The 72,089-nt window shown below is 41.0% G+C and overlaps 1 protein-coding gene and 1 long non-coding RNA gene across 3 annotated transcripts in view; one reads left to right on the top strand and one right to left on the bottom strand.

Moving 5' to 3' along the window:
* Nucleotides 1–27,798: 27,798 nt before the first annotated feature.
* On the bottom strand, nt 27,799–60,752 carry LOC309867434. The gene is made up of 4 exons (XR_014313172.1): nt 60,624–60,752; nt 59,073–59,251; nt 33,032–33,252; nt 27,799–29,364 (listed from the first exon to the last, which is right to left on the bottom strand). It is a non-coding gene; the product is annotated as an uncharacterized lncRNA (long non-coding RNA).
* A 10,290-nt stretch (nt 60,753–71,042) lies between these two features.
* Nucleotides 71,043–72,089, top strand: part of ARRDC4 (arrestin domain containing 4) — a 13,732-nt gene continuing 12,685 nt past the window's right edge. The window contains exon 1 of one of the 2 annotated variants that reach the window (XM_082736248.1): nt 71,043–71,606. In XM_082736248.1, coding sequence (XP_082592374.1) covers nt 71,318–71,606 — 289 coding nt within the window. In that variant the 5' untranslated portion in view covers nt 71,043–71,317. Of the gene's footprint in view, nt 71,607–71,751 lie in introns of those variants that run through there. The other variant, XM_082736249.1, reaches the window with a different exon arrangement.

Below are 72,089 nucleotides of genomic sequence, written 5' to 3'. Positions count from 1 at the left end.
TTTTATATGATCTAGTGGATGACAACAGTTCTCCCTTTGCCAATACAGATACTTCCTAAAAGTTAAAAACCAATTATGTTTTCTGGACATTTGTACACCTCTTCCAAGACCCAAGCCCCCTCCCGCATCCTCACTTGTTTCAACTCATTCAGGTGACTATATTCAGAAATGCTCAGTGCCTTTCCACTGGGACCCCCATTTCCAGGTGACTGTCAGTTTGCAGGGGCTGGGTTAGAAAGTCAAGGTGTCTTTACCGTCCCGTGGCAGTTTCTCTGTATTTTTCAAATGGCGCTCATCATTTTCTACCTGAAATCCATTATTTGTATATATTTCTTGCTACCTAAACTACAAGCTTCATGAGAACAGGAGCCACCTCCCTACAAAAATTGCATCATATCATTTTATAGACCATCCTATCATTTTAGAGCACTTTGCAAACTATAGTTACCTAGTAAATATAAATGGAAGGACCCAGAAATTCCTCTTCTAGGAATGCATCCTGCATATGCAAAAACAGATACTCCTCATAGCATTACCTTCCACCAAAAAAATTAGAACCTACATAAAATGCTCATCAGCAGAGAGCGGGTGAGATAAGCATCCGTAGCATCCAAACTATGGGTTGTTACGTATCTAAAAAATAATACACGCACTTGATAACAGGAGAAAATGAGATTAAGACATGGCAAAGTGTCCACGATATTATTATGTGAAAAAAGTTAAAAAAAGACGTTGTAGAAAATATGTATGTTACTCCCCCATTTTTTAACCAGTGCCTACATATATGCTATATTACGTACTTTAACATATTTTTATAAATCAAAAAATGTCTGAAAGGATATACAGGATGCTTTTTTCACCATCTGGGAAGCGTGATATGGTAGAAAAAAAAGGAGAATTGTACATCTTTACATGAATTTTGGTGCTGCTGATACTCGAATGTATATCTTTATAAGAAAAGCTTGAGGAAAAGAAATACTATCTGAATGAATGAATGAATGAATGAATGAAAATTGAATGACTGAAGCCTGCATTATCAAATGGTTCATTCTGAATACCTATTCTTGTTATGAGACAAGCTGCTGAAATCAATCTTCTCCTCGGGATGCAAACATTACAAGATAAGATAGGTATTTACTGAAAGGCAACATAGCATGATGCAAATTATCGAATCCTAGGAGTCTGCACACGAAATTCCTGGATTGTTTACTACCTACAGAGCTAGATAGCTTCCCTAGATAGCTTCCCTAGATCATAGTTTTCTGATTCACAAAATAAGGTGGAGCTGATTTTCAAAATCAGGTTTATCAAAAAGAGTTCCAAAACTCCTTTGAATTCTAAATTTCTTACCTTACTCCTTGGGGGGTATGGGGGAGGGTCATCAAATGGCCAGAGCATTAAGGATTTTAGGTGCACTGCTATTAGAAGACAGGCAGTTAACAGAATCTGACATTGAAAAAAGAAGCACTTAGAAGGTTAACATTCATTTTATACTTTGCTTCATGATATAAATTTAGGCTTTCATCTGCATTCAACCCTACATAACATCCTATAAGACAAGGGAACACTGTTTACAGCATGACATTTCAAATATCCAGATGATGGTCCATTTGGAGTAGATTACAACTCTGCTCTCTGTCATCGAGCTTTCTGGGACCCATATTGCCTCCATATGTAGCCAGGAACCATTTATGGGTCCAGTTATATTTCACGGGGTGGGGGAGAAGAAAAAATGGGGGAAAAGCTTAACCCAGAAGTATTTCTTAATATTCTCTTCTTTCTAACTTTTCTAGATTAGAAAGTTAAAAAAAAAATGTATATACTGGTTGATGACCAAGTAGCATCCATTAAATCCATTAATAATCCTGTAACAGAAGGGAACCTGAATCTCATCCACATGAAATGTAACCTCCTGACTCAGAAACCATATTGATCCATGAATTTTACTCCAAACACATTGCAAATATAAGACCAGCAGGGTCACTTAGATATAATCTAATGAGAAGAGCTTCTTTTTTATTTTTTAGTCTTGGTTTGTATTCTTTGTTTGTTTTATTTTTTTTTAAGGTAACTTCTTTGAATCATGACATCCTATTAACTGCAAAAGGGGCCAACACTTTGCCTTGTCCCCAGTGATATTATATATAGTTCTTCTTATGGTTTGTGACAGAGGATCTTAATTAGACCTTAGAAAGGACAAGTTCATTTTTTAGCCAACTTTGAAAGACGATCTCACCCACCTAATTCTACTTGAAAATCAATATGTACAGTTCTGCCTGTAGCAGTTCCCAGGATGATATCCACACTGAGCCACCTCCTAGGCACCCGAATCTAGTTTTTGTTACCCAGATATTTTTTGGTTCCTTCAAGAACTCCAAAGAGAGATCCAGTCTGACTGTCCTGAGAACAATGGAAAATAAAAAGTGTCTGAGTCAAAAGAAAGAAACCATTGCTCTCCTCAAACTGGGAAGCCCGAGAATTTTGGAGCAGTTGCCAGAGAGGCAAAAAACAGCCACATGAGTTCTCTCATATACACTTGCCTCCCACAAACTCCTCTTCTGCCCTTCTGCTAGTCCTTCCAAGAGCTTTCTTACCTCCCCAATGGTTGACCAGGCATCCCATCTCCCCCCGTGACAGAACCTCAAACTGGACCAGTCTTCCTCACCTGAGCAGTGTCCAGCAGTGGAATCTTTTCTTCCAACTCTGTCCAAAGATGCCTCACCTGTGTAGACCCTACCAATCTATACAAACAATTAAGCTGTTAAAGTAAGAACTAAAATGTAAACTTTGTTTTAGTGGCTTCTGAGAGTAATGCCATAGATCCAAGACAAGGCTTTCCAGTTCTTATCTGCTGGTCTCAAACTTGTTCCCCTGAGCCTAGGTGCAATCTTGGATTGCAAGTAACCACTTCCAGTGGCTTAAAGTTGGCCTGAATGATGGAAACTATTTGCCATCATGGCCTTAGGTTCTAAAATAAAAAACTACAATTGCTTAGAGAAGCATGGCTAGCTGCCAAAAGAGGTGGGCAAGATAAGTACCTTGACATAGGTAAGGTGGACCTTTCAATGAATCTACAATGATGCCCTACCACCTACCTATGAAACTGACCCAACCTTAAATATAGCCCTTCCAGGGGCACCTGGGTGTCTCAGTCGGTTAAGTGTCCAACTCTTGATTTCGGCTCTGGTCATGATCTCAGGATCCTGAGACTGAGCCTCATGTCAGGCTCTACATCAATGGGAGTCCGCTTCGGGTTCTCTCCTTCCCCCTCTGCCCCTCCCCACCTCTTTCTAAAATATACATACATATATATATGTAAAAAAAAAAAAAAAAAAAAAGACAATCTACTCCTGATTTAATACAGTAAGGACAGAAGGACCCCTACAGTCCAATAAATTCTGTGATGATAAAGCCATCTTCTTCCATCCCTATTTAATGATTTAAGTCATAAGTCATAAGCCTTAAAATCAACAAAACCTTCCCTAAACTTTTAAATTCAGTGGAAAACAAGATAAATCACCACGGTTCTTGGATGCCATATGCACAGGAATGTGTTTTTATGTCACCCAATTCTAAACTTGTAAGCGTGTTTTTCAAGTGTATGGCAAAAGCATGCAGTGTTCACCCATAATGAAAAGCAGCCCACCTAAAAAAATTTTTTTTCAAAGATTTTATTTATTTATTTATTTGGAAGAGAGAGAGAGAGAGAATGCATGAGCAAGGGGAGGGGCAGAGTGAGTGGGAGCAGCAGAAACCCCACTGAGCGGAGAGCCCGATGCCGGGCTCCATCCCAGGACCCTGAGCTCATGACCTGAGCTGAAGGCAGTCACTTAACCGACTGAGACATTCAGGTGCCCCCCACCTAAAAATTCTACTCAGCAAATCTTACTAGGTCAAATTTGGGGAAACCTTTCTGACATTGTATAATCCCATTTGATCTTTAGATTAGTGTACTGAATTAACACATCTGTTACACATCTATCATGGACCCACCATATACAAAGTAGCCATCAGAATCAATGATGTGTGTTGACACCGATATTGTCTGACTTCAAATGCCAATTGTTTGGCATTTGTATAGAAGCATTTTCAGTGGCTTGGATTTGTGACTTTTCTCCCTCTCACTCCACCCCCACCTACACATGCCCATTAACACAGGAATCAAATTACCCCTGTTTTATTCATATCAGTGCACTTCACCACAGATGTCTTCTGAAAACCCGTTAGATAACCAGAATCCCTCATTCATATTCACGCGGTGTCTCAATCTTTTCTGCAGGATTTCAACACATTTTCTCAAATTGTTTGCCATTCTTCTTCTCCTGTAAAGGTTCTAAAGTTAGCCTTAGCTTTCTCTCAGGTGAAAACTGCCTAACACACTAAGCAACTCTTATTAATCATGAAGTTTGATCGATCCAATCAACTGTTGTGTGGTCATTTACACAATTTAGCCAGTAGAAAATTGCAGTTTAACTTCTCACAATATGGCTGACAGCACCCTCTTCAAAATTAAGCCCTTTAAGGGTTTTCTTGTTTTTTTAGCCCATTTGCCACTAAATCAAACTTAATGTTTCTGTAACCTCAACTTCATACTAGAGAGACAAGGTAATGAGATTAGCAAATAGTTAGGGAGTGTCAGAATCCCACGGGCCTGCAAAACCAGCGAGGTCTACTATACATGATGCTAATTTCCCCACCTGGAAATCTTAATAATAGTCTCAAGTTCGGTGTTTATTTCATTCACTATGAGTTGGACCCTCATCTCTCCAAATAATTCTGGACCATTCGGATTCCGTGATCGGCTGATGAAAAATTTCTCTACAATGAGGAATTGGATTTTTCATAGCAGAACTAGAATAATTCCAACGAGGAACTGGATTTTTCATAGCAGGATCTAGCATAACGCTATTACATACATGGTGAATAACATGTGTAATGTACACGTTTTTCCAAAAGGCTGCACTGTTGAGGAAAAAAACAAAGACCACCCAAAAGAAAACAAGAAGAGGCTATCCATCTACCCTGAGTTTACTATATCAAGGGAACCAGCCACCATCAAATGTGCTTTGCAGAGACTCAGAGGCAGGCAGAGGGGTGGGGAAAGAGAAGCGTTCAGGGATGCCCGAAGTAGAGGCAGGAAATGGACTAACTAGAAGGGGGGCATCCTATGTCATCGGGAGGGGAGCATATTTGCTTTCTCCACTTGACCCTAAATTGGAAGCAGGGACAAAAATTAGGGAAGGTGTCAGTTGCTGACCTAGTGTTGGGCATTTGGGGCCCATTGTTGCAGAGTTTTGGTTTCCTGGACTTGTTGCTGCGGGCTGTGGGTCAGAATTCTGTGTTTACTCACGGTCTGGCCATTGGTAATTTGTATATTTGATCTCTCAGCTGACACACTCTGGGGAGTCTTGCTTAAATCCAGAAACATTAAAATGACTATACGATACTAACAAATGGTATTGTCCATCGAAGGAGCTGATTTAGCACGTGGTGATGAAGTAGAACTCATTCAAGATCTATTATTTCAAAGACAGGGAAAAAGACAAATGTACACTAAATATCCCTTTACGTGTAAAAGATAACCCTATTAACATTTTGGAGTGTACATCTTCACTGTTCTTTCTTTTTGCAAAATTTACAAAAAGAAGATTGAACTGGGCATGGTACTTTCCAAACTCCTTAAAGCCAAAAACAACAACAACAAAAGCAACAGGGGAGCACCTGAGTGGCTCAGCCAGTTAAGTGTCTGCCTTCAGCTCAGGTCATGATCCCAGGGTCTTGGGATGGAGCCTCATATTGGGTTCCCGGCACAGCAGGGAGTCTGCTTCTCCCTCTCCCTCCATCCCTCTCCTCTGCTAGTGTGCTCTCTCTTAAATAAATAAATAAACAAAATCTTAAAAAAAAAAAAAAAAAAAACGAAAAACCAAAACCAACAATCATGAACATTCCTCTGCTTTGCCATTCAGCAATTTTCCCTGTCGTCATTTTAATGACTGCCATTTTAATGACTACATATAGGAAGGGTGCTGTAACACAGGTAGCATTTTGCTAATTTGGGATCTTCATGGCATCTATTGTTCACTAGGATAAAAAAATATTGCATAGAACATTCTTGCTAGTAACTCTCCCTGTGCAGCTCTGAATAACAGATTCTCAAGAAAAACTTTCAGGGCATCTGTGTCGTTCAGTCATTTAAGCATCTGCCTTTGGCTCAGATCAAGATCCCAGAGTGCCAGGGTCCTGGGATCCAGCCCTGCCATTGGGCTCCCTGCTCACCGGGGGTTCTGCTTCTCCCTCTCCCTCTGCCCTTCCCCCGTTTGTGCTCTCTCTCTCCTTCTCTCAAATAAATAAATAAACAAAATCTTAAAAAAAAAAAAAAAAAAACACAAGGAAGAAGAAAATTTCAAGTGTTAGTGATAAAAACTATTCCAGGAGGCCACAGAATAGAGAAGACCCATTTGTACCTGATTCATCGCCACCTAAACTTCTCACTTCTCCTTTCAGGCCCCAGGTCTTTATGCCTAGGGGAAAAGCCAAGCCACGAGTCTACTTTGTAATACTCCCTGTCCTGTCCCTGCCATTCCTGAGAGCCTCTGGGGTGCCAGGGACTGGGGCTGAGGCAGCAGCATCCACAGAAGATTTTCCTAGACAGAGCCCGGCAGAGCCCTTCAACCTGGAGGCCTGGACACCTTGGCAGGGGCTGGAAGGCTGCTGCCCACATGCTCCCTGCTTCTCTCTGCCAGGCTGCCAGAGTTGCCCCAGACAAGAATGTGCTCTGCTTCAGCATTAGGAAAACAAGCATATTTAAAAGTTGGGACCACGGGTGGGTGCAGGTGGAAGTCGTGAGGCTCACCCAATCCAGGGAAGCCCTTTAAGATTAAAGAGAATCTGAAGTCAGTCCTATAAAATCAGCTTCCAGGCTTTAGAAGGGCCCTTGCACGGCAGGGTGCTTCCACTCAGATTTACAGCTAAATCTTCCTTGGGGGCTTGAAAACTCACCTCTGGAGCTTCCAATTCAGGCAGATGACCGTGGGGGGGGGGGTCACTGAAAATGTGCATTTCTAATGAATTCTCTTGGGAGGCAATAGTTATTGGACCCACACTTTGCTGGGCTTCACACTTTGAAAATCACGGGTTTACACAATAGGCAGTTGTTCTTTAAGAAAAAGAGTACAAAATTCTTTTTCACATTTTACAGAAATTATATTGAATTGTCCATATTTTATACACACGCATAGACACATGGAAGGAAGGAAGGAAGGAAGGAAGGAAGGGAGGAGGAAAGAAAGAAAATAAATTTGAAAACCCCACATGATACTACTAGGGTCCCTCCCGGGCTCTTGGAAGGGTTCCATGAAGTGAGGGGCACTGAGGTTTCACCTGTGTCACAGTCAAGCCACTGCTGGGGAGCAGGGGTGCCTGCTCCACTGGTCCACAAAGCCCCATCTAAGAGGCTCATTTCTGAAAAAGAAGAGACCATGTCAACTCTTAGAAAAACACAGTGCTTCCTCTCACTTAGAATGACAGACATTGGTTGTTACAAGTCCCATGCGGGGATACACAGTGTGAACCAGCTGGTACTGTCATCGCAAACTAAAAAACTCAAACCCTGACCTTGCCATGGACTGTGCGACCTTGGTTAATCGGTATGCTCTCTGGGCACCTGTCGCTTCATCTCTAAGATGGAGATGATGAAGGCACCTCTTTCGCAGCATAGCTGTGAGGAATCAGCACTCGGGATGGACTGGCTTCAGTAGAAGCAACAGCGTCCTGAAGGTGCTTACGCCATTGATCCTGGAGGCAGATCGCCTGGGTTTGGATTGTGGGTCCTGCACTTCACAGCTGGACAAAGAGAGGCAAGTGAAGTCCTCTCTCTGGGCCTTGTCTCCTCATCTAGGAACTCTGATATCCTAATCTTCATTATCATAACAGCATCTAACTCAGAGTTCGTGAAGGATGTTGTGAGATAACATAAGCAAACACGCACAGTACCCAGCACATAGGAAGGCGCTGGAAACGCTGGGAGCTGTTCTTGTGGTGGCCATGATTTTCTCATTGGATGACCTTATGGATCCTCACTGACTCAGGAAGCCTGATGCATGGAGGAAGCCCCCTGACTTCTCCCTCCTTGGCCACTGCTAAGCACCGTGAGGAAAAGTCCATAAAATTCTCTCAAGTCAAAACCCAAACTGGCCCAAATGACTTTCTCTCATCGACATCAATCAGCAGAATTTATCATTCAATTTGTTAACAAAATAATTTGATGAATATCATAGTCTAACTGGCCCATTTCTGCCTTAACCTTCCATTGTTTTCCCACCAAATTACACTGATACATTAAAACTGGTGGCAGGGAGGGGGGTACCTAGTTTTTTAGGGGTCAACCAAATTTGTCCTTTAAGGGAAACCATGGATCAGCCTACCTATTGAGAATTTCGTGATTTTTTATTAACGTGTTCTGTGGTAGATCTCAAGTTTGTGGAATACTAAAACTATCAGGGGTGGGGACAGTTATAGAGGACGTTGTCATTTTGTTAGCCACCAGTGAAATAGCTAAAGTTCTAAGACCACCCGACAGGTGGCTGATAATTATTGATGAACCTGTTGGAAGCCATCTGTAAATGGGGTCCAACTATGAAATGCAGAAGTTGAGAAACAGCACAGAATTCTGGACGAAAGCCTGGAACAAGTAGCAGAGGCCACCCCTTTGAAAAGAGGCTACTTCTGTTCCATGCCCTAACTTTCTTTGGGCAATCACCCCTAAGGGGAACCACTGAGAGGGCAACTCTGAAATCCTCAGTTGACCCGGGTCTTCCCTTAAAGAAAATTGTGGTTGTGTTTCACTGTCAAATGCTAGAAAATATCACATACACAGAAGAGGAGTAAAAATATGGTAATGCTCTACAAGATTCTAAAATATGAATCAATTCATTCAAATGGCACCTATTGTGGGCCATGAATGATTCGGACACCAGGATGAGAAGCAGAGTGTTTCATGCAACATCTTTGTGATCAAGTCAATTGCACACTCCTTAAGATTAGTGTTCCCCACAGTATGTTCCCCAAGGCACATAGCATGTACTCAGTTAAATCTGGTCAATGGTAATACACTTCCGGTATCATAAACTAGAACTACATGGTCTACTATTATCAAGTCCACCAAGGGAGATAGATAGGATACTGTCATGTGTCTTCTGTATGAGCATATCCTGTCTTCACAAGGAGACCAGGAGGGCCTCTAAGAGAGGGACTACATGGTAACCAACATGGTCCTGCTGGCTCCAGCCACAGGGCCTGGTCTTTCTGTGAAGGTTGGTGCCAACAACCTCCACATGGTGGACAGAGTTCACCATGCCCCTGCTCATTCTCTCCATAATCTGTACCCATCATGGGAACAAAGTGTTAAGGATACACAGAGTAGCCTGCTTTCTGCTGAGCATTTCCGGGAACGTACTCCAAAGAGCAGGTATTAAAATCAGTCCCTGAAACATGAGTGGGATGGCGGTGGTGGTGGTGACAAGTGGGAGGAAGAATATTCACCCATGGGAGTGAACACTATGAACAAAAAATACACAGGCAGAAAAATGGAAATCAGTGTACATACCCCCAAAGAATTAAACACAGGGACCCAAACAGATAGTCTCACACCCATGTTTATAGCAGCATTGTTCACAATAGCCACAAGAGGCAAGCCACCTGAATGATCAATGACAGATGAAGGGACAAACTAAAGTGGTTTATCCATTCAATGGAATCTTATTCAGCCTTAAAAAGGAAGGAAATTCTTTTTTTTTTTAAGATTTTATTTATTTATTTGACAGAGAGAGAGATCACAAGTAGGCAGAGAAGCAGGCAGAGAGAGGTGGGGGGAAGCAGGCTCCCCGCTGAGCAGAGAGCCTGATGCGGGGCTCCATTCCAGGACCCTGGGATCATGACCTGAGCCGAAGGCAAAGGCTTTAACCCACTGAGCCACCCAGGCGCCCCCAAAGAAAGGAAATTCTGACATATGCTACAACATGGATGAATCTTACAGATGTTACGCTAAGTGAAATAAGGCAGTCAAAAAAATATTTCATGATTCCATTCATAACAGTACCCAGATCTGCCAATTTGGAGGCAGTAAGTAGCGTAGTAGTTGCCTGGATGAGTAGGGAACAGAGAGTTACTACTGAATGGATACAGAGTTTCAGTTTTGCAAGATGAAAAGAGTTCTGGAGATAGTAGTGATGGTCTTACCACATAATGAATATACTGGGTGCCTCTCGCCTCTACACTTAGTCAAAAATGGTAAAATTTATGTTACGTGAATTTTTTACCACAATTTAAAAAAAAAAATGGGGACCCCTGGGCGGCTCAGTCATTGAAGCATCTGACTTTGCCTCTGGTCATGATCTCAGGGTCCTGGGACAGAGCTCCAAGTTGGGTTGTTGGCACCTCTCCCTCTCCCCTACCCCCACTCATGTGCTCTCTCTCTCTCTCAAATAAATGAATAAAGTATTTAATACATTTTCTTTTAGTGCAAACCAAACCATTAAGCCCTGAGTTTTATAAAACATTATCTTCTAAACTAGACCTCTATACTTGCAAAAATACTGGGCAGTTATATTTTATACAAATTTGTATTGTGCATATTTGAAATACACAATTGAGATAGTAACAAATATGACCTTATACAAAAAAAATGGAAATATGAATCTCCCTGTAAAATTTTGTACTTAGCCAAGAACATATAACTTGAAGCTATGGGAATTGTAAACTGTGTTTAAGATCAGATACATGGCAGCTTTAACTGATAAAAATCCCACCCTCTTTGTCAGTGACTTCTCAACTACATAGCATATGATTTTAGTGAGTATTGATTAATTATTTTTAAATACCGTCAGAAATTTAGTATTTCCCTATGCCTTAGTCTTGAAATACAAGCTCTTATTTGGTGGCACCATCACTAATATTGAAAAAAAAATAATTAAAAATAAGTAACTCTGGGACAGAAGAAGTGACTACCATCTTAAGAAGCAACTCAATCATTTATCAATGATTTATCATTGATTGATTGATTGATTTAACCTCTATAGAATAAAAGTCGTATTTGGAATTTTTTAAATGCCCTACCTTCTTCAAATTGGGTGTCCTGAGAACACAGTCCCCTGACTCTACATTTTTCTGGAATTGTGTCTCTAAAAATGCATTCTCCACATGAAATGCAAACGTCTTGTCCTGTGCAAGTCCACCTTCCCTTTAGAAATACTATAACTGGGGCGCCTGGGTGGTTCAGTGGGTTGAGCGTCTACCTTCAGCTCGGGTCATGATCCCAGGGTCTTGGAATTGAGCCCTGCATCAGGCTCTCTGCTCAGCAGGGAGTGTGCTTCGCCTTCTCCCTCCACCCCTCCCCCTGCTCATGCATTCTTTCTCACTCGCTCGCTCTCTCTTGTTCTCAAAAATAAATAATTTTTTTTTTTTTGAAGGAAGGAAGGAAGGCTGGCTTTAACTGGACTCAGTGGATGGCTGAGTGCGGAGGCCTCCTCCAGCCCCGTGACTGCCGTGATCCCATTACCACGTTCAAGTCTGCAGAGCCTGCTCCCAGGCACAGAGCCACGTTTGCTCAAAGACGTCTCAGCACCTATGAAGCCAACCTGGAGGCACTGGTGGGTGCACCTGCCTGGCTGCCCAGCACCGGAGTCCAGGAACACTTCCACTGAACTGGGAATGCATGGATGCCTAGAGGCTGCCTCCCGGTTGGTAAAAAACTGCCTCAACTCCTACCCAACTCTTCCCTCCTGAAATCAGTCCTGAAAAATCATCATAATATTGGATGTTGAGTCACTGGTGGCTCCAAAACGTATCCAAATCATTGAATAATCGGCCCATTGGAGAATGGGATAACTTGGCCCTAGAAACATGTATAGTCCTAATCAAATCTAAGAGTATGAGCAGATATGTGATTGGAGAGTGACTATTCCAAGACGCACACGTCTATCAAACAATGAGAAGAAAATGGATGTCTGGGAAAATATTACCAACCACACTGGATGGAGCCCCATATAATACTGAGCCTCTTCTCAAATACACATTTTTCTCTTCCAAACTTTCCAGCAAGGACACAGGCTGACTTTATGTCTATGCTCAGGTCTGTCTTCGAAAAGACAGCAGTAACAGAGGGGAGTGTCCTGCCACTCTTTTCGGAACTTGCAAATAAATCAACCAGGATGTGTGGAAGAAACCATCCGGTGAGGGTGTCATGCATATCAGCACATCAGGGGCCAGCTCCACCCCTCATCTTGGCAGCATCCCCTGACTCCCTTTGCCCGAAAGTATGAGAAGCTGGAGTTTGGAGAAGGGACTTCCCACTTTAGCCAGAGTTTTCTAGCGCAACAGGTAGAGTCAGCTGCACAGGAAACTTGGAAGAGGAGGGACACCCGGCCCCCAGCTCAGAATCCCCTGTAAAGACGTCCCCAGGCCAGTCCTCAAAAGCTTACTACCACCCCCCTTCAACACACACACAAAAATAAGCTTCCCGGCAAGGACAGGATGGCAAGAATTAAATGGGATAAAATTAGAATGTTAGAAGCAGCCCTTCCATAGCCAAGAGGCACCTGCAAGTCAATCCTAAGAGTCTACTCGGATTTCTGCTTCCTGCAGAGGTCTGGGTGGCAGCTGAGCAGCAGAGCGTCTGGGTCCCCACTTATCTCCAGACTATAATTGACATAAGGAGAAAAAAAAGGAGTGCATTGTGTTCCTAACTCGATTCTTCTCCGATTTTATTTTTATTGCCAGGACTCACTCTCTATTTCTCAGTCACACAAAATGGTAGTTATTAATGAGATCTCAAATTACATAAAGAGAGATCGAAAGCCCAGAAACACGAATATGGCCCGTGGCATTGTGGCTTTGAGCACAGAATGGCATCTGCGCACAAGTGAAGAGGACCTGCCCGCTGCAGCTATGGAAACCAGAGCCAGAGGAAAGGGGAAGGAGATGCCCAGAGTAGGCACTAGCAAGCTGCGAAGAGGAGAAAGCCCAGCCAAGGAAGATACTCAGCATCCCTCAACGTAAACACACATGCACACGCATCTCACTGGTTCTGTAAATGAGTGACTCTCATATCCCGATAATTTCTTATGGTATTTCTGGGTGGTGAAACTATAAAATTATAGTCTCTCACATGAGCAAATATTTTATATATGTCATATATAAAATATGTATAGGTGTGCATGTATATATGTATATACACATACGTATGCACATGTACTATGAATTTCTGTATATAATACCACCTTAACAAACAAAAACAAGTTTTTTTGCAAGATAGAAAAAGGCTGGGCCTTCAATCCATTATGATGATCCTCTGTGGGTTTCCCCCTCCTTTCCAGATGGTACCAATTAAGAGTAAGACCCTCGTCCTAACAGATGTTAACCAAATAAGCCCAATCTGAGGCTTTAATGAACAAAACCAGACACATTTACTATACCCAAGAGAAGCAAAAATAAATATAATGTATACAGTGGGCCTCTTGGGTTAACTTGCGGTGACTAGGGCTTTGACCTGCGGCTGTGATTAGTTTCAACTTTTCCCTGGTATTTGTAATTAGCATACAGGCTGAGATAGCGTTTAGCACAATCCCAACCTTGGATTCCTTCCACTCACTTTCTTTTTCCTTGATATCGTTTGAAGAGGCAATTTCCACCTCTAAAATACTTTCCATGCCTTCTCTTGAAACGGGAAGCATAGCTTTTTAAGATTCTAAATCAGTAACGATTAGCAACTAAGTACGCAGCTTGCTCGGTGTCAAGAAACTACTACGTACTTTCCCATCTGTGTCTGCAGGTTCTGGATGAGCGTGGCTTAAGTCGCCTCCATCACCTGTGCCTCCAAGGGTTCCTTTCAGCGGGGGATGGGCAGGGGGAACCAAGGCAGGCCCTCCGGAGTTCCCACCAGCTCCCAGAGCCCCCAGCTGAGCCCTAATATTTTCCTGAACAACAGGTGGCAGTAAAGAGACACATTCTGCAGGAGCTAATTAGAGAGGTTTCTGTGGCGGGAGGGGGTGTGCAAATGCTGCTTAAAAGAAAGGATTGGGTAGGGAAGAAAAAAAAAAAAAAAAAAAGAACACACACAACCTGATTCAAATTTCTGTGCACACGCAGTTCTGTTTCTACATATGTCGCACCTAGCCCGGATACTCTTCCCTCATCACCTCCTTTTCTTATTTAAAGAACTCACCTTGTGATATAAATAGTTTCTTTGCAGCAGAGACCTCCGTTTTTGCAATTCACAGACCTCCAAACACTGCCACCGCCCCCTCCAACACACACACAGCACACATCTAAGAGAGCTTGTGCTTGTCCAAAGCACGGATTCCAAAGCAGCAAAGCCAAGGGGTGCTTTGCGAGAAAGCTGCCATATTATGGGAACATTTGGTTTCTGAACTGCCTTAAAATGGTGACCTTTTTTCTATTGCCAAATAAACATTCTGCAAGCTGCACTGGTGTAGAACAAAAGTATCATCTGATAGTTGATCAAAGAGTTGTCTTTTAGATCCTTTCATCATTTTGACCAGAAAAGGCATTTGTTTGAATTCTGAGCAGAAACCGGTCCACTTTGCTTTGAATGCACATCTCGCCTAAAAAAAAAAAAAAATCTTTTAGGCGTGCATACACAAAGCTTTCCTCTGAAAAGGGAAAGGGAGAGAGAGAGAGAGAGAGAGGCTTAATAAAACACCAAGTCCCAGGGAATCTACATGACGAATATTTTATTTAAAAAAATACTGAAGACGTCTGTTCCAGTGGGAACTGTCCCCAACTATTAGTAATTGCAAACATTAGTCATGAAGACATGGAAAATACAATCTGTAAGCTCATCTAGTACATTTTGCCCAAAAACACAATCTATGGAACTCAGTACCACCCATTTTGTTGAAGCGTGCCATGCGGTGACGCAGTCCAATTTTTAAGGGCAGTCTGCCAGATTTGATGTGTCAAGTTCTCTGGGCAGCTGTCTGGAAGCAGCACCCCCCATACCCAGCAGGACTGCACAGCTGACTTCTTCCCTACATCCATTCCGTTTTACCCGTGGTCTCCTAGATGTGCCCGACTTCTGATACTATGGATTCCAAAGTATCAAGAAAAAAAAGGAAACCTTTGATATTTATGGTGATATCATACATATGCATATTTAATAACTCAGTCCACTGATCGGCCCTCCTATGTCTTGGTTTCCAGAAAGCAGAGGTGACTCTTTCTCATTGAGTACCGTGAGCTCTAGCAAGCTCACAGAGAATGAACATTTTGAAGTTTTCCCAACATTGATTGTGGTTTAGTAATTCACTTCTAAAAGTGACTGCTTTGAAGGTCCAAGCCTAAGGAGGTAGGTACCAAGCCAGAAATCTAGGACTCATCTTTGATTTTTCCCTCTGCTTTCCCCTCTGTAGTCTCTACCCAAATAATGACCCAGGAATGATGCTTGCCTTGATCTTCTAAATATTTCACCTAGCCGCATAACTCCTCCCCATCCTTCCAGACTTACGAAGGTCTCAGTTCCTCCTGAAAATTTGTTCTTCTTTCCTCTCCTACTCCTAAATTAAATCTTTCATCTGAGTATTTCCATAATCCACTGCGCCTACCTCTATGGAAACAATGTCACGATTTATTAGAATTGCCTAGTTACATGTTTGTCTTCCCTTAAAGACCCTGAGCTCCTTCAAGAATATAACTGGATCATTTTTCTCTCTCTTCTCCATCTGTGCTGAACCCAGGTGTTTGGCAGATGGATGGAGGGATGGACGTGTGGGTGGATGGACAGTTAGGAGCACTTCCAACAAGAAGACCCTGGCTTCCCCCTTGGTCCTGTAGAATTGCCAAGGACACTAGTCCAAATCACATCTGTCATGAGGACCTTCCTCTCTGCCGCATCGCTTGGGCAGTCCTTGAGAACAAATTATTTTTAACAAAAATGTAATTTACATTCAAAGACAGGCCCTGAACACCAATCCTTGAAGAAAGCATCAAGGAAACAGCTCTACGTCACGAAAGACTTGTCTTAGAGGCTGGACTTCATTTAAATTCCAAACAAACAGGTTGCTATACCATTCCCCTCTCTTTTAGCCAAAAAACGTGGTTCTGCTATAGTTTATATAGCCGGGCTTGAATTTTTCTAGGTGAGACACGCCTGCCTCCACAGTTAGAGGCACTTGATCTACTGAGATTAATGCTCTCTTTTTGGATATAGATCGTGAGAGAGGGGGGTCAAAACTTTCACCAGCCACAACCCTCCATTCCTTATCATACTATCATGTGCTCTTAAAAATATCAGCAATCATTCCAGGTAATTGCCTTATACGGGATCCAGATAGAGTGGAAGGATAAGACACAGGTTACCTAGGTTACATTTGTTTACATTTGTTTCAGATAAAGGATAATAATTTTAAGTAAATCTGTCTCATGCAACATTTGGGACATACTTATACTAAAAAAAATGTTGATTGGTGATCCAGAAATCAAATTTCACTGGGTGTCCCTTTTTATTTACTTTATCTGGCAACCCTAATTTAATGGTGGAAGGCCAGGTGTCTCATTTGAGATTCCTATGAGGGGAGATCTTTTACTGAGAGTTCAAAACAAAAGCTCTATCATTTGGCTTCATTCTGCCAAGTAGAAAATAATTGTTTTTCCTGTCCCGCCCATGCTGGCTGTCTCTGAGCACGGCTGAAGCTCTTCTTGCGCTCCCAGCACCATGATAAGGCCAGTGCAAGCTCATAAAATCAGGTCATGTTTGCTGATGAATTCCCTGGATTCTTTCAAAACGGCACTCTGAGAATTACTGAACATGAAAATCATGACACCAGGCCTACACCCAGCTATGCCAATGGAGAAACCTCAGGGAAATGAAGGCACTGTCCAGAAGAATCTTCTCTATGATCGTCTCAGGTTTTGTGACAGCAGTTCCTGCAATCACACAGCAGTTTCTAGACATCCTGTAGGCTTATTTCCTTTTCCTTGGCTCCAGGTATGAATGTACAGGGTCTAGACCAGGGTAAGGCAAAAGAGGCACGCAGGCTGCAAAGGTCACAATTCAACCCCTCATAGAGCATCTCTACATGGGCTGGTCGGTAGTACTTATGAATTCACAAGTCCCCTTGGACAAGTGACTGTTCCCCTCCAGTTTCATTTTTGCCTGTGCATGTCTTTATACCCACTCCCCATGGACCCCCTGTAGGCTCTCTCCACACAGGGACAGTACTGAGACAGCCAACGTCATGGTAACCCATGCTGGTTCCGCTCTCTACACCACCGAGTCATGCTGGGTCAGTACCTAGGACACTGTCCTCCCTCAGTATCCTGCAGCACGTGAACTAAATGAATGTCAAGAACCCTTCCTGCCCTGGATTTTTACTTTTCTACTTGCCTATCAGCATCCTTTTCTGGAAAAAGGGAGCTGAAGCATTGACACATTTCAAATCCCAGAGAGATTCTTTTTCATACAAGCAAAGAGCAGACGGTCACATGGGAGGGGTGTGGAAATCTGGGCATAGCCACGATTGGACTGGGCCTCTCCAGGAGGCTCAGGACAGTTGGCTGGGAGCCACGGAGTGTCTGTAAGGGCCAGCTGGAGTTCCTTCCCACCATGTGACACGTGACATCTAAAGTAAGAGGAGTGACATTTTATGAGCATCCTGGGAAAGCAGGACAAAATGTAAAGAGTGCGGCAAGGAAACAAGAAGGAGGGAGGGGTTCATAAAAAGTGCTTTTGGCCTAGAAGGAAACAACCAGTAATGAGTTTGAGATCTGGTTCTTTATGGAATGGCTGTGTGACCTGAGAAAAAATACTGGACCTCTCTGAATCTCCCTTACCCCATTTATAAAATGGGTTAATGATACCCTCCTCAGGGGCCTTGGAACATTAAATATAAAATACCCCACATATACTCTGGTGTCTCCTCAGATCCTAGAAACCTGTCACCTTTTAAAATACCCCACAACCTGGCACACCTATTCCAAGAGAAGTTAAGTTCTCAGTATTCACAGTTCCCTTTTCTGGCTTTCCCAGAGGACTTTTTGAAATGAAACTTCATCCTAGAGAGCTGTCCAGGAGGGAAGGACTGCGGGGGACAGTGGGAAGGACGGACGGGAGGAGGGGAGGCCCCTGCAGGTTAGCGCAGCCCTGGCTGCTGTCCATGGTCGTCCTGCGCTTAGGGCCGCAGGGCACAGCGAGGACTGGGGATCAAGATGCCAGAAGCTTTGAGGCGCCTTTTCCAGAAGGCTCAGGAACTATGCAAGATGAAAGCCAAGGACGCTGAGAAGACCTCTCCGATTTTTGGCAAAAGATGGCACCAGGATAGGACTCCGGGTGGGTGATTTCAAACGTCCAAAAGCAAGGAGGCGCTGAGCAAGCGCGGCAGGGAGCCCCGCCGACGCTAGGTGGCGCCGCGCATCCAGGAGCCCGAGGCGGAGGGAGGTGCTGGGTTCCCGCAGGACCGGAGGGGCTCTGCCCCACCCATGGGCTCTTTCTGCCTCCCCCTTTGTATTTGCTCAGTAAAACACCATTTTTTTTTAAAATTGTGTAACAGTCAATTCCTCTCAGCAGGTACAAGCAAAACCTGATGAACACAAGACTCTGAAGGACTTACTGGTTTTTCCTTAGTTACAATGAGGGAACGCAAAGATACGAAAATTGCTCTAAATTTTGTGACTCTTGCCTGTGGGTAAAGTCTGAGTTGAACAATTAACATTTAGGAAGTGCTCATGTAAAAAGATTAAATATATATATATATATATAGAGAGAGAGAGAGAGAGAGAGAGAGAGAGATAAAAAAAAAAAATCATACAGCACTTTCTAGTGAAATTAAACAGAGCCTGCCCTCTGACCCAGGAATTCCCCTATTAGGGAGGCGTGTTGATGGCCACAAAATGTGGGTGCCGCGAGAATGCTCCGAGCAGCTTCATTCAGCATCGCCTCAAACTGGAAATAATCCAAGTGTCTATCAGCAGCAGAATGGATGAACAAACTGTGGTATATTCATACGCCCGCAATCGTTCACAGCAATCAAAAGGGCCGATCTGCTGATATGTGCCACAGCATGGCTTTATGTGCTAGATACCAAACACTGAATACTCTTAGGATTCCATTTATATGAAGTTCTACAACAAGCCAGCTTTCCTAGAGTGAGAGCGGGTCAACGGTTGCCTCTGGGTGCTGATCCCTTGGAGGGGGGCATGTGGACGTTTCTGGGATAACGGATGTGTTCTAGTTCTTGGTTTGAGTGGTAGCTACACAGGTGGGCACGTCTGTGCCCCTATTCGCGGATTGTACACTTGGGTAAAATTTGTGCATTTTGCTATAGGAAATTATGTTCCCTTTAAAAGGAAGGAGGAGACGAGATCTAGAAGACCTCCAGTTCTGTATTTCCTGTGTTGATTTCTGCCATTTCTAAAATGTCCCCTCGGGAGAAGTTTACCTTGGCCCTTGGAGATGGCAGGGTGGACAGGTAGAGAGATAGGCATTTGGGTCACTTGGCTGGGTGGCTCTAGGCTAGTAGCCCAATGAGAAACAGTCACTCAGCCAGTGGGGGATATCGTTAGGCCAAGTGAGGAAGTCTTTTGGCACAGTGAAAAATGCGCCTTCCTACCATTCAGCGATAGGAAGATTTCACACCATCCTCTCTCTTGATTTTTATATCCTTTTTAGGATTTGTTTCAGCATGTCCCCCCCCCCTTCTAATGTGAAGAATATGGCCTATTTCTGGCATCTGTCCCTTCCGTCCAATTTTTCATTGTGTTTTGAATAATTTAGCTAAAAACTTCGTTAGTTTTTTTTTAACTGCTTATGTTTCCAACTAATGAATTGTCCAAATCCTCATCACACGACTTCCATTTCACTCATTAGAACCCTAATTGTCAAGCAGCTGAAATGATTCTTATTGTTTATTCTAATTGCTATTAGGAAGAAGTGCCAGAATTATATGTGATTTATTAGTCACATAAAAATAATGAGGGACAAATCAAATTATTTTCCCTGAAGTTATTTTCAAGGTACAAGAAAGGGCATGTTTAAGCAAGGCCACTCTGAGAATCTCTAGAAAGAAGAGAGGCCTGTCTCTGGGTATCTCGACTTGTGTGTTTTATCCACAGAACTGCTTCCAACCCACTCCCTCCAGGCACTTGGGACACTGTTGCTCCCATCAAAATCCAGTCTTGAAAAGAATCTGGTGTTCATCATTATGCCTCCATGCCAATGGGACCCACACTTGCTACTCCTCCCCAGTGTCAGGGATGGGGAGATGGGGTTATGGTGTTCAGGGGCCAAGGACCAGGAGCCTGGAGCTCATGACCAAGGACTTCTGATGGGTAGTATTGTGCAGAGGGTGCACTGAACAAGATACCTAAGGCAAGTGGGGGCCAAGCCCAAAGCCATAGGCTTTAGAGCAGGGTCTAGGTCTAGGGAGGGTGCCTTGTTCTTGTGCCCTACCCCCAGAGGGATCATCTTTTTATAATTTGGACAAGTAACTGTTGAGGCTAGTGATGGCCCTAGATTTGGTTTCTGGAAGATTATATTGCTATTATTGTCAACACACCTATTTTGCGTGCCTATTATGAAGAATGCAAAGAGAAGTGGCTGTCCCTCTCACCTCCTGCAAAGAATTTATAGCCAAGGGGTGCACCGTAATGCCTGGAAGCTGAGCCCTTCCTACTCACTCCCTTCACTTAGCCCATTCCTGTTCGGTGTTTCCTCTGACAGGCCACATTTGATTTTCCTATTTTGAGTTGGGAGTCACTCTAGTGCACCCCAGAATGCTAGTGCTTAAGCCAAGTCTCCCCATAATTATAACAAATGGTGTCAGAATTTACATATATTCCCATGTGTACTGCATGTTTAAAAAAAAAAAATCATCAGCCAAAACCCAGTAAGGTCACGGCCTCAGTTCCCTCATCTACAAAATGGGAATAACACAGGTCCCCACCTTCACACGTCAGTCCAAAGATTAAACAGAAAACACCCCCCTTCATTTGTCTAATGCCTCTGTGGTATTCGATGTTGCTCAGAAATTGAGGGCATGACTTCCTTTCGTGCTCATTAGGAACAGAGGGAGAGAGAGAACCAGTGCATACCCAGAGAGAAGGGATTTGCCTTCCTCCACCTCTCCCCCACCTTTATTTTCAAGTAAATACCTATTGTTTTCAAAAGTCGAAAAATTTAACATCATTTTTAAAACTGAGCCAGTTTTGTGATGCTAGCCACACAAAAATCCCTCCTTCTGCCCTTCCTGCCTGGGCCTGGGGCTCTGTTGCATGTAAGCTGCTTGCAAAGGTTGAAGGGCAGTGAGGGAAAGCAAAGCCATTCATAGCAAGTCCTTCAAAGTGTTTATTGATTATCAGCAAATCCAAGTTTATACATCCTGTTTGCTTTGTGCACTTTATTTTTATCTGAATGGTGTTTTGTTTGTTTGTTTGTTTAAGGTTCGAAGTGGATATTTTTGCCACACAAGGGTTAAAAAACAATCTGGCCTTCATTGGTGGTCTGGACACCACTTGACCCAGCAAAGCAAAGACACAAAGCAAAGGCACGAAGAAGGTCAAGGCCACACTCCCAAAGATTCCCCAGAGGACACAGGCCGGTTCACTAGGGAACACAGGCTCCATTGGGGTAGGGAATATGCTGGACAAGAAAGGACAAAGACAAGCAGCTCTCCAGGGAAAGGCAGAATCCTTGGAGCACTCAGATAGAGATCACAAGCGTTGAGTTCCTCCTTGCTCACCCCACAGCCTCCCCCAGACCCCCAGAGAACCATAAGGTAGAGCTGGTCCTGGAGTTCCAATGGGCAGAGCACCAACATCAGGCATCACTCCAGACCTACTGAAGCAGGTGTGCATTTCACAAGAGCCCCCGGTGATGTGCGGGTACCTCATGGCTTGGAAATCAGGGCTGTAATCAGCTGACCCCAGGTGCGTGCCGGCCCACTGTTGATCAGACCAGCATGTCCGCACATTAGCCCATTAGACACCATCTTATCCTCTTCTTGGGCTGCCTCCACCCTACAGCAGGTGAGTAGAAGAGATGGCACAGCCCTTCATTTACAACTGAAGAAAATTATTTAGAAGGGTAAGTGAGAAGAACAAAGCCAGCTAGCTTGTTAGTTACAGATCAAAGTCTAGAACCCTAGATTCGAGCCCCAAGTCCAGGAATCTCTGCCACACTTACCTGCTTCTATGTGCTGGGCCCGGAGCGAAGAGCAGATCAGGGAAGCAGGTGTTTCCATGCCGCTTATTGATGGGTCAAGCTCATCATTATAAGGGAGGTGGTTTTTATTGACCTAAGTATAACATTTCCTATCCTAACTATTTAATTTCCTTTACCCTCTGTGTCCAGGGCTGTCTGCTCCTTTGGTTGGAGTGAGGCACACTCATTCTTTCATGAACATCTATTGAGAACTCAAAAAGGTTAGACCTTGAGATACTATGATGACCACAGCAGAAGTTACTGGTTGTTTGAACATACCCAATCCCATCTTCTTTCCCAGTACCAGAACCCCAACTTTAGCAGACATTGTAAGGAAGGATTATGAGAAAGCTCTTTAAAGGGGACACAACTGGCTGTGCAGACTTCTTTGTCCTTCTCTCCTTCCTCTTTTTTCCTGTCTGGATCATGGCTGTCATGGCTAGAGCTCTGGCAGCCATATTGGACCATGAGGTACCCTTAAGGATGAGAGCTAAAGACTAAGGTTGCACAGCAGCACTAGAGGGAGACGCTCTCCCGTGGGCAACTGGAACCCCCATACCAAGTCTGAGGTAGTTTTCTCAGGACTGTGATATGTGGAGAAAATATCCTTTTATCTTATTCTGCTTACCCTTTGTCACTGTCAGGTGAAATTTCTAATTGATAGAATGCCCCAAACCAAGATACCCTGACTTTACAGAACTTAGGGGCTCATCTGCTGGAACTAATACAATGTGACAAGTGTGGGACAGGGAACCATGGGAGCCATAAATCTAGAGAACCTGAAAGATGCAGGAAGATTTGTCTGGAGAAGTAAAATCTAAGGTTAGGTCTAAGGATGGGGGAGGGGGGGTTTACTCACAGAGAAGGGAGAGAAGAGTGCCCCAGAAGAGGAAGGAGCATGCACAAAAACCTACAGGCAGGACAGAGAGCAAACCCTGTCCTATTAATGAATTTGAACTTAATCACAAGAGTTGTAGTGGCTGCAGAAGGCTTTTAAGTAAAAATTTTCATGTTAGAAAAATTCCCCAGTCTGCTGTGCCAAGTAAGGGACCAGAAGGGGAGCTTTGAAAGCAGAGCAGTTGGAGGCCAGTGCAGGAGTCCAGGTGAGATCCTGAGGCAGCCTGGAGGAGGCAGGGTGCTAGCGGGGGGCGGGGGGGGGGATGCATTTTAAGTGATATGTGGCAGATAGAATTGGCAGGGTGGAGAATGTAAGGTAGTAGGACAGGCCCAGAGAGGGGCTCAGTATACTGGCTTGAAGTGATTTGGGGACAAGAGAATCAGCTCAGTCTGGGTCATCTTGTGTCCAACACCATTGCAGGGAAAGGTTATTTGATAGCAATAGATTGTGCTCACATGTCACTTATGGGCATGTCAACAAGGCAGCCCCAACCCAGCTGGCCCTTATTACTCAAACTACATAAGAAAGCCTTATGGGTTGGTTTTTGGTTAAGAAAGCCCTTTTTAAAGCACAAAGGTAACATGCTACATCTGAAGTTAGCCCCTGCTGGGTACTAACTTGACGGAAATATTTGCAGGGTTTTTCGTGAAAGTAAAACAGAGCAGGTAGTTATTTGTGCAGATAAGGACATGAAAATTGTCTCAAGGGGAGGGGGGAAGGATTCTCTGTTTCTCTTAAAGAAATGCAGCCAGTCTCAACTCTCGGGGACAGTTTGGGGAAAGGTTCGAGATTCAGTCCAGGAAATATGCTGAACGTCAAGAAAAAAGGTTCTGGAAGTAAGGAGAAATGGTCTCACTGCCAGGAGAGCGGTCTTTCCACTGAATTCCAGGTTTGGGTCTGGCTACCAACTGTGTAAATTAAGGAGGGGTGTGGGGATGGAAATCTGTCTGCAGTTAAAGTGTGTGCCAGAAGAGGGCAGTCTAGCACGATTCCTGCAGGAGTGTGGGATGCCAGAGGCCAGAGGTACAAATTACCAGAGGCTTCAAAACCCCCACTCACTCACAGTCCCACCTACTGAGCTCTCTCACTGTGGAAATAACGCAGAATCTAGGGTTGGAGATAAGTCCTTAAAAGCACCGTTACAGTATAACTTGCAAGAAAGGAAAATGGGAAGAAATCTAAACATCTAATGTTGAAGCAACTGCCAAGTACCTTACCATATACATAAAATACTACCCTTGCTTCTGTCGAAAAGGATAAAAACCAAAATGATCATGTTTAGTTTCAAATTTGGGACACAAAATACTGTGTATGGGCATCGAATTTATTTAAATAAGCAATGAAAATAAGGAATTATTTGCTTATTTTAATTGCTAAATAAAGCAATTTAAATAAGCAATTAACTTACTATGGGAAATAGGAGAGGACAAGGTAAAGACTATCAACCTTAATAATGTAAAATATGAAGATGCAACCATCATCAACCAGGACACGCAAGGCAAGAACAAGAGTAATGCAAGGCCGGAATATGGAAGTGTGAATTAGAAGGGGAAAAGTCCACCAACTAGATTGTTTTAAACAAGAAATCACTCATGGATTTTGTTTTAAGCAGAATATCAGAGGGGGGGAAACGTGTGTGTCTCGATTCACAGCATTAAAAACTTGTATAATGAAATAAGTAAAAAAGGAATTACTTAAGTATCCAATTCCAGAACTTAAGGAAAACAATAAAATACGCCGACATAATAGATGAAGGAGGATAATAAAGGTAAGAGCAGAAAAGGAAAGAAATAAGAGAGGGACATGAAGCATTTTCTAGAAAAACACAAGGTACAAAATGGACCCCAGAAGAGGGAGAAACATAAATAAAGCAATAGAGGTGAAAACACCAAAAAGAAACAGAAAACAAAGGGCTATAACATTTAGGAATAGAGTTGCATCCCTACAATAGAAAACTCTGCAATGTATTAAAATAAGATTCTTTTGAATAAGCTATGAAAAAAACAAAACAAAACAACAACAACAACAAAACACCTCTTTTAAATCCAAAGGTAAAAAAGCAAGGTACAAAGTAGCAGGTGTGGTGGGACCTCCTTCCTGTAAAATTTAAAGACTCAGATGGAAACATAGTATCATGAGTTTCTACTATTAAGGATCTATTATCATTGGGGCAGGTTGGTAAAAAATGCCTGTGGAGACTTGGGAGCCATATTCCCTGGATTGGTATCCCGGGTCCATCACTCTCTAGCTGTGTAACTGTCAACAGTTTCCCTAGCTTCTCTGTCCATCAGTATCCTCTCAGTAAAATGGTAACCACCATACCTTGTAACTCACAGATCTGTAGGGGTTAAATGGGTTGAGTCACAAAGTGCTTTAGAACAGTGTCTAACAGTTTTATGATAAATGTTCACCAAATGTTAGTTATGGTCATTATTTACACACCTTGGTATATATGCTTTTATTTCTTTTCCTAAAAAGAAGTCTTAGAAATCCTCTGGAAATTTTGGTAGTGTTTTGAAAATTAGGAGGGAAAAACAGGGATGGGTGAAGGGTGCTCATGGAGAAAGGGAAGAAGGCTTTCACTCAAAGGATGTTTAGCATTTCCTAAACATGTAATTCCTAAATTACTAAGTGTAATTTAGCAGGACTAAATGTGGTTGGTGGATTTACCCAACATTGGTTTTCTTTCTCATCCTTCTCTGATTTTAAACAATATTCTAGTTTTAAATGTTATGTTCACTCAAAGCACAACTATGTATGATATACACAAATGAAAAACGATTAGAAGGAAAAAATCACAGAAGACTGATAGCTCTTTTGTTAGAGTAAGGAGATTCGGGACTTTTTTTTTTTCTTCTCCTTCATTTTAAACAGTTCTTTTGTCTTAGACAAAAATGAATATATTTTTGTGATAACCCTTCCCCATTTCCCAGCCTCTCCAGGGTAGTGACCATCTTTCTAGACATTTTTTTCTATGCATTAACATAGATACATAATTACAGAAGTATATAAGTATTGGGTGTCCTTAATAATATAATAATATATTTAATAAGTTGTCACTTTTTCATGTTATTCTGCAATTTTTCTTTTTTCAATTAAATATTGGTCTGGAAAAAAAAAAGACTTTCTGTATCAGTACACAAATATCTACCTTACTTGTTAATAGCAGCATTGATTTCCCTAACATGTTCATGGCAACTATTATGTAACTATTTCCTTAGTGATGGACATATAGTTTGTTCTCTGATTTTCACTCTTGCCATCAACACTACAACACACAGCCTTCTGCACCTCTGTCCAGGCCCATGAATAATTTATTTTTCCCTATTCTGCATACTTTTTAGGATGTTGTTGCGTCACTTTCACAATCTGGAATAATTTTTAAACCAACAAGATTAAGGATAAGAGGAACATTAGCTTGCTTCCCAATGGAAACCCCAAAATTCTACAGTGTAATTCTTCCTTTAAAGCAACAGTATCTAAGTGAGTATCAGGACACCCAAAAGTGAATAGTAAAGAAAAAAAGGCTACACAAACAAAACAATAATTATTTTCCTCAGGAGCTTGTAGAAAGTACAAACATAAATCTGTAGTTTAGCCAAATGCATAGATATCCCCTCATTAATTGTCCATTGGGATGATTAGGGACAAAGTGCAGGTAATAAAAACATCATGAACACTTGCGTTTCTTGGTGTAGCTGCCATGACAGGCGATTGGACCCAATGACTCGAGAGCCAGCCAGGTGTGATCAATCTTATGCACTCCCTGCCATAATTACCAGCCAATGGCAAATGTTTGCAAAGATCCTTCCCCCATAATTTATCATCTTGTCTCCTAATAGGGTTTACTGTTTTATGAGAAAAGACCCATGAATCAATTAGATGTAAGTTTATTATTTCATTTTATTTATTTTTTTTATAATCTTATTATTTAAGATAAGAAAAGAGAAATACTATCTTTCTACAACCCCCCCCCCCCAATTTTTCTTTCTCAGAGTTTGCATTCAGGCCACCATGACCCCTGTGTCATTTATCATACCCAAGACCAGACGAAGTGAAAGAAATTCCTAGGGAAAAGATGTGGTGGGGGAATGTGGATCTGCAGATCTCTTGCTGGGGGAAAATGCTCCTCTAGTGAGCTCTTCTGTGAGGAAAGCCCCAAGACAGGGAGAGACTGAGGTTTGCCCTAGTAAATTTCTCGAACAGAATGTGCTCCTTTGTTTAACACAACCCCAAACTGAGCCTCTATTGAAGAGACAAAGGTTTGACTTAAGGAAAGAAAAGAAAACAATGTGGCCTTTCTTGGTTAAAATTGTCACAGTTACTGAAGAAAATGAAATGAATGTTTTCTACCTAACACTGTGGTTACAGGTTAAATATGCCAATATCCATATTTGGGAGAAAAAAAAAATACAAGCAGACAGCCTAACACACCTACTTCTGGGCTTTACGTAGGCTCCTTGGGGAAACAGTAAGACTGGGGTGGAAAAAAGGCAAACAACATCTCAAATGGTTATGAGATGTCTTTATGTAAGTTTTCAGATGGGCCTGAAAAATAAGTCATCTGACAGATAAATCTTAAAATCAAGTTTTAACATGTGACACCTCTATTCCAATCCCAGTGTGACGACACAGTTCATGTCAGCCATCCGGGACAAAGTGACATTCTTTCCAAATGTGGAAAGAAATCCACATTTCTTTCTGCCTTTCAAGTCCTCCTGGCCCTGGAACCTCACAGTTCAACACAGTAAAATCACACTTGTGCTTTCCTTCTGCCCCACATCCTTGCAATCCAACTTTTTTTTTTTTTTTTAAGGCTTTATTTATTTATTTATTTATTTGAGAGAGAGAGAGAGCCCAAGCAGGAGGAGCAGCAGAAGGAAAGGGAGCAGCAGACTCCCCGCTGATCATGGAGCCCAACGTGGGGCTCCATCCCAGGACCCTGAGATCATGACCTGAGCTGAAGGCTACGCTTCACTGACTGAGCCATCCAGTCGTCCCCTCATTCTGACTTCTGTGCCTCCCCCTACATATTATTTTTATCAAATCCATCCCCTGTGCCATAAAGAATCAAAAAGCAAAAAATAAGGATGCATGAATATGTATTTAACTCTTTTGAAAGCACCTGTTGAATTAAGGCTTAATTTATAGCTTCAAGGCACACTTGAGGAAATTTCTTAAATTTCTTAAATTTTTTACATTTCTTAAAATGCTGGTGATTGTTCTTACTGTTCCAAAGGCCTTGTGAGGAAGAGTTCTTGCTGGACCACCGTCTAACCTTGCATGCCTTGCACAAGCACTGAGAGAATTGTCAGCCATCGGGAGGGCAGCTAACTTGAAACCTATTCCAACCTGCTTCCTTTTGTCAGTTTCTACAATAGGCTATAAAACTCAACACCACTCCCCCACCCCCACCCCCGCTATACTTAGGAATTACCATGAGAGTCAGTTCTGACCTAAGAGATAAGGAAATGTGCTGGTCTCTGCAGAAGGCTGGCTGAGATGCCGCCATCTTGCAACCAAGAAGAAAACACCCAGAGAAGTCTGGAGATGTAGACTTGTTGTCGAGTTGCCGAACCAGTGGCTTCAGCTGCCTATTTCTAGGCTTCTTATGATAGAAAGGAAACAAGTTCCCTATTTCAGTTTCTTTAAGCCAGATTTCTGTCAATCACAATCAAACATAATCCCTAGACTAGGTGTTGTAGACAGCAATGATGAGACCCTAGCTTCCAAGAGTTTATAATATCTTGAGAGGCAGGTATCAACCCACTGAACTGAAATATGGAGCAGAATATGAAAAGCACTAAATTGAAATGAACAGAAGTCCACAGGTGGAAACTGAAAGAGAAAAGTTAGGTTACCAGTGGGACCTGGGAGACCCTCAAAGAAAAAATGGACAAGACATGAGAGTTGGACTTTGCCAAATGAGGAGGACTTTTTCAGGCCAAGGAAGGCTGGACAACCTCACCCCCCTGCCAAAGACACACATACCCCAAGGTCACAGCATGAAGAAAGGAATGGTGGTTTGAGAGAGCCTGGTTAATTTAAGAACAGTTCTAGGTAGTTGGAGAACTGGACTGTGTTGGATGACAATGGTGTTGTCTGCTCTCTGTTTTTCACATATTACAAAACTGTTTTTGTGGCCCTAGCTTCTCCTCAACCACTTCTCACTTTTTTTTTCCCTTTCTCTAATCAGCAGTAGTCTCCATCCCATCTTTATTCACTATACGAAGTTAGGTATAAATCATTGACTATTACTCTGCAAAGAAAAAGAAAAAAAAACTTAATTGTTTCTGACAATTACTAATATGAGAATTTAACAACTCCTTTTATATGAGTGGTTCTTACCCAAAGGTGATTCCCTCCCACCCTGGAAGACATTTGGAAATTTCTGGAGACATCTGTGGTTGTCACACTGGGGGAGTGGGGTCCTCCTGGGTTGTAGTGTGTAGAAGTCAGGGATGCTGCTTACCATCCTACCATGCCCAGGACAGTCCCCCAACATAGAATTATCCATTCAAAAGTCCCAATAATTTTAGGCTATTTTTATGTTATTTGATGGTGACAGGCAGGGGTGCCCACGAGCAGCTTCATATCACCAAATGAGTTCATTGGAGGGAAGTGGGTAGGCAGCAGTAGCATCCTAAGAAAAGATTGGGATAAGCAAATTGTGTTTTCTAATTAATACTGAACCAAACTACATTTATTAAAACAGCATAATGACATTATTCAATGCTTTTAGATGCTCTTGTACATGAAAAGCCACCTAACAAGGTTCTTGGTAATAGGGGAACCTGGATGGCTCAACTTGTTGAGTGTCTGACTCTTGATTTCAGCTCAAGCCATGATCTCAGAGTTGTGAGTTTGAGCCCCACATTGGGCTCCGAACTGAGTGTGGAGCTTCAGATTCTCAGAGGAATCTCAGCCTTAAGATTCCACTCTCTCTCCCTCTCCCTCTGCACCTTCCTCCTCCCCTACACTCACATGTGCTCTCTTTCACTCTCAATAAAAATAAATAAATAAATAAATAAATAAAGTTTTGGTAAGACTTTTCTTTGTGGTTTAAGCAACCACAAAGAAATGGAAACCCACCACACAAGGTTCAAAATTTATTTGAAATTAACAATTTTTTTAAAAAATTTGAAATAAACAATTTATCAAGTTTTGGGGGATAAGGTGATAGAAGGTGGGTCTGGTTTATTAGCTTTTCAGAACTGTGAAGCCCTTGCATGCAACAAAAATGACAAATTTTTTAAAATAGTCATGAAGATCATATTTACTATTTACTATTTCATTCAGAAGGAACTCCATGCCAAAAATACTAGCGTCTTAACAAAAGTAGTCTTCTTAGGAAAACTTTCTTTAAAATCATATTGAACTACAATGGATTCAGCCTTTGTTAAGAACCGTGCTTAGATCACAGATGGGATATGGAGAACCGTGCTAAATCACAGATGGTATATTTTTTCCTATATTTCACAAAACAGGCAATTTCTACCACTTTTTTTTTTCCTTTTACATTTTGCTCTTGGTAATCCTGTAGATTGAACAACAACACACACAAAAAAAAAAGAAACAGAACTAAAAAGAAACGTGGAAACATTTACTTTTAGTGCTGTTTATAATCTTACTCTTTAGTGGATGGAAATATCACTGAATATTCTGTGTAATTTACTTTAAAAAAAAACTTAGAATGTAATTCATTTTAGGTGAGCAATTTGTTTTATGAGCCGTGTATGTTTATTTGGGGTTGCGCTGTTTTTTTATTGAGTGCAATAAAGACACTTCTTATCAATTGATTTGTTGTATCAGCAATGGGCTTCTTTCCAGACTGAAAGATGGCAGCTTTTCCGAGGACATTATCCAGCATATAATTTCACCACAGATATGAATCCGGGTTCATTAGGGCCCACTTGTACTGCCTGTTATGACCTAATTTCTAGGATTCCTGCTTGATGGTGGCATTATCTTTCCCTGCACACAATGTATAACATTGTCAAATGCGTTCTCTCTCTTTGATGGTTCATCACATACCCAACTTTGAATTGTGCCAACTTTTATACCGGCTGATAAAATCAGAAGTTCAAAAGTTCACTTCTGATCCCTTGCGACGTGGAAACTTCAAGTACGATGAAGCTTACACCTTTTATAAATAATTCATTGCAGGGGTGAAACGGAAGGTCTCAGGTTAGTATTTTGATGGCGTTGAAAACACACTGTCGGGAGGGGATTCCTAATCCCAATGTGGGTTTGTTCTTTTCAGCTGTGTACCGTGCAAGGCTGTGCCTTCTATTAGCCTGGGTATGATGAATACTGCCTTTGGGGGCTCAGCGGACTTATTAAGGTGTCCAGATCACGGGGCATCTTCCAAGGCCTGATATTAGTGCTGTCGTGTTGCAGTGGGATGACACCTATTTGTGCATTTCCAGAGTGAGGAAATCACACGTTGAGAACTGAATCATGGTGGACGTGGACTTCTCAAAAGTGCACATCACAACATCCTGGGGAACCTTTCGTTTGCGCACATCACAATGTCCTGGGGAACATTTCGTCTGCACTTCAGTAATGCCATGCGTGAGGCAGAGCAGTAGTGATATACAGTCACAGAAAGTGGGAACGGTGAGATTTAACAGCTGTGCAAACGGCCTCAAGAACGTAAAATCAGGAGGCTGTGTCTTTAGAAAAGTATTTCTTTTAAATCCCCAAATATCACATCTGGTTGCATCAAGTTGTCATTATGGCACAGTATTTAAGATGATTTAATGGGTTATTGCAGGATAAGAATCTTGGAGTTTATTTAACTACTGTGCATTAAGAGAATGTAGCTGTTTAAACGATGTTCTGACAAAGCAGATAAAAAGCTGTTCTTGATGTCGAATGACTTTATTATATACTTTTTTTTTTACTGTAGTTGGTATAAATATAGATATTCAAACCTAAACAGAATATAAAAGACAAGGGGGAAAGTGGAGTTCTGCGACAGAAATTTAAAGCATGTAGCACATATCAAATGCAGAGAACTAGTCACCGTTGAAAATTGATGAGGCATGTTGGCTATATGTACGGATACGGGAATGTCACAATACAAAGGTGTCAGGGATCTAATGTCCCCATTTCACAAATCCCCTGATGGGGCCCCTGCCAGCTAACAGGTCAGCCCCCAACTTGGTGGCGAGATCTCTCAGATATGGAAAGGCTCCTCCTGGCTTTGTCCCCACCTCACAGCCTCACACCCTTCACCTCTACATCGGCATGAACCTCTCCCCACTTTCCTTCAGAGGTACATGTCATTTTTATTTTTTTCCAATTTTTTTTTAAACTTTATTTTAGGAAGAGAGAGCGCAAGAGGTGGAGAGAGGAGGAGGTAGGGTTAGGGGGAGAGAGAGAAGGATAAACCTCAAGCAGATGTTGCACTGAGCATGGAGCCTGATGGGGAGCTTGATCCCATGACCCTGAGATCATGTCCTGAGCTGGAACCAAGAGTCAGATGCTTCACCCATTTAGCCAGCGGGGCGCACCCCAGGACACATCATTTTAAATAGAAAGCCAAGGCTCTAGGGGCATAGGACAATCTCAGACAACTTATGTAGGGGCCCCAATCAAAATCGAACATCCCAATTTCCCAATCCGTAGCTCCGTTACCTCATCACATTCCTGCTGCCACTTACCGCAACAGTCCCAGCAGACATCGACCGGACATGTTTTTCCAACTTGGAAAAGTACACACAGTCTTTCTGTTGGCCTTACTACCCCTACAGTAAGTGTGTTTTGCCTTACAACATGAATGTGCTAAGAACTCCCAAGGAGGGAGGTTAAATAAACAGAGTGTTATGGGCAAGGGCAGACTCCCAGCAGATTTCAGTGACTATTTAACAGTGTCTTAAACAAAAGAGAAGTTTAGTCTGGGGCTGGTCCAGAGCACCTACTCGGTAATGTCCTCAAGGACACAAGCTCTCCTGTTGACTGCTTTGTCATCACTCCTCGGGGCACGTCCTCATGCCAGCAGCAGGATGCAGGAAGACACGAAGGGACGGCGAAGCAAAGAGCTGGCACCAGCCGCCTCCTGAGAGCAGTTCCCAGAAACTGCCACTCAACATTGCAGCTTCCATCCAATTGGCCAAAACTCATGCTTCATGGCCACATCCTGCTGCAAAGAAAAGAACACAATATCCCATTTTGATTTTGAGGAACCCTGGGCCTGGGCAAAATCCTGCCATTAGGAAGGAAGACAATGAAGCACCATAGTTGTTGTTGGCAGTGAAATGGTACATTTCATGTAGCATTTGTCTGTGGACTTGTAATATTAACAAGATTCTTCCCCACTCATTGTTTTCTTCATGGGTCACAGACTCTAGCATTAAAAATAGCACATATATTTTCTCTCTTGAGCCCACTCTGATTAATAGCTTAACCTAGTTAAGGACTGCTTGATTAATCATCAACCCTGGTTAATGACATCTTGAGAAAGAGTCTGAAACAAAGAGTGCTGCTATCCATCGGTGGTGCCTGCAATGATACAGGAAGAGAGAGTGGGGACAAAGATGCTCCTTTTCTATTCCTGTCTGAACCCTCTCACTTGGCACTCACTTTCACATTGATATAATGGTTCTAGATGTCCAGCAGTCCACAACTAATGCTCCTAACACTTCTATATTACATCACCCAAAGCAATCTATGCATACAGGCATGATTCCCATATAGTTTTCTTATGAGATTAAAAAAAAAAGTGTATTTATGACCCTTAATTTGGAGATAAATAGAGTAAGTGCTAAGTAGAACAGTGGGCTTCCACTAAGGTCACCTAATAATAAATGGAAGATCTAGAATTTGAATTTAGTTCTTTTAGAAACAACAACATGTTTTTTTCCCTCACAATACTATTCCCAAAAAAATGATAGAGAAAGAAAGAAAGAGAGGGTTGGAGGGAAAATTGTTCTCCTGATAGACTGTCTTGGATCAGAGTGATTGTACATTATCTCCTGGTGACTTGCTTTTCAAATTTTGGAATATTTCCTGCTAATAAATTCCTTGTGGTGCCCAATAAACCCAAATGAAACATTCATGCAACAAAACTGAAATTCAAACAGGAAGTTGACTAAAAGGAAACCTACTAGGACATGGGCTACAGATATGAATAAAAAATTAGTTTCTGTCTATAGTCAACTTACAAACATGTTGATAAATTAATGAACTACAGTATGCTGAGAATTACAATCACAAGGACCCATGGTGGGACATAGGAGGCAATGGCCACCATACCAGGTGTGAGTGGGCAAAGAGGGTGTCCGAGCGGCCTCACTCAGGAAGAGATGGATGGGACCTGAAGGGTAGGTGGGAGATCACCAAGCATACTCAAGGGGTAGCCAGCCAAACTGGGAGGAGCAAATGTCAGGACTAGGCACCAGAACAGCATGGCAAGCTCAAAGAAAAACAGGGCAGGGTATGTGCATAATAGAGGCAAACAAGAAGCAGGGTGTACACTGGAGTATATAGTGTAAGGTAGGGGACAGCAGGGGAGGTAGACAAGAAGATGGTTGTGAGAAGCATTCAGGTACTTGGAGCAGACTGGGCCTTATGGTGTTTAGCCTGTATGCACTGGGAAACCACCAGAAGGTCTTCAGCAGGGGTGCAAAACAATCACATTGGACTTTGAAAAAGACCACTGTGGAAACTGGGCTGGAGTTACCCAAGTCACAGGCAGTACAACCAGGCAAGAAATAAGCAGAGCCTAACTTGAGAGTTCTTCCTATCAGACCCACACTCTTTGAAGGATTTATGGAAGCTCTCCAACTGCTTGCCCCTAATGTCAGAATGAGTGTGTCTCTGAGGAAAAGCTCTTTACCTTTCCCCAGGTTCTCAAAAAAACAAACAAACAAACAAACAAAAAAAAAACAAAAAAAACCCAGAAGCCCAGAACAAGATGGACAATAACATCCTTAAGTTGAAAACTGTCTGGCCTCCACTCAGGTCACAAAAGTGGAATAAAAACTAGAGAGATAAACTTAAGAGTTAAATAAGAGTCACATATAAAACAAAAAGAGTTTGAGATGCAGTATTTGCATCTAATTTTTAAAAAAACAAATGAGCAAAGGCCTTAATAATAGGCGAACAATATTTGGGTCATATTTGATACACGTAAAGTTGAGAAACTCGTGCATATATCAGAACCTTGCCATAGATTTTCTAGGATGGACCAGATCGCCTCACTATCCCATCTTCCTGTATCTTCTCTAACTTCAGAGTGCTCTCTTACTTGTTGGACCATGTATACCAAAGGTTGGTTTGGAAAGGAAATACCCTGTAAGTTCAAGACTCTGAGAAGTTGGCCAAAGAAGACATTAGCAGCCTCTTCTGGAAGAGGAGAGAGCTGAGAAGCATCAAATTTCAAAACTCTAGCTACAGAAACTTCTAGAACTAGAAAATCTAACCATTACCAGGCAACAAGGTAAAGAAAGAAAGAAAAATCTAGATCATTTGTTTTTAACTTTTATGGAGGTTAGAGACCCATAACCAATTTTGAGAAGCTGCGAAACCTTACAGACTTTCTCCCAACACAATTCACACAGGCATCTTCTCACGAAATTGGGCACACTATTTTGAGAAGTTCTCAAAACCTCTCTTGTCCAAGAACCTCCATGTGACCGTTAACACCAGCCTAAGAGCCCCCTGTCTCGAAAATTCTCGTTTTCCTCAACAAACATTCGGTTATCATAGTTTTTCATCTAAATTAGTCTCACTAATGTTTACAGTGTCTGGCTTATCTGGCTTTCATTGATCCATTCACTCTGCAATTAATTTCACCTTTGTTGCATGCACGCAACCTTTGTCAGCTGTAAAACCACAGAGTCTAAAGGGACACTGATTCTCATTTCCACTAAATGAAACTATCGTCCACATGGCACATGAAATCCCAAATGGACTTATAAACCGAGAATAGGAAATACTGTTCTATGCTTAAGCTTCATAAAAATGGCTTCCCCTCTCAGCAACGGTGTCTGTTCTTACCACCAGGTATTTGAATCCTGGTGTACTATACAGATATTATATACATGGACACACATATAATATCCTAGATAGTTATTCTCTCTCTCTCGATCTATATATCCTTTAACATTCTCTCCACTTTGAAGCAAATTATAGACATTTTCAAAGTAAATCCAAGCCCAGCAATGGTCTTGATTTCTTAATGGATTAAGGAAAAGGATAATTTGAAGGGGAAAAAATTACAGCAAATTCTATATTGTTTCCTCTTTTTCCCACAGTGCAGTTACTGAAAACCTTTGATTAGATCCCTAAAGAAGACCACACACTCAATAATTTGAAGCAAAAGGTTAATGGTGTTGTTACAACTATTATCCCTTTTAAAATCATTATCCTCTTGTTTTTTATGGCTATATTACCTTCACCTTTCCATGAACCCACTTTACCAGCTGTTTCCCTCTGTCATAAAGTTTGCTGAACATTATCGTAGGAATAGGAGAAACGCCATGTTTTATCAATCAAGCCTTAGGGAATTGGAGGCTTCTTATAACCACAACTGTAAAGGGAGTTTATTGCAAGTTTCTGTTTTGATTTGTAAATTGTCCTTAAGTAAAATACATACCTGATGCCAAGGTATAGAGTATAAAAATGCAATACGGTACAATACAGAAACCCGCATCATAAAGTTTGATAGGCTGACAAATGAGAAAGGTAAAGACAACTGACAAACGCAGGAACATTGCTTCCTCCATGCACCAACACCCGCAGCATCTTTCAACCTGCCAACTCCTGAATTCCCCAGCCCTTCACCCCATGCCACCCGGCACCCCCAAAGAACACATGAAACACAGGACCGATGCTTTTAACTCACACAGAACTGCATAGGAAGTCTCAACACAGTTCCAAATTTGATACGATGAAGATATTGTTTAATCAGGGTGCAATAATTCAAACTGTACCGAAAAATCCCTAAAATACCACCATACAGTGGGGACTACAAACCACATTTTTAAATTGTAAAATATTATTAAATATGTATAACTAAAGGATAGTAAATATCAAACTTGAAGGATACAACTAAATGAGTTCTTTAAGGATATTTTGTAGCCTTAGGAAGCACTTTATTTTATTTTATTTTTATTTTTTTAGTGGAGGAGGGGGAGAGAGAGAATCTTAAGCAGGCTCCATGCCCAGAGCAGAAGCGGGGGACACAGGGCTTCATCTCAGGACCCTGGAATCATGACCTGAGCTGAAATCAAGAGTCAAAGGCTAACCTGTCTGAGCCACCCCAGTGCCCCCTTAATAAGCAGTTTAAAAGATTGAAAATAAGTGAATGAAATATCCAACCAAAGCAGACATTAAAAGAGAAAGAAAACAAATCCAAATGGAAAGGAACTAAGTATAAGAGTAAAGTTGCTTTTTTTTTACAAAAATGAAGAAAAACAACAAAATCAAGATCTCCTTCCTTGAAAAAGTATTATTTGCAAATCTCTAGTAAAACTGATCAAGAGGAAACAAAGATACAAGTTAGCATAATCAGAAATGGAAAAGAAACATAGCTATGGATAAATAATTTTGTTTTACTTTTTTTTAACTTTTTTTTTTTTAATGTAATCCCTACCACTGATGTGAGGCTTGAGCTCATGATCCCAAGATCAAGTGTTGCTTACTTCACCGACTGAGCCAGCTGGGTGCCCCCATGGCTATAGATGAGTTGTAAGTTAACACTATAAACAATTTTGTACCAATCCATTTGAAAATAATGTTGAAATGCCAAATTCCCCACAAATATTTTAATCACCAAAATGACTCAAAAACAAATAAATTGTGAACAAGTCAGCAGCCATTAAGTAATCTGGATCAGTAGTCTAAAAACTCTCTCTCTTCAGTCAATCTCATAAGATAATTTTAACTACCTGGAGCCCAAAACTCTCTGTTTTTTTAACCAACATTTTTCAAAATAAAGAAATAGAGAAAGCTCTCCAACTCATTTTTTATCTTATTATAGTCTTATTCTGAAACCAGTCAAGGGCAGTGCAGAAAGACAATTAAAGGCCCAAATCACTAATAAGCCTACACGTAACAGTAACAAAATAGTGTCAAGTCAAATGTACACAACATCAAGTCAAATAAAAAATAAAAGTCAAATAAAATAAAAGTTGACTTTTATACACAACAGTGTATAAAACTAATGGGTGGGGTGCCTGGGTGGCTCAATGGGTTAAAGCCTCTGCCTTAGGCTCAGGTCAAGATCTCAGGGTCCTGGGATCAAGCCCGCATCAGGCTCTCTGCTCAGCAGGGGGCCTGCTTCCTCCTCTCTCTCTGCCTGCCTCTCTGCCTAATTATGATCTCTGTCTGTCAAATAAATAAATAAAATCTTTAAAAAAATCATAACGTGTCATTAGTCAGATTTATATTACTAAGGTAAAGATATTTCAAAGTTATAAATTCAATCAACCTAAAGAACAAAATGATATGATCATCTCAACAGATGCAGTAAAGTTGTAAATATAAACATGTATTTATATAAATGCTTTTGGCAAAGTGGCAACAGAGAGAAACCTTCTTCATTCAAAGATGATGTCACTCTTAGTATCAAACTTTCTAATGAGTCCCCATAAAGCCAGGAAAGAGCCAAGAATTCTTACTTATTCATATTATTGAATAATATCATACTAGAAATCCCAACCCATAAAATATATGAAAAGGAAGCAAAAGGCTTAAGGTAAGTCTACAGGAACACAATGTCCTAATTTATAAATAAGATGATTATCTGTATCAGCCCATGGGCTAAATCAAGCCCAACTGTAGTCCTAATCCAGACACGCCCATGTGTTTCCATGTAGCCTATGACTGCTTTTGACCTACAAGAGCAGAGTTAGTAGTGACTGCACGACCCTCAAAGACAAGAATATTTGCACAGGAAAAGTTTGCACACCCCTGGTCTACACAATAATAAATATGTAGTAGGTCAAATGGAATCAATCAAACAGAATCCACAAACAAACTAGTATAATGGGGGAAAAAAAAACAACAGTTTCTAGACTCCAGATCAATGTACAAAAAATCAGTAGCATCTCTCCGTATCAGGATAATCAGGATAAGCTGTATTCCAAAGAGAGCAACTACTCACAATAATAAGAAAATAAATAAATAAGCAAACTCTATGGCGTATAAAAAAAAATGCACCACACCTTGACCAAAGGGATAAACTATTTCTGAAGGACATGAAATAAAAACCAAATGAAAATGGAATAAATGCTTATTTCTTTGGCAAACTTTGCAATCATGGTAACAGTCAATAACTGGCCTACCCTAGATTCTCGAAATCCCTTTGCCTGCCTTCTCGGCAGCTGTTTTGGTTATTTCTGGATTTCCCAACAACATGTGGGGTAGACAAACAATAGATAAGTCGGCTGTGATTGCATCCCATATGTACAGAGCAAATAAAGGATGAAATGAAGTTAAGAGAGTAAGAAAGAAAGGAAAAGCCGGTAACTCCGTGTTTTTGTGTATTATAAATCCTAAAATATTTAAATTTACAGGATATTTATAATGTGCTAAACTCTGAAATAAAACCAATATACCTATATGTTCCATCACAGCCCTGTGAAGAAGATACCATTATTGTTCTCAATTTATGTATGAGAAAACTGAGCCCGGGGAGGGATCAGTGCCGTTAACAAGCCACACAGGGAGGCATGCAGGGGGGATCCAAACTCGAGCAATATAATTCCAGACCCTATTCTCTTAATCCTACCCTGTGGAGTAGGCATTACTCCCTTCATTATTATGGTCAGAGGTATTATCCTCACTCTTGGTTCCAGAAGCTTGGAACTATTAAGCGACTTGACCAAATTCATCAGCTTAGCCTTGACATTCAAGTGTGAGAGTTGCCAAAACCCATACCGTACCAACACTGGTCCAAAACTCGAGTGACACCAGCATGGGAGCGGGGGAAGAATACAAAGCTTTAAGTATTAATTATTCAGTGGATATTGTGATTTGGGGTGGGACAGACCTTCAGAAATGTCAATAGACTATACATTATTAATCAACTTATCAAAGTCAAGAATTTAAATATTTAAACATTTCTGCCACTGAAACATAGAGAGCAAACCCCACAGTCACTAGAACTGCGTATAGCACATTAAATTTCTACCCTCTGTTAATGATGCAGGGCTTCCATTTATCCGGTTCTAACCATTTTCTTTAGGAAGACAGGCCTGGGAGTCTCTGGGGAGAAGTGACAGGCAGGGAAGCGTCCAGACTTACTGACTGCCCATCTCAAAACTGCTTCCTTAACCTGTGACATCATCTTTTAGTGTCCTTGCATTCCATTCTAGGTAGAGATTTAATTCTTGAGAATAATAATTCAAAATAGAGGCGCAAGGGTGGCTCAGTGGGTTACAGCCTCTGCCTTCAGCTCAGGTCATGATCTCAGGGTTGTGGGAAGGAGCCCTACATTGGGCTCTCTGCTCAGCAGGGAGCCTGCTTCCCTTCCCCTCTCTCTGCCTGCCTCTCTGCCTACTTGTGATCTCTGTCTGTCAAATAAATAAATAAAATCCTAAAAAAAAAAATTAAAATAACCTGAGCCTTTTATTTTCCTTAAAAGACAATCCATTCTTACTGTAGATTTAGGGGAAGAGAGATAATCTCTGACAATACTAACCCCCAAAGATAACCATAACATAACATCAGGTATATTGTTAAAATTAAAACTACCCCCTGAATACTACCATAAAATTGCCTTAATCAAGAGACTCTCTTCTCCCCCAGCAATGGGCCATCAAAGCATATGGGATTTTGTGGGGCAAAGGTTGAGTCTGTGGTGTCCAAGTAGAATTGGACCACCAAATAAAGTAGTTAGCAAGCGGACGACCATGTGTAAAAGTTCTATTCGATGTCTGATAAGCCGGCCCGAACAGCCAGGTCAGAGTGTCTGAAGCTTCTGGACAGTTATCAATGCCAAAGAGAAGGGACTTTCTGTTCCAGCACTTCTCTGGATTAGGACATGATCCCAAGCAGCAGCTGGAATTACTGGGATAGCTTCAAAGTCCCTCTCGAAAGTCACCTATCAAAGGATCAGTCGTGGCTTGAGGGCCCCATTCAAGCAGGAACCTGAAATTCAGAGATACACTCAAAATTTGAGGCAGGAGAACAATTCTTGGATATACCAGATGACTGGTCTGCTTCAGGAGTCTGGTCTAGCCAGCCCTGGTTTTCTGGGCTCAGTGACTGGGTAAGACCAAGGCTGCTGGTTGAACATCTTTTGTACCCAGAGCTGAATGATTCTAAACCACAAATAAAGTAAAGATCTTGTCATCCTCCAAAAATCTCACTGAGGTAGAAAAAGTAAAAATAAAAGTAAGAATTATTTGATAGAAACAGTAAAAAAAAAAAAAGCTAAGAACTTTTCTACCAGTAGGCCAGAAGCATTGGAAATTATCTACAGGACCCAAAAGAAGTGGGACAGGCCGAGGTGGAGACCAAACTGAGTTGCAACCTACACCAGATCAACAAGGGTGTGCTGAAGCAGTGAATAATTATTTTTACAAGAAAGCCCCCCAAAATTTCAAGTACCGAGTCAGCCAGCTCAGGGAGCAGGAGGAGGCTGTGGGTTCTTGGTGGGCTCCCGGCATAGGGGTCAAAGCCAAAAGAGAAATGAGGCTGTTCCTAGGCAAATCCAGGCCTCCATAGTAGATGTGAAGATAAATACCCTAAAAGAAGCTGGCCCCTATCTCCTCATCCCAATGGGACTCTGCAAGTAACATTCCCACTTATGATTAGAAAAAACTCTATAGTAGCTACTAATGTCAACTATTCCAGACACTCATATGTGGATATATACACACATACACCTATACATATCTACATATACATACACATATACACACACATAGATAGATAGCCAAGAATCACCAGACACCTGGTAATTACCAGAGATTTAAAAAAAAAAAAAATGATGGCATAAAAGTGAGAAGTCACTCCATAAGAGCAAAACAAATAGTCCCCCCAAAGGAAACGGCATTGGAAAAGGGAAAAGAAAATGTGGCCAAATATCTGAGTATTCCTTATGACACTGAACGGAATCTGGAATCCATATAAACAAGAGCAGGGTGGTAAAGAGGTATAATTAGAAAGTTAAAAAAATAATAATAATTCTTAGACAAATAAAAATATGATTAGCACAATATAAAACACAGTGGGGCACAGAACAAAATGTTCATATAGTCAACCTCCAAATAGTAATTTAAAAGCCCAATTAGAGGGGAGCTGAGTGGCTTGATCAATTAAGCATCTGACTCCTGATTTCAACGCAGGTCACTATCTCAGGGTCGTGGGATCAAACCCCACATCAGGCTTTGCACTCAACGTGGAGTCTTCTTAGGATTCTCTCTTTCCCTTTCCCTCTGCCCTTCCCCTGCTCATTTGAGCACATTCTGAATCAATCGGTCAATCAATCAATGTATCTATTGATCTAAAAATAAAATTAAATTAAAAAATAAAAGCCCCATTTGACAATATAAGCAAAAGACAAATGAAATGTAAATTATTTGAGAACAACTTGAGTTTTGTGAACTAAAGTGCCACATAAACACTGAAAAGGAATACTGAAAGTAGTCACACATGACCAGATTTATCCTGCTATTATTTCTAAATTCAGAGGTTAATTCTAAAACCATACTACTTAGAGCTTTTAGGAAGATAAAAAAATTTTATTAAAAAGGAAAGAGAAATATATGCTACAATGAAGAAATATCTGTGTTGTTCTGAAGATTTAAAATATTATGAACCTTGAAGGCCTTAACAAGCCATATTATCATTTGCACATGAAGACCAACTAAACATTTCTTTAGTTGTACAGGATTCAGAAAATATACCTCAAAATTTGTCTTTTCTGAAAAAGAATATTACTCACTTATATATTCCAGCCAACTAAAAGTTACATGTCTATATCCAAAAAAGAGAAAAGTCATGATATAAAAAACACTAGAGATGAAAGCAGTTAACAAACCCTAGAACTATACCAAAAAAAAAAAAAAAAAAAAAAGCGGGGGGATGACAATGCGTTGCTAGAGTTTAAGGCAACTACTCAGAACAGATACTTTTGTAAACAAGAAAATTAAGGACCCATTTTTTTTTAAGATTTTATTCATTTTTTTGACAGAGATCACAAGTAGGCAGAGAGAGAGGGGGGAAAGCAGGCTCCTTGTTGAGCAGAGAGCCCAATGCGGGGCTTGATCCCAGGGTCCTGGGATCATGACCTGAGCTGAAGGCAGAGGCTTTAACCCACTGAGCCACCCAGGCACCCCCTAAGTACACATTTTAAATTTCAAAAATAGAAAATTAAATTTCAAAAATAAACATTTAAAAAACATTTTTTAACAATCTGAAGCTAAAATAGTGATTTTTAAAATTAGAAATATTATCAAACCTGGGTCTTGGGAAGCAGAGGAGGACAAATAGAATTTTTTAGAAATGCAAATTTTAATTTTCATCAGAGATAATACATACTAATGTAACAGAGAACCATAGGCTCAAAAATACCAAAATTTAGGGGTACATTTTGGGAAGGAAAACTGACTAAAAAAGAACAAGGAACATTCTAAGAAGCTGGTACATTGTGTGCTACCTTTTTGAAAACTCATCATGTTGTATACTTTTGACCTGAGAAAATTTGTATATGCATGTTATACTTTATGTTTTTAAATTGATCTTAAACTCTAGGAGCTAATAAGCAAGTATAGCAAAGTTGTAGGTTATAAGGTTAATACACAGAACTCCACCACTTTCCTATATACCAGGATTGAACAAATGGAATTTAAAATGAAAAAACAAAATACCATTTTAATAGCACCTCCCTAAAATGAAATGCTTAGGTATAAATCTAACAAAATACATATGAGAGCTGCCTTAGGAAAATTACAAAACTCTGAGGAACAAAATCAAGGAATACCTAAAAAAATGAAAAGATAATCCAGGTTCATGGATAGGAAGATTCAATATTATCAAGACATTAATTATCCCTAACTCTAATTATAGATTCAACACAAGGCCAATCAAAATCTCAGCAAATTATTTTGTGAATGTTAAAAAACTGATTCTAAAGTTTAGAAGACCTAGAATGGCCAGTTTAATATTGAAGAACAAAGCCGAAGACCTAACATTATCCAACTTCAAGACTGACTATAAACTTCATGTAATCAGTATGATGTGGTACTGGCAAATTAAAAAAAAAAAAAAAAGACAAATAAATCAATGTAACAGAATAGATAGCCCAGAAATATACTCACATAAATATACTGAACTGATCTTTGTCAAAGAAGCAGAGACAATGCAACAGAGAAAAGATAGTCTTTCCAACAAATGGTGATGGAACAGCTGGACAGTCACCTTAAAAAAAAAAAAAAAGATTAATCTAGACACTGACTTTACACCATTCATCAAAATTAACTTAAAATAGATCATAGATTTAAATGTAAAACACAAAACTATAAAACTGCTAGAAAAAAACATGGGAGAAAATCTAGATGACCTTGGGTTTGGCTATGACTTTTTAGATATAGTACCAAAGGCACAATCCATAGAAGAAATAAGTTGGATTCCTTTAAAATTAAAAACTGTTCTGTGGGGAGCCTGGGTGGCTCAGTGGATTAATAAGCCTCTGTCTTCAGCTCAGGTCATGATCTCAGGTCCTGGGATCGAGCCCCGCATCAGGCTCTCTGCTCAGTGGTCATCTCTCTCTGCCTGCCTACTTGGGATCTCTCTCTCTCTCTCTCTCAAATAAATAAATAAAGTCTTTTAAAAAAAATGTTCTGTGAAAAACAGAGCAGAGAATGAGAAGACAAGTCACACACTGGGGGAAATATTTATATTTCTGATAAAGGATTTTTCAAAATACACAAAGAACTCTTAAAGCTCAACAACAGGAACACAAACAACCTGATTAAAAACTGGGCCAAACACCTTAAACAATGAACCAAAGAACAAGTAGAGATGGTAAATGACCATATGTCATTAGGGAAATGAAAACTAATGAAATGAAATGAAGTGAAAAGAAAATGAAAATTAAAATAAGTTATCTCTACAAACCTATTAGAATGGCCAAAATTCAGGGCACTGACAACACCAAATGCTGATGAGGATGTGGAGCGACAGGAACTTTCATTCATTTCTGGTGGGAATCTAAAATGGTACAGCTACTTTGGAAGACAGTTTGATGGTTTCTCACAAACTAAACATGCTCTTATATACCATCCAGCAATCACACTCCTTAGTATTTGGCCAAAGGAGTGAAAACTGCCCACAAAAATATCTGCACATGGATGCTTATAGCACCTTTATTCCTAATTGCCCGAACTTGGAAGCAACCAAGATGTCCTCCAGTAAGTGAATGGGTACATAATCTGTGGCACATCCAGACAATTTAGTATTTTCTAGCACTAAAGTGAAACGAGCTATCAAGCCACAAAAAGAGATGGAGGAAATGTAAATGCATAGCACTGAGTGAAAGAAGCCAATTTGAAAAGATTACATACTGTATGATTTCAACTCTGTATCATCCTGAAAAAGGCAAAACTGTGAAGACAGTAAAAAGATCAGTGGTCAGAGGGGAAAGGAAGATTAAGTGAAACACAAAGGATTTTTAGGGAAGTGAAACTACTCTCTATGATACTGTGATGGTAGATACATGTCATTCACAATTGCCCAAAATCTTAGAATATTTGACACCATGTGTGAATCCCAGTGTGAACTATAGACTTCTGGTGATTATGATGTGCCAATGTAAGTTCATCCTTTGTGATAAAGGCACATACCCAGTGTGGAATATTGATAATGGGGTAGCTATGCATGTGTGGAGGCAGGAGTATATGGAAAATCTCTGTACCTTTCTGGTGAAGGTAAGAAGTTGTGAACCTAAAACTACTCTAAAAACTAAAATCTAAAAAAAAAATTATCTCAAAGCCTAGAAACAAGATTAAAAATTCCAAATTATTATGGGTAAAAGAAAACAAAGAAAATTTGATTGACCAGGTGAAAGTCAAGAAAAGGACTAAAGCAACAGTATAAATACAGGAATTGTAGGATTATAAAATAAGATAACCAAAAGATAGTAATCACAATAAATGCAAAGGGGTTAACTTCACCTTTTAAAAGTAAACAGCTCTTTCCAATTAACTAAAACAAAGTAAAATCCGGCTCTATGCAGTTCAAAAACAAAGAAGAGCACTAAAACAAGAAAAGCCATAACACAGGAATATATGCTGTGGCTGGTAAGACATGCCAGGTAAAGAGGAACAAAAAGGGAAAAAAATGGCGACAACCATTCCAGACAAGTTAGAGGGCATGAAACGTTTTTTTACTTGGGTCTAACCAGGAAAACAGAAACCACTGCAAGGATTTGTCAATAACAGAAGGTAGGGCAGAGAACTATTTATAGGTGTGGAGCTGCCAAGGTATCAGTAAGGAGAGGGTGTGGTAGAGGAGGCAATGTCTCCAAAGCCTGCAGATGCCAGCCTCACTGCCTGGCAGAAGGTAGTCACAAGGAAACGCTGCCAAGACAGGAGGCAGAAAGGAAGAGGGATAAATACCCTGGCTTTTCTGTTCCTCCACAGTTTTATCCCCCTCCAAAGCCTCTTGCTGGCCAAACCCATCTGAAAGCCAGCCGACAAAGGAGCCTGGGAAGCACAGCCCACACACGTCAACCCCATTATAAGACAGTGAGGAATGGAGGTGGGGCAAAGAATGGGATGGAGACCTGGGACTTTTCCTAAGTCCTAGGAAAAACAAAGAATGTTTTACATATATGCTTTACATATAGGTAAAAGGAACAATCTGCCAAGGGCATATACTTATGTTACCTTGTATTAGGAATAGAAACAGATGAGATGTATCAGTGAAGAACCATTAGGAAGACAGAACCATGACAGTTAATTTAAAGAATTTAATATACCAAAAAAAGATATTAATTAAGTAGAAGGTTATTAGCTAAGTAACTCAATGTGGCAAAAAGGGAAGTCCAACATATCACAAAGGAGCAATTGGAAGCCACAGCCCAGAGGAGGAGACTTGTGCACCTGGACCCAGACATCTCAGGAGGAGATGCTGGCCAGCTGGTGACCTGCAAATACCATGAAGTTGATTCTTCACATATGAGGGAAAAAAATGTAAACTTCAGTCAACTTGAACTATCAGTGCAAGAAAAGGTACCAGATACAAAAGCACGGGAACAAAAATAAAGGAGTCCATTCAGGTGTCCCCCCATCAGCTCTGCAGGCTCTCTCATGGACCCATTTGTCTATCATGAAGGTATCTGGCAGGAAAGCAATGTGATTTGCAGAATCCTAGTTTTATATTACAAAGCAAGGGCATCAACAGGTGGATACAGGCACTTAAAATTGAAGAGTTTTCCCATTTGAACACAGTCACACTAACTAGATTACTAGTTATTTATAGAGTAAAGATACTTACTTTATTTCTAGTATCATTATAGAGGTCTTCCTTTTAAAGATGTAAGCTACCTTATTTATAATTTACTCTCTTTGGAATTGGTCAGATTATATAATTTTTTCCCAGTGGAAGTCACCTTTCATATGGTTTCTGAAAATTGTACATATCACCTCTAAACCTTTAAAAGCATATTTATTTATTTATTTAACAATAGAATATGTATAAATCTTGCTAATGCGACACTATGATATATAAGGCTTAACACTGGAGTCTCTTGTGACAATTTTTGAATGTATCTCCTTAATGCTTGACAATATAATTAGCTTATTTTGCATTATTTTTAATAATTATGATTCCAATGAGCTTATAGAAAATACCTGTCTTAAATTTACTTCAACTAGGGGCACGTGGGTGGCTCAGTAGGTTGGGTTTCTGGCTCTTGGTTGCAGTTTGAATCATGATCCCAGAGTCATGGGATCGAGCCCTGTGTCAGGCTCCATGCTCAGTGCAGAGTCCATTTGAGGGTTGTTTCCCTTTCTCTCTCCATCCCCCTCTGCTTCTCTCCCCTCTCCACAAGCTTGCTCTCTCTCTAAAATAGATGGATAAAGTCTTTAAAAAAAAATTGCTTTAACCAAAACTGTTGGTCTTCTAATGATGGATAGTTCTGACTTTGAAAATGGTATTGACTCATATTTCTTTATTTGAAAAATATTTATTGAGTTATTGGTGAGATATATATAGATAGAGATAGATAGACAGACAGATATGACTAAAATTCCTGCTCATGAGAAAGTTGAATTCTGTTTTGAGACAAGCAGTGAAAAAAATTACATGAAAGACACAGTATGTTAGATAAGAGTAAGTGCTATGGGAAGAAAATAAAGGCAGATAAGGGGATATGAACTATTAGGGGTGGAATAGGTAACATTTTAGACACATGACAAGAGAAGATCTCACTGACAAGCTATAAAGTGACGACAGTAACCATAAGGATACCTGGGGAAAGAGAACATTCCAGACAAAGGCAATGATATGTGCAAAGGTCCTGGGATGGAGCATGCCTACCATGAGAGAAAGTTAAATTTTTCTTTTCAACTCAAATCCATGACTTTTTGGATTCACAATGATACTGTTTTATCCCCTTAAGGGGTTAGCTTTGGGAGGATTTTACATTTAAAATACACACAAATGCACACTCACCAAATCTGTTTGATTTTACACGTTATTAATACATCAGTATACTTTTTGGCATTTTGTCAGTTCTAGCAACATAGAAGTTATTCCATTATTTTTCTCTTTTAATATAATGCTACAGTTAAAAACAAAATTAATTATTACAACACAGTTTGAATTATAACTGTATTTTAATATCACCACTAGGAATTTATCTTTAAACTAATAAAGATTATAATTTTCATTTTCAAAAGACATGTTAATTATTCCAAACAGAGATTTTAAAAGAAGTTGATTTTGTTTATACTTTCTGCCATTGTAGGTTTAATATTTTCAATTAAATATTTTAATTGGTTGTTCCTAAGTTACCTTTTCAAAATACACAAACATTTTCAAGAACTGGAGACCTCCAAACACCATCTTAAAATCCAATTAGTTTAAAACATGTTTGAATAAATTATGGTTTTGAGGACAGCTCTTTTAGAGGCTAAATAAGATTAACTTAAACAATTAAAATTCTGTTACCTATGTAGCTAGCATGAATGCAAAATTAATTTAATTTATTATTATTATGAAATACTTCATACATACTAGTAAATAATATAAAAGTAAATAAATATAAAGATATAAGGTATAAAAATAGTGGTAAAATACTCATAAACCTTCCACAAAAGTTAACAGAACATTAGCAATACTTTCAAAGCCCTCCAACTGATATGTGGTAACTTCTTCCTCTCTATGTCAGCTCCCCTCCCTCTTGTCCATTGTCTCTCAGGGGTGACCACTCTTCCAAAATTTGTATGCATAATTTTTTTGTTTGCCATTAAAGTGAATGAATCCTTGGACAATATATTCCATATTTTATATGCCTCTGAGCTTCCTACAAATGGTAGGATGCTGTGTCTTTACCTCACCTTGCTTTTTTCCTTTAACACTGTGATGAGACTTGTCCATATTGAGAAAAATAAAGGTACCTGAACTCATCTTCATTGTTACCCAGGATTCTGCAGTGTGAATATACCACAATTCATTCATTTTCCTATCAATAGGCCTTTGCTTGTTTTTAAAAACTTTACTATTATAAACTTTGCTGCTATGAATGCTCTTAAACACAAGTGCTTCAAGTATATCCCCAAGCTGTAGATTATATACCTTCAATTTTTTTCAAATAAATGACAAATTGTTTCACAAAACACTTGCATAAATTTACACTTTCACCAAAAATGAAAGCCGTGTGATTTTTGCAGTTTATTGACTGAAGAAAGTTTCTAATTCATAGAGTGGGGAAACAGGCAGACTTACTGAACTGGGGAGACAATGTTAAGCTGAGGAGACCAAGGTGGCTAGTGTCTATAGAATGGCCTAACAGAGAGAAGAGAGCAGGACAGAGATATAATTATGAGAATCTGCTGAGGCTCTACCTCGGGGATTCAGCTAAGTACTAATCAGTGCATGTGTGCAAAGAAACTAGTTAAGACTTAGGAAAGAATCACCAGGAAATATTAGTGGTAACAGGGCTCTGATTCACAGAAGACTGGAAATACTGCCTGTTCCCACCAGCCAATTGGAAAACCTTCTGATTCACAAGGCATTAGGCAGAATATTCAGAGGGCTTCATCTCTGTGGTAGGGAATAATTAGCCATAAACTGAGCACTGCTTCAGTCTGTCTTAACAAATCATAAAGATGTGACAATCAACTTCCTTCCTAATACTTGCATCCCATACTAACATTCAAGAGGATCTATATATCTAATATCTAATAAAATTGCCATTCATGCAGAGAGGGACAAAGTACAACTTATAATATGGAAAAAATTCAACTGAAACTCACCCAGAACTAAAATGAATATTTAAATTAGTAGACAAAGACATTAAAACATTTATTATACCTGTATTCCATAGCTCGAAAAGTAACAGAGATACAGAAAATATGAAGATCCAAATCAAAGATCAAGACACGAGAACTACAATGTATAAGTTAAAAGATACACTAGATGGCATTAATTACAGATTAGACATGTCAGAGGAAAAGATTAGTGAACATGAAGACATTAAAAAAAAAAAAAAAACACTACCCAGGATTGTTACCCAGGATTCTGCAGTGTGAATATACCACAATTCATTCATTTTTACATTTTCAGTTTGCTACCAAATGAATGAATATACCATAATTCATTCATTTTACATTTTCAGATTGTTACAGTTTCAGAAGTGCAGTGGAGACAGGTAGAAAAACAAATTTGAGGCATGTCTGGGTGGCAGTTAGTTAAGCAACCACTACTTGGTTTCAGCTCAGGTCATGACCTCGGGATCATGAGATTGAGCCTCACGTTGGGCTCTGTGCTCAGCTCAGAGTCTGCTTGAGACTCTCTCCCTACCCCTCTTCTTCACCTGTTCTCTCTCTCTCTGTCTCTCTCACATAAATAAACAAACAAATAAATAAATAAATAAATACAAACATTCAAAAATTTTGAAAAGAATAATGGTTGAAAATTTTACAAATGTGACTAAAATTTAAACTCACTGATTTAGGAAGCTCAGTGAAATCTACATTATAGTCAACTCCTCAAAACCAATGATAAAGAGAAAAATCTTAAAACAGAGGAAAATAACATGTGATGTACAGAGGCACAAAGGTAAGGATGACAGCATATTTCTCCTTGGAAACAATATAAGCAGGAAGACAGTGGAACAGCATCTGTAAAGTAGCAAAAGAAAACACTGGCAATTTAAGGGTTCTAATCCAGTAAAACCACCTTTCAAAAACCAAAGTCAAAATAAAAACTTTCTCAGACTTATGATAGCAAAAGAGTTTATCACCAACAGACCCTTACTACAAAATATACCAAAGGATATCCTTCTAACAGGGGGGAAATGATACCATTTGGAAATATAAATCTATACAAAGGAATGAAAATACCATAAACTATGACTACATGGGTAAGCAGGTGTTTTTCTTTCTTTAAAAAATAATCAGTTATTTGTTTATTTCTTTTTTTTAAGGTAGTTTCCATGCCCAAAATAGGGTTGAACTCATGACCCTGAGATCAAGAGTTGCATCCCCTAGTGAATGAGTCAACCTAGTGTCCATATAGTCAATTATTTAAAACAAAAGTGGAAACAGTGTAGTGTAGTGTTTATAATATTAACAAAAGTAAAATATATTACAACAATAACACAAAGGTTATAGGGAGATAAATGGAAGCATATTAGCTTAAATGTCTTTAACTATAAATTAATTGGTAACATTAGCACTTGAAAAGAGACTACATAAGTAAAAATATATTTTATAAAACCAATAATTTAGCAAAAGGAGTAAAAATGGAATCATATTGGATTGGATTGTAGCTGCTCTTCTATCCTTATTCTCTGCTTTAATTTTACTCTGAAACTTAGGGGTAATGTATCAATTTAAATTTTAAGATACACTTTAAATAACTATAAGTATAAAAATTATATAGGAAACTTACAGGTAAATAATAACCATAAAAACATCTGACCACAATAAAGAGAAAAATTGAAATCTTTGATTTAACAGTGGAAAACATAATCTAAGTATATGACTAACCTACCTGCATATGTGAGAGAATTTATTTACCATTCCGGAAGTGTGTTGAAATTCCTCTGACATATTCAAAGGTATTGTTATATAATCACTTAGTTGTTTATGTAGCAGTGTGATTTGGAGTTGAATCATGAATGCCAGAACTGTAATTGTACCCTATTTAGTAACTGTGGACTGAAAGGAAGTGCATAAGCAATACCATTGTTGACAAATAATGCAAATCCTCTTGTAGCTTATCTTAAAACAGCTGTTTTCAGAGTTAAAAATCTACTTAAAGTCCCTGGAAAGACAGGCTTAAAAGTTCTTTGCAATCAATGTAGAAAACATTTTGATCTTTGGTACATATGCCTACAACCTGTTTAATGCAATACTAGAGATCAGACTTAAAAAGAAAATTCATGATAACTATTTTAAAAGAGTCGATTTTGGAACAATGTAGACTTAGTGAGTAATGAAATGAATTGACAGCATAATATATAGTAATAAACTACTTTAAATTACACTAAGAAAATTATCATCTTTTTTAAATCACAGAGACAGCAAATAATACATAGTAGAAATAAGAGATATTTTTTGCTATTGCAACAAAGTTGTAAAATGCCTAGGAATAAACAAAATGATAAAGTGGAAGAGGTACTTGAAGAAAACAATAAGATATTAAGGAAGAACATCCAAGAAGACCTAAACTAATGTTCTAGGATGCCAAGACTTTCTATTTGAAAGATGCCAATTCCCCACAAATTAATCAATGCGGCTCCCAACAAAAATTCCAACAGAAATTTTTTCAAATTAACAGACTTCATTTTTTAGAGGAATTTTAGAATTACAGAAAAACTGAGCAGAAAGTAGGGAGTTCCCATCTATTGCTTTTCCCCTGCCCTCAGTTTCCCTATTGTTACCATCTTGCATGGGTGTGGTATACTTAAGGCAAGTAATAAGCCAATCTGGATACATGAATAGTAACTGAAATCCACAGTTTACATTGAGATTTGCTTTTTGTATTGTACAGTTTATTTTTGTTTTGGTTTTCATGAACTCATGATACCATAATATATAATGTCCACCAGTACATTATCATACAGAACAGTTTCACCACCCTAAAGGTCCTGCACAACCCCAAAGGAATTTTTTTTTAAAGATTTTATTTATTTATTTGACAGACAGAGATCACAAGTAGGCAGAGAGGCAGGCAGAGAGAGAGGAAGGGAAGCAGGCTCCCCGCTGAGCAGAGAGCCTGATGCGGGGCTCGATCCCAGGACCCTGGGATCATGACCTGAGCCGAAGGCAGAGGCTTTAACCCACTGAGCCACCCAGGTGCCCCACAAAGGAATTTTTAAGACAGAAACTCAATGACCTGATTCTAAAATCATTTAAAAGAAAAAAAATGCATGAAAACCAATAAAGATTTTTTGACAAACAATAACAATAAGAGACTTTGTTTTACCAAATAGTAAAACATAATACAAACCCATAGAAATTGAAATTATGGTATAAAAATGCAAAAATATGTATGTAGATTAAGGGGACACAAGATAAATCCCAAAACTGAGCATGTATTTATGGGACTATAGAAAGGCATTTCAAGTTAGTGATTAAAAATGTCAAATAAAAAACAAAATTGGATTCTTATCTCACATAGTATCCAAAAATTTTACCCATATTTAAATGCCCAAATATAACAATATAATTAATAAAACTAGAGAGTATTTCAATAAAATATATGAAAATGCCTTGATAACTTTGTGAATAAGAAAGTCCATTAGCTAACTCAGAGGGACTGTTAGATTCCCTAAAATTAGATTGTTAGATTCCCTAAAATTCCCTAAAATTAGAAGGGAATTGACTAATAATTTTTAGAGTAAATCCCTGTATCACTTGAGTCCTTATCAGGAGCATTACTTTTGTAATTAAATAGTATGTAGGAAAAAAGAAAAAACCCTGAAGTTTCTTCTATGACTATTTTCTCTGATCAGAAAAAAAAAAAAAAACCTACATATTTACAGTTTTTCCAAACAACAGTGCTGTCATGAAAGTCCTTAATTGGCACATAGAGGAAAAGAAAATTGTGAATTCATATTAAAAATTAAATTCATGTTCCTAACAGGAAACCATATAAAACATTAAAATATAATCTTGTGGAAAATAGGGTTAAGAAGGCTTTTTCAAAAGTCTTGCCTTGACAATCACTTATGAGAAATAACGTCCTTGAGGACGCCTGAGTGGCTCAGTTGGTTAAGCGTCTGCCTTCAGCACAGGTCAGGTTCCCAGTGTCCTGGGATTGAGTCCTGTGTCAGGCTCCCTGCTCAGTGAGGAGTCTGCTTCTCCCTCTGTTATTCTCCCCACCCCTGCTCTGATCTCTCTCTCTCAAATAAGTAAATAAAATATTAGAAAAAAAAGAAAGAATTTCCTTGATTCTTATTTTTCTCGCAAATGTATTCTCAACTCAAAAAACATTATGTCTTTTCATCGCTTCATTATAGAGCGAAAAGCCCAGTCATTGATTAACCTGTGGACACTGGTTCTTCTCATCACAGCACACAGGATCACACTGACCATAGAATTTATTGCCCAAACCAGGGCTTATTTAACAGTGAAAGGGAGCCCTATTAAGAATTCAACTCACACTTTCCTGGCAGCACAAAGATGAATGACCAACTACATGGAAATCTTTTGACCTTCTGTACCCTTTCCCACTTCCTTATACTCATTTTCTACCAGCGTGTCTTTGGACCTCATGCTCTAGGAATTCCACGCCACTATTTTCTATATTGTGCCACATTGCTCCATATCTTCAAGGCGTTGCATATTCAAAGCCCTCTGAATTATACAGTAATTACTACTGAGTAATTCAGAAATTCCTATTGTGCTTTAAAAACCACGCTCAGGTGGTTAACTCTTGGGAAGGACCTCCAGTGTCAACCATCCTCTTCCTGTATCAAGAATCAGTCACTGAGCACCTACACTGTGATCTACTTTGAGGGGCTACTCAATGTAGATATGACCTTTATGTTCTGGGAGCTTCTTATCTGTGATATCTCTGGATCCCAAAATGCTACTACTCCTGTGATTGTTTCACACTCTGACATCTACCTGTGCCACACCTTTTTAGAACTGTCAAGGTTTGGGGTGGCTCAGTCAGTTAAGCCTCTGACTCTTGGTTTTGGCTCTGGTTGTGATCTCACTGTCAGGAGATCGAGCCCTCTGTCGGGATTGGCGCTCAGCGTAGAGTCTGCTTGGGATTCTCTCCCTTTCCCACTCCCCCTCCCCACCCCTATTGTGTATGCATGCACTCTCTCACTTTCTCTAAAATAAAAAAATAAAATCTTAAAAAAGGTTGGGGGGGCATGCCTGGGTAGCTCAGTGGGCTAAGCCTCTGCCTTTGGCTCAGGTCATTGTCTAAGGGTCCTGAGATCAAGCCCAGCATTGAGCTGTCCACTCGGCAGGGAGGCTGCTTCTCCCTCTCTATCTCTCTGCCTCTCTGCCTTCTTGTGATCTCTCTCTCTCTGTGTCAAATAAATAAATAAAATCTTAAAAACAAAACAAAAGAACTGTCAGAGTTCTGCAAAGATAAGTCTTTTAGCAGATCTCTGTGCCCAGTAGCAACCTGACCGTCCTTTAGAAAATTAGCCCTCCCTGGGGGCACCTGGGTGGTTAAGCATCTGCCCTCAGCTCAGGTCATGATCTCCACGTCCTGTGATCAAGCAGGCTCCCAGCTCAGAGTGGAGTCTACATCTTCCTCTCCCTGCCCCTGCTTGTAGTCTCTCTCTCTCTCAAACAAATAAATAAAATCTTAAGAAAAAGAAAAGAGAAAAGAAAATTAGCCTTCCCTCACTGCACACAGTCTCAGTAGGTATATTGAGTACTGCTGTAAAACCAATCATGCCAAAAACTAATGATTTAAAACATGCATTGATGTGGCCCATGGGTCTGCAGGTTAGCTGGGAAGTTCTACGGATGTGGGCTGGGCTGCCTGACGCTGGGGACTTACCTATGCATCTGGGCTCACTCTTTGGGGTGGTTTTAGGATGGGTCTAAAAATTCTTTCACATTCTTCCTTTCAAAAAATGAAACCTAATTCCCTTTCCCTTGAATATTGCCCAAACGTATGACTCACTTTTGATAAGCAGAAGGTGGCAGAGCAGGGAAGGCAGGAGACTTTTGAGGCTAGGTCGTCGGAGGTACTGCCGGTTCCAGCTTACCCTCTTGGGAGTGCTTGCTCTGAGGTGGGGAGGGGCAAGGGGGCAGCCATCTTGTTGCCTGTGGATAGAGACTGTCCTGGGGAGTAACGGAGGTCTCTAGCCAACAAGCAACACCAACTCACCAGCCAGCGAGGGAGTCACCTTAGAAGTGAATCCTCCAGCCCCAGAAGATTAAAGGCCCAGCCTGCATCTTACCTGAAAGCTCAGGCCAGAACCTCCCCGCTAAGCTGCAGCCGGATTCCTGACTTCAGAAGCTGTGTGAGGTAATCAACATCCATTGTTGCTGTAAGCCACTAGTTTGGGGAGTAATCTGAGAGAAGGTAACAGATGGTGGCTACATAGGCTAAGATGGCCTCAGCGGGTCAACTCACTTCCATTCCATGCCTCTCATCTTCCATCGTCCGTCCTGCTAGCCAGGACTCGCTCTCACACCGACAAGCTTCCAAGAAAGTAAGCAGAAGCTTCTGAGCCCCCTGAGCCTCACTTCAGAAATGGCATGCTACCTGCTCTGGCCTGAAACAAGTCACTGGGCCAGTGCAGGTTTAAGGGTGGGGACACAAACACCTTCCCTGAGGGAACAAGTGGCAAAGTCACGTTGGTTAAAGGGGTAGGGATACACTTGGCTGGCTCAGTCTGCAAAGCCATTGACTCTTGATCTCAGGGTCATGAGTTCAAGCCCCATGTTGGGCACAGAGCTTACTTTAAAGGAGGGAGCATGGATACTGGAAGGGAGATAATTAATGGGATGGGGAGAATGGAGACCCCTTTGGCAATCAGCCACCACAACAGAATGATCAGTCAAGATGTTTCCCCTCCTTAGTCCCAAAAGTGGGCTCTTGACTTAAGGAAGGAAGAGTCAAATGCTCCCCACCCCAGGTGTCTCGCCTGGCTATCAAGAGGAAGAATGAACGGCTTCATTGTAACGAGTGGTTTGGAAAGGCTGAGCTTTAGGTCCTGATGTCTAGATTTCTTTTTTTTTTTTTTTAAGATTTTATTTTATTTATTTGACAGAGAGAGAGGGAGATCACAAGCAGGCAGAGAGGCAGGCATAGAGAGAGGGGGAAAGCAGGAGAGCCAGATGTGGGGCTTGATCCCAGGACCTTGAGATCATGACCTGAGCCAAAAGCAGAGGCTCAACCCACTAAGCCACCCAGGGACCCTGATGTCTAGATTTCTTGAGCTTGTCTGTGTCCTTTCCTGTCCTGTGCCTGGTTCCTTGGTTTTTCTTTTTGTAAACTACCACGTGTCTTCCAGTAAGCACCCCTTCTTCCCTACTAGGAACAGCCAGAGCTGGTTTGTATTGATCACCCCCAAAGAAGCGAGCCAGGGAACTGCCACCGGCCCTCAGCACGGGACCACATGGTCTCCTTAGGAAGAGCTCCTCACACGCAAGAGGGTCCCTTGCAAAAGGGGGAAGCCAGAAGGGGCCACACACGGAGCCTCGGGAGATCCCTCAGGTGAAGACTGGCATCCAGCAAGTACTTCTAAAAACTCCTTCAACATCCTTAAGGACAAAGGCAATGCAACTGCAAAGCAGGAACAACCAATGCTAGAGAAACCACTCAGGCGTGTTATTTTTTCTGCAAAGCCTCAATTGTCTAGCAGCATTTCCATGCAGCGGGGCTGCCGTACGCCGGGGCGCTCACATGCCAGGAGAGGCCAAAGTTCTTAGCAACTGGGCCAAATATGCATATGCAGGCTAAAAGGCAACTGTCTCTGGGCTCCTGCCTTCTACTGACATATGGCAGCTCCGGGCCACGGTTCTATTAGTTCGTCTATTGTACTGGAGTTTTACAATCACTCTGGGCATGAAACACTTCATGATTTCCACCGACTGCTGGTCATGTTTCCTTACTAATTCCCTGCACCAATCGGGGACGACAGAAGGTATCAACTCCCTTCTCGGGCATTTAAGCTGTGAGCAGTCATCTATATGCAGAAAGTGTGCCCACAAACTTCGGAGAACTTTGCTTACGCAGAGCGCAGAGCACAAATGCTGCAGGATCAGCTGCAGAAGCAAATGCTGCGGGATCAGATGATGCCGGCGGCTTCTAGAAGAAATTCATTAGCGTTTTGGGTCTTGGTTGTTTTTGTTGTTGTTGTTTTGGGTTTTTTCTTTCTTTCTTTTTTTTTTTTTTTGGTTTTTGGTTTTTGGTTTTTGATTTTTGGTTTGTTTGTTTTTAGGCTGAAGTTCTAGCAGTTGTCAATCCAGGACGAACTTGGCACTTGTCAGCAGAGACAGTGCGTCATTGTGGTTAGAAGCAGGGCCTTGTAGTCTGAAAACTGAGTTCCCATCTCATCCCGCCCCTTACTATCTGAGTGACCTTGGACAAGTTGACCTTTCCTGGGCCTCGGTTTCCCCATTGAGAAAACTGTGCCAAAAAAAGAAACCATCTCCTAGGGTTCTTCAGAGGGTTAAATGTAACAACAAATGTGATAGGCTGAGTCCAGAGCTTACACCATAGGGGGGCACTGAATAAATGCCAATTGTGACTGCTTTTTTATTACTACTAGTGCTACTAATAATAGCAATAAGGGAACATGCCAGCAGCTTCCAGGGCTGGAACAGCAAGACCCAGGGACATCTGACTCACCAAGTTGAAGCAGCAGAGTTAATCCTGGTGCCGGCAGGGTTGGCATCCACCCCAGGGGCAGCTGTCTGGGGAAACAGCACAAAGCATTGCGTCCCAGCGTCTCAATCCCATCAACCCATGCGGCCAGCATCTCACCTTCACCTTCCATCTGGGCTGGACCAGCAGCATTAGCAGCAGACCTCAGGAGAAGGGAGGCGAGATCACATCTAGGTTTCAGGCCTGGGCTCTAGACCCGGCAGAGAACAAGAGCGGGTGCCTGGATGGGGGCAGATTGATGCTCGTGGGACACCAGGGATCTGGTCATACTGCTTGGGCTGGGGCAGCAATAACTCTCCAAACCCGTCCAGACAGCAGAAGGGAGAGAGTTTGCAAGCAGCTGCCAAGATCGGCTCTCCAGCCAAGTAAAGGCAGTGCTGTAATGCGAGCTGTGTCCTGATGGCAGGGACAAGACCATCTTCCTGAGCTAAAGGAAGGCATGAGATCAGCAGTGGAGAGGAAAGCACAGATCCTGCTGGAATGACACAGCTGCAGCAACGACAGAGTGTTTTAGGGAGGAACAGGGCTGGTAGCTTGAAACCAGGGGTGTCACCTGCTCTGTCAAATCCCCAGCCCAGGGACAGACAGAGCTAAAGGGTCCCAACCTCGGAGTCACCCGCAACAGACCCCTTTAGGATCTGGCCACGTACAGTGATTCTCAGAGGGAATGAGAATCTTTAGCAAGATAGCCTTGGGCTTCAAGTGCTCATTTCAGTTTAAGAAGTTCTGCAAAGATTCCCTTATCGAACGGTAGGATTTAGTGTGTGAGTTCAAACCTCTTTGCCATTTTTGCTTTGAAAACAGACTGAAGTGGAAAGGTGCTGAAGGCATGAAGCATGTCCCACATTTCAGGAACTCTAACAGTCTCTTATGGATCTGCCAGAGACTTTGGCTCAAGAGAATGTTCCTATGTAGCCAGAAGTAAGAGGGTTCCAGGCCAAGTGGAGATGGAGGTTTACGGGGGAAGCCAGTTAAGATATATGGGAAATGGAATGGAAATTTGGAGCAGGAGCCTAGTAAGAATTAAAAGACTCTCGGGGCGCCTGGGTGGCTCAGTGGGTTAAGCCGCTGCCTTCGGCTCAGGTCATGATCTCAGGGTTCTGGGATCGAGTCCCGCATCGGGCTCTCTGCTCAGCAGGGAGCCTGCTTCCTTCTCTCTCTCTCTCTGCCTGCCTCTCAGTGTACTTGTAATTTCTCTCTGTCAAATAAATAAATAAAATCTTAAAAAAAAAAAAAAAAGAATTAAAAGACTCTCCACCTGAAATTTTCAGAAAAGAGGGAGCGGGACAGATTCTCCCTCTGACCTGCTACTATTTTCTTCATTGTTTGAGCATCTTAATTATTTGTTCTTCATTCGTAGTTTTGAGATGATTGTGCTCAGCAAGGAAAGGTGATTTTCTCGGGGTCAGAATTGTTAGGTGGGAGTTGTCGCAGGCACCAGGATCTGGTGACCAGGGCAGTTGCTTGAAACACACACACACACACACACTATTAAAACTCAAGTTTAACAAACACCTGCCAATGAACAGTCCATCTTCACCTCTCCATCACTGACAAAGGTCTTGCACAAGCAGGGTGGGGACGTGCCTCTGGCCTCACTCACAGAGCCTTTCACCTGGGGGTGTGAAAAATCAGGTCAACCACTCTGTGTTTAGTAAGTAAGAGTCAGTATCTCCAAGCTACTTGCCTGTGAGTCAAGCTCTGGTCCATATGTGCATATCATTTCCATATGCATTTGAAAAGGTGGATTATTCCAGTCCACCCTTTTAAGAAGTAAGTAAAAAGAAGTAAGGTAAAAGTTACTTCTTTGAAAATCATTGGGCAGCCGATTTGAAGCCTGTGGGTATTGGCAACAAATGTGATGAATTATCTGTCAGTCTTAAAGCTCCACTTGGAAACCTTCACTACTTCTAATGCTACTTTACAAAGCACTCTTTTTTTTTTTTTTTTCCCAAGGATAGATGGATACATCGTCCTTACATCTTGGTGGCTGGTTAGTATCTGGCTTGTCCTCTACAATGTGCACATCAGTCGTTGTTTGGTTGCAGATTCTATAGAAACAGTGGCTTTGCAAATAAGGTTTCCTTCAATGAAATGTAAGTTCTCCCACCCTGACCCACCTTGTCTAATTTCAAGGAACTTCTAACTCCAGACAGTTAAGCATCTGACTTTTGATTTTAGCTCCTGTCATGATCTCAGGGTCATGAGATCAACCGCCACATGGGGCTCCTGGCTGGGCATGGAGCGTGCTTAAGATTCTCTCTCTCCCTCTCCCTTTGCTCTTCTCCACCTTGGGAAAAAAAAAAAAAAAAAAAAAAACCAAAAAAATAAAAACTTTCTGACTCTAACTCAAAATTGATGACAATTAATTTTCTTTATTAACAATAGTTGAACTCCCCTCTATGCTAGCCTAAGTGCAATGAATAAATGAACAAATGAAATGTATTATTTCAACTCTGCTAATGAGACTCAGTGTATTGGGCCCAAACAACTGAGATGTCCTCATTGTTTCCCCAAGTAATCCATGATGGTGTCACTTGAGGACAAAATCAAGGTTGTAAGTTGGTTACACCTTTGAAAGCAGTGTCCTGTGATGCTCAGGTTCATGAGAACAGTTAGACGCTAGGATTTGAGCACACAGCTTAGATTATTACCTAAGATCCTTATTCTATATATTTATGGGAAACAGCCTATTTGAGAACATGTTTAAAACACACAAAAATCCAGTCATTCAAAATTCTAACATTCTTCACAGGACACAAGTGATATTTGAAGCTTCCTCTAAAGATTATAATTAGAAATGTGATGTTAATGTGAGCTAATAAAATATATTTCTCAGCATCTCAATGGGAACTTTTTGTCTTGCCCCTAGAAGGAAGAATGACAGAAATGACATCACCGACTATCATTACATGAAACACAGCAGTTCACAGAGAACTAACACCTACATATTCTCACTGAATCCCTAAATTGTCACTAGACCAACTTTGAAGTTCATGGTCATGCCATCAGGAAGTGGCAGAGCCAGGACTCAGAAGCAGGCTTGTCAGACTCAAAGCCCATCTCCACTGAGATTTTTAAGATCTTCATCTTAAGAAGAACAAGAGCCACCATTCACTGGGGACTTATTATATACCAGGCACCTCATGGAATGTTCCATTTAACACAGGGGATGCACAGATAGCAAAGAAGACATTAACATCTGAAGCCCAGAGAACTTAGTCCCTTCCTTAATTTTATAGAATAAGTGATAGTAGTAGAGTTTGAACCAAAGAACAAAACCCCTACCCTTTTCTGTGCTCCATTAGCTTCACATGAGCCACTTCTGAACGTCAATCACATAATAAGCCCCACTGAGCAGCTTGTGGCCATGGAGCAGATGTCAAAGACCAAGGGGTCCACCATCTTAATGTATGACTTGGGAGCTGGAAGGCTTCCTGTTTGCCTAATGCTGTGCTTTCTTGTAACTCAGGAGGTCCAAAGGACACAGGGAAGTTGACCCTTGGAATCTGTGAAAGGATTTATTATTTTTATACCCTTATGCCTTATTTACCCTATTTGCCCGGGATTTACTTGACCCTTGAGAAAAACTGACAAGGCTCCATGAGCCCAATAATCTAACAGATGGAGAAAGTCCACTGAATGCTGAGGTTCTAGAGCAAATACAAACAACAGCCTTCCTATACACTAGCAGGAACCAACTTGAGAATCTCCAGGAGGAAGAAAAAAAAATCCAATGAATGTCAAGAAAACAGGGAAAATACATAAAATGAGCCTCACCAGAAATGTGTGACACCCATATGAAGAAAAACATAAACTTTTATTGAAGAACACATAAGCTTTTGGATGTGAAAACTTAATATGTGTAAATGCTAATTCTCTACAACTTAACTGATAAATCCAAACATTCCCCAACGTTATTCCAATAAAATATCCAGGTTTTTCTATGAAAACCTGACAAGTTAGTCCTAAATATCTTCAGGAAGATAAAGTGTAGAAAAATAGCCAAAATAAAACATGTTAAGGATAGAAATGAGGTGATATTTGCTCCACTAGTTATCAGAACTTACTATGGAAAAACCCAAAACGAACAAAAATGTTTTGATGCAGGAACAGACAACAGGACAGTATAAGGGAGAATAATTAAAAAAAAAAAAAAAGACTGGCTGATTTGTCAATTTGTTATGCAATAAAGATGAAAACTCCATACAATGGGAAAGAGAAATAAATAAATTACAATAAATTATGTTGGAGGAATTAGCTATATCTTTGGGGAGAAATGACTAAATACTTGTGTTCACAAGATAACTCAAATTTAGAGAGCTTAAAGTTAAAAAAATTAACAAAAGGAGAAAACATAGGTAAAGTTTTCATAATCATGGTAAAGGAGGACTTGTAAAAAAGCAAGAGAAATGAAGTGCCATTTTATATAATAACATGCCCCATGGCAATATACTCAATCTCATTCACATTCCTACAAAAGTACATTTAAACCCCAATAAAATACCCTTTTCCACCCAACTGGTTGGCAAAAATTTTAGGCTGTTTTTACCCATGGTTAGCAAGATAAAAAAGTGATTCCACGCACTGATGATGAGACTGTAATCTTTTTGGAGGGCAATCTGGCAGGATGTATTTAAATTAAAAATGACATGTCCTTTGACTCAGCAATCGCACTGTAGGATTTCTACCTTAGGGGAGATAAATATGCAGACACTTTATAGAAGGCTCTGTGCAAAATCATTACTAATAGCTCCAAAGCTAAAGGAACATAAATATGGATGTGATTAGTGGGTTGTGATTCTATAAACAACGGTGCAGTCACACCATGAAATCCTATGATATTCATAAAAACCATGAGGCAGACCTTTAAGTTGTGATTAACCAGGCTCCGGCATACTTTGACGTGAAGAAAACCCAAGTGCAGAGCCCATAACTAGAGTATGATTTTATGTGTTTGTGGGTATGTGTGTAAAACAAACATATAAAACTATAAACATGCACACACACTTGCAAGTGTAAATACTTAGTGACTAGTATTTATTTAGAAATAGTGGCTATGGCTTCAGACCAGGGACGGATGGTCTAAATGGGACCAAAATAGCAGCATGGGACTCTCTGGCTCTCACATGCTCTCTGTTTGAGTTCACTGGGAAAAAGAGACTTGATTCCTACAGTGATTTTCTACAGGTTTTACCATTCACAGTATAATAAAGCTTTATCATTTAATATTGATAATTTTATTATTTAAATCAATTATAATTCCTCATCAGCCCCCAAATAGTTGTAGGAAGGTGTTCTGTGAAATCCATACGTGGCCATTTCCATCAGAGCAGACCCTCGTGGGCCAAAAGGATAGTCGTCAAGGATAATTACGTCAGACAGATGATGTTCGTCACAGATGAGCTCTTCCCATCAATTCTGCATTCAATATGGGTCTAATTATGTTTATTTAAGATCCTTAATTGTTACTTATCTCCTGAGTCTTGGTTTCATGTTTGCCTGTTCAGATTCAGTAATGGAACTGTAATCTACTATCAATTCATTCGCAGGAAACACTTCCTTGCTGTGCTTTTTCTGGTGCTGTCACAATTCAACCACATTATGTATGCGAGAATCCTGCAGGAAGAAGGCAGGGCCTTTCTGTTCTTCAGAATAAGATAGCTGTAGCCAAAGAGTCCTGTGTTCTTACATGAACTCCTGTCTCTCTATCACACGTGGGGGAAGGGGGGCAGGGAGATCAAATTGGTCGTCGTTCCCTTTTTGGGTGTATTTTTGTTCTATTTGATTTCCCTGCTCAGTCAGTTGTCTATTCCTCCATATGCCTTCTCCCTTCCAACTTTCCTTCAAGTTAAAAAAAAAAAAAAAAGAAAAGAAAAGAAAAGAAAAAAGCTCATTTCAGTTATTTCCTCTGCAGCTGCCACCAATCATTTTTGGAAGAAGGTGGAGATCATTTTAGGCCTGTGGAGAGACAGGTGCTCCAACACAATGCTAACCATTTCCGGGAGGGTATTGTTAATACAGAAAGGAGCACTTCAGCATCAAGGGCAGTGTGTACTGTGCTAGGAGGGAACCCCAACTGGGAGAGCTAAACATCTCTTTCCTCTCCTTAGAGTAAATGAGGCATTTTTCCTTCTTTTCTCTTCCATTCTTCTTCCCTTCCTTCCCTTCTCTTTTCCATTTAACCATGATACTGAAGGGCAACGTTATGGACACAGAATGACTTGGGTCTAACCTTGGTCTTGTCACTTACTGAAAATGGAACGTGAAGCAAGGCACTCCAACTTTCTGAACCTCTGTTCCTTGTCTGTAAACCTGGATCTCCATCCCAAAATGGCCCCTCACAGGAATTTTTGGGAGGTTACATGTGTTGAGCCCCTAGGCTGGTGTTCAGGGAATGGTCAGTAAGGTCAGATCCTCCTTCTTCCTAGAGATCTTTGCTTGGTAAACCTGACTTCCGATTCAGGTAGCAAATGAGTGTCAAACCTCAGTCAGCCTCCAAATAAAAATCAAGGTATGAGTGAGCACAGATTAAAGTTACCGCATAAAAATTGTGAGAAAGAGGAATGTGTGTACCCTCCAAAAAGATAATGGATGTGTGTTGGTACGTATGCAGCATTTTAATTATCTTTTTAACATGGGAAGGATCAGGAAAAATAAATTCTAGCGCTGGAAAACATAGAGTCACACAATAAAACACCTCTTTCCCAGAGATTATAACTAAAACTTTGATAATAAAGAAGAGGAGGAGGGGAAAGGAGGAAGAAAAGGAGAAGGCATAGGAAATAGCTAAGCTCTCGTGACAGCAAGTGGTTTGGGAAGGGAAGTCAAAACTTACGAAGCAAACTATCATGAGTGAGTTTTTTGGAGGGTTTTCTTTCATCTCTTGGCTTGGAACCAACGATGATCCCACTGTAGAAATACACACAACCACAGGCAGCAAAAATATCATAGGGCTCCCCTTTCAGTCACTGATCCAAGATCAAGTATTCCTACAAGCAGGAGACTATGAGAAAAAAAATTCCCAGTTGCTATTTTGGAATAATTTTAAACTTGCAGAAAGTCTGCAAAGATCGTCTAATGTTCCCATGCACCCCTCACCCAATTTACCCTATTGTTATCATCTTATACTACCATGGTCCACTTTTTAAAATGAAGAAAGTGTTCATTGGTACAATTATCACTTATCATGATGTGTACATTATTTTCACCAAACTCCAGACTATTTGGATTCACTTGTTTTTGCATAAATGTCATTTTCTGTGCCAGGATACAATCTTGGGTACCCTACTGCATTTAGTCTTGTATCTAGGAGTTTCTTGGTCTTTTCTGGTTTTTATGGTCTTGAGAGTTTTGGGGATCAGGTGATCCTCAAATCGCCTAATCTTTTGTTTCTGCTTATATTGGAGTTACGGGTTTAGGTAAAGAATACCAAAGGGAGTGACGTGCTGTTTTCATGATGTCCTATCAGAGGAAGATGCTATCAACATAACGTATCACTGATTATGTCAGCCTGGCTAAAATAGGGTTTTCTGGATTGGAAACAAATCACTAAATCTGGTGCAAAATCAAAGGGAGAAGAAAAAGAATCTACATCACTTACTGGGAATTCTGCCTTGCCCTAAAAATGGCTCTCCTCCTGGAGCCACAGTGAGGTGTCATATTGGCATTACCTAAAACCTAAGGAGAAAACTTGTCTTTCTGGGAAATCCCCATCTCTTTCTCTCTTTTCCCATGCTACTTTGCCTTGAGAGTAATCCCGATTGTACAAAACTACTTCGTAGCATATGTGGCTTAAACTTTTAGAGAATCAGCAAATTTCTATTCAGGGGTTGGAGAAAGGGGCCCTGGAAGCCACAGAAAATGGGGCAAATAATGGAGAGGAAAGAAATGGACAAGAGTATCCCTTAATTCTGTGTATGAAGTGACGGAAGTCCTGGGCTCATTCTGAGCCGCTCACATGGAGAAAAGACCCAGAGCCAAAGAGCAAAGGATTTGAGAACTAAGTTGACATTGGAATCACAGCCCACATAAGGTGTGTCTGGAACAATCTAAAGATACCCAGGTTCATTGCCTGTAAATTAAAATAGTTGACATTCTCCAGAAGATTTTAATATATCATAATATTCTAAATGTCTAGGATATAATCTAGAATTCCTAAACATAATAAAAACTGGAAAGTGTGACTGATGCTCCAAGGATAAGATAGTCAGATGTCAAGCTTAAGGTTACCCAGAAATTAGTTTTTTTCGAAGATCTTTAAACAATTATTAAAGCCATGATCAAAGAGATAAAGATAGACACTCTTTATGAATGGAAACATAGGTGTTCTTATGAGGGAAATAAACTATTTTTTAAATGAGTAATTTAGAACTGAAAAAGAAAATATCAGAATGAAAAAAATTCACTGGAGGATCTGAATAACACAGTGAAGCAGACAGAGAAAAGAGTCCATGAACTTGCAAAGAGACCAATAAAATTTACCCAATTTCTCCAACAGAGAGAGAAAAGAAAAAGAGTGAAAAGCTGAGCTCAACTCTCAAGTTCCCATGAGACAGTATCAAAAAGATCTAATATTCATATTTAAGTCCCCAAAGAAGCAGAGAAAGAGATTGGTGCAGGAAAAAAATCTAAAGACATAATGGCAACAAAACAACAAAAACATAAATTTGGTGCAAGACAAAAATATACAGCTGTAAGAACTCCACAAAATATAAACTAAAAAAACCCATTATATTCAAATTTATGGAAACTAAAGATAAAGAAAAAAATATTGAAAGCAAAGAGAAAAAAAAATAACATATATGGGAACAACAATTTGCAGGACCACTTGGTTTCTTACCAGAAACCAAAGTTATCAGAAAACAATGGAACAACATCTGTCAAGTCTGAAGAGAAAAGAACTTCCAACTGGGGATTCTGTATGCAGCACACATATCCTTGAGTAATGACATCAAAATGAAAACATTCTCAGAAGAAGAAGAACTAAGTGAATCCATTGTCAGCAGGCCTCTTCTAAAACAAATGTCAAAGAAAATTCTTCAATCTAGAATGTTCCCGAGGGAACTCAGAACTTCAGAATAAACAAAGAGATAAACAAAAATGAAAAATACATGGGTAATTATAATAGAGCCCTTTTCTCTTGTGCTTTTTACAATATGTATAACTATCGGAAGCAAAAATGTAAACAGTGTCTCATGGAGTTATCAGTATCCGTGGATGTAATATACATACTCACTATGACATAAAGGGGGAACACCAATTCCTAGAGAAACTGCTTAAAATATACTACAAAGAGATAGAGTCTGAAAATTGATAGATGGGTTACTCAAAGATGTTCAAATAATTAAGAAGAAAGTAAGGAAGGTGGAGCAGAAACACACACACACACACACACACACACATACACACATACCACAGAGGCACAAATCAAGCAAATAATAAAATGATACACCCAAAATCAGCCGTATCGAAGATTGCATTGTATGTAACTGGTCTAAACACATCAATTAATGATGGAGACTGTCAGATTGGATTTTTTATTTTTTAGTATGCTGCATGCTGCTATCTTAAAGCTAGCAGAACTCCAATAGCCATAATAATGTATGCACCATAAAAACAGAATTTTATCTGTGAATGGGGGGGCACAAGATAAATTAAATCACCAGATAAATAAAATCCACCTAGTCATAGAATAGTTGTTTTTTTTTTTTTTTTAATCCTCCTTTTTAAAGGTTTGACTGAGACAGCTCTTCTCTACAGCACACATGGCCAGGCCCACTGAAGTCAGTTAAACGGCTCTAGATGACCACACAACAGCCATTTGCTACCAGAGCTCTGATTTTTGTTTAGCCCCCAGAGAAAAATCACTGGTCTGAGCGAATTGTAAGAATCTCATTTCTTTTTGCCAGTTAATGACCTATGGTGCACAGATGAGTCCGTTTTGGCCAACACCAGGTAAGAAGCTTACCAGGGGCATCCAGGCAAATGTATTTTCTTTTCAAAAGGAGAGAAGAAAAAAAGAAAAGAAAAGCCACTTTTTTCTTTTTTCTTTCTTTCTTTCTTTCTTTTCTTTTTTTCTTTGTGAGCATGGACTCTCTTTCTTTATTTTGTAAATTCTGCTTTGGGATATTTAGAGCTGTGGTAACCACTGCCACTAGGAAGGGAGCAGAGTATGACAGTGGAGGAAGAGGAGAGGAGTCCATTGAACCAACCCTGAAAGCACCTGCTGTTGGACTTCTGGTTAAGTAAACAAGAAGTATACTTATTGCTCAAGCCAACGTTTGGCCATGCATTCTGCTACCTGTAGTAGCAAAGACAGCCCAATCTTTCTCAGCACAGAATGTCTACCATATGTGCATTTCTGCCTTTACGGCATGGTTAGAGCCACTACCCTTCCCCCTTTCTCAACCACCTAATTTGGAAGGGATGGGGGGAGAAGACAGAGAACATCTGCCTAGAGAAGATGAAGATATAGCAGAGTAAGAGGCCAAGTACTATTCATTTATTACAAAGCCAAATAATATTATATGGGTTGGGATTCTTTCCCTCAAGCAACTCAACATTATCGAGTGCTGATTTTGTCCCAAACTCCGTTAGGTACTACAGATACAATAATGAGAACATGTTCTGTGCTTCAAATGGCAGTGATGAACACTACGCAAATAAGAATAGAAGGTGAGGTTGTTATAAAGAAAAGTGGACGAGGGAACTCTTCTGAAGTCGTGAGAAACTAACAGCTATTTCAGAACTAGGCAGAGATTTGTAGACCTTTCCACTTTCTTTCAGAAGCGATAAATCTTCGAAGTTGTAAATCTTCAGTGAAGTTTCACGTTAATAATTTAAACTCAAAGGCGGCAACAAAGCAACCTTTCATTTGGGATCTTTAAAAAAAAAAAAAAGGAAATACCTACTTCGGCAAAGTTTTAAAATTTCAATATGAGATCAATCCATCTGTGATTAACTCCTCACTAACTTGGAAATTTAGTAAGGGAAGAACTTAAAAGGGTTAGAAAATGCCCAGATGCCCAGATAATGTCAGCTATGCTAGATGGTAGGGTTGGAAAAAGAGTTGAGAAGGAATGAAATATTAAAGAACAAAATGAAAATGAGGGTAGGCAAAAGGAGCATGGGCGTGGAGAACAAGTCCTGAAGGCAACTCCAAGTCGTCCTGAACTATGACAAGGAGGTCAGGAAATCCTTTAGGGTGGAGCAGAAACTTGGGGAGCACCCACTGTTTTGAAACGACCTGATTCATGATCTTGTTTACAACAGGAAAAATCAGTGTTCTAGGCTATTCGAATACCAGCTTAGAAAACCCGTGAGCCCAGCAGAACTCTTTGGGTGTTGTACCAGGTTGAGAATCAGAGCGTTCACCCTTCCAGTCTGCGGTTCTTTCTCAGGCTGGGAATTGCGAGACCTTAGAGAGGCGGGGCTTGGGAACCTGGAGGTTGGTAGTTGCCAAGTTATCCATGAAAGCTTCCAGACAGCTGGCCACCCACCCAAAACTCACAGGAGAATTATTGCTGAGTTCCATTTTCCAGGGTATGTATTTCCCCAGAAGTATTGCAGATTAAATCATAAATACGAGCCAGTTGCAGTCACAACCGCATAAACCAGTGCGAACCCAGACACTTCTGCAAACTGGCCCCACGCCGCCAGAAACCCCGCCCCCGTTCGTAACCATGGGAACGGCAGACACTCCGCGAGCCGGAGATTCCCTGTTCCGCCCCCTCCCTAACAAATATTGTTTCCCACTATCTGTCCACATGGGCGCACCGCCTCACTATTGGTCAGTGCCCCAGGACTGTGCCTTGTTCCAGCCAATAAGCGGCCTGTGCACGTGTACGCCTGCGTACCCCGATTGGTCACTGCCGTCTGATCACGCACTGCCTACCTGCGCCATCCGGTGCGTGGGAGCGCCTATGAAATGACTCAGTGGCCATTTACAACCAATCGGCACGAGGCAGGACTCACAGCCGGCCTATGGGCGCGCGCCGGGGGTGGGCTGTCCCGGCCCCTGTCCAGACCCACCGGGGTTTGTTAAAGCGATAGGCCCCGCGGCGCGCCAGGGCTTCACCGGGTACCGCACAGCGGCCGCAGCGGCCCTCAGCGTGCGGCGGGCGCCCGTGACAGCGGCGCCCCTCCGCTCGCCAGGCCGGCTCCGGGCAGCTGCCGACCTCCCTGGCGCGGCCCCATCGCCCGGCGGGATGGGCGGCGAGGCGGGGTCCGCGGCGGCCGTGGGCTCCGAGGGCCGCGTGAAGAGCTTGGGTCTGGTGTTCGAGGATGAGCGCAAGGGCTGCTACTCGAGCGGCGAGACGGTGGCGGGACACGTGCTGCTGGAGGCGGCCGAGCCGGTGGCCCTGCGCGCGCTGCGCCTGGAGGCCCACGGCCGAGCGACTGCCGCCTGGGGCCCGAGCCCTGGCGCCGCATCCCCGGCCGCCGCCTCGGAGGTGGAGTACTTGAACGTGCGCCTGAGCCTGCGCGAGCCCCCGGCCGGTGAGCGAGGGCCACGGCCCCGGGGGTCCCCGATGGGTCACGGAGTCTCCGCAGAGGGGCTGGCAGGAACCGGGAGGGCGCGCGCCGGCGGATGCCCACCGGCTGAGGGGGAGAGGTGGGGGCGGGATCCGGGGCTGGGGTCCGCCCACTTGGTGGCCGGAGCCTCGGTTTGGTGGCCGGTGACGGGAGGGTAACAATGCCTGTGCCCCCCGTTGCAAAGCAGTGGGGACGATCCCGCGAGGGGAGTGCGCACGTCTTCCTGGCGCCTCGCGGCCGGTTCGCTTGGTCCTGCCCAGCGCCAGGCGTCCCAGGACCTTCCAGGATCGCCGCTGGAATGAACCGTTGCCATGGGAACCTGTGATGAGCAGTCAGAAATCTAAGACCGGGGGATCTAGGTCCAGTCCCTTCTGGCCTGAGGGATGGAGAGCGGAATCAGACGATGAGGTCCCATGCTTGGTGCTCAGTGTTTTATGGGCCTCCCCT

This window comes from Mustela nivalis, assembly GCF_964662115.1.
Source record: "Mustela nivalis genome assembly, chromosome: 6".
NCBI classification, from domain to species: Eukaryota; Metazoa; Chordata; class Mammalia; order Carnivora; family Mustelidae; genus Mustela; species Mustela nivalis.
The sequence above is the reverse complement of the archived record's forward strand: the minus strand, read 5'-3'. Positions and strand labels throughout refer to the sequence as shown.